Genomic DNA, 72,089 nt, shown 5'->3' on the forward strand with positions numbered 1-72,089 from the left:
TGGCTATATTCTAGTACATTTAATTTATAAAAAGTAAATGGAATGATTTGGCCAATGGGACACAGTTTGCCGATCTGTGATCTGGGTAGTTGCTGCAATTCCTTCTTCAATTGGTTACAGAGAGTAAACAATAGCATCAGCTGTGCAATACAGGAGGCAGAGGCAACAAAACCAGAAATATGAGAAGTAGAAATTTTCTTTTTTTTTTTTAATTTTTTAAAAAAATTCTGCTGTAAGGCATTTATTAAAAGCCCATAACTAACATTATACTTGATGGTGAGACTAGATGCTTTCTCCCTTAGATTAGACACAACATATTGCCCTATCACAGATATCTCTTTAATTCAGAGAGAAATATCCAAATAACAGCCAGAAATAGTGACAAAGAGTAAAGAGCAACATATAGAAACAACCCACATGAGAATATACTCCATGATTAACTTTATATGCTGCTAAATTGACATCAACTATTATTAGCAAAGAAAATGCACTTTTTTTTTTTTTTTTACCAAGAAAGAGAAGTTTTTCCTAAAAGAATAAAAGATGGAATATATAAAATTGGTGAAGGTATCCAGAACCCACCATATAATATGTGATGGTGAAGCGGCGTCATTGCATCAGGTACCTGAAGTACCATGCCAAGAAAATTAAGGACATGGACACACACACAAGGACTGAGATTAGGAGCAGAGGTTTAATCAGCAAAAGAAAAAGAAAGGCTATAAAAGAGGATTTTGAATCTTCTGAACACAAACAAATAATAAATATATGAGGTGATGGGTATGCTAATTACCCTGATTTGATCATTATACATTGTAGACACATATCAAAATATTACTCTGTATCCCATAAATATGTAGAATCATTATGTGCTAACTAAAAATAGAAGGTGAAACAATTAAAAACAACTCCTACAGAATCCTCACCTAATGCCAATGCATGCCCCGTGTGCTGCATGGGGGAAGCTAGTAGCCTCCACTCTCACAGATGGTTTCTTTCAAGAGTCAATTTTGTTTAACTTGTTCATGTCCATTGTGCTTATTATTAGAAATATGCTATTTAAATATCACAAAAATATAGTGATACCAAAATGTCGTAAAAATATTATGAAAGTAAAGCAAACAGTGTTTTTATTATTAAATAACTTAATGCAGATGAAAAATTTAAAGACAAGTCATTGGCAGGAGAATTGCCTGAACCCAGGAGGCGGAGATTGCGGTGAGCCGAGATCGCGCCATTGCACTCCAGCCTGGGTAACAAGAGCGAAACTCCGTCTCAAAAAAAAAAAAAAAAATTATCTATTGGATAAGGTGTACACAAAATCCTGTGAAAGGTTACATTGTACTCAGGGCCTTTGCAAGTGTCTTGATATTTTTGCTACACTTTCAGTGAAGCTGAACTATCAGTGTTCAACATACTTCCTGGGTGTGGTTTTTTTGGGAGTGGTGCAGAGCTGTAATTAGAATTACCACCTAATGTCAGTCTCATTTTATCAGATACGATAGCTTCTATTGCATTCAACTGAGCACAGGCAGCTTAGGGGACAAGGTAACATAAAAAGTACCTCTTTTCTTATCTCACACAATGAGCCTTCTCTTTCTGGTGGAAAGAATCAAAATAGTTTTTTTGGGGGGCCACTGGATGGCCATTTCATAGTACAGTGAACAATGAATTTATGCCATGCAGCAGAGAGATGTTAACTTTCTTCATCATGAATTCCAACTAAGTGTTGGTTGAATGAATTAAGGCTGTACAAGTAGGGAAATTTGTTCACAGTAAGGCCCAATTCCTGCATGGGTTGACAATTATTTCAAGGAGATTACATTCTATTGGTATCAAGAGAATGAAAGTTAAGGATGCTTGCGACGGCCAACTTTATCAGCAGATCCTGGGAGGAGAGTTGCAGAACGGGATGGAGGGCAATACAGGTTGTGGTATGATTTATTTTTTTACTGTAAAAGTGGCAGAAAAACACTTCCTAGTCAAGTGGATACTATACAGTGTTACCATTGGTAGTGATCATTGCCAAATCCTGGGCCATTCTATGTGTTGAGTGATTATAGAATTTCAGATTGGCCTATTTGACACCATATAGTTGCCAAATAAAATATTCTCATTGGAGAACATTCAGAAAAATATAGAGATAATATAAAAATGACTTCTGATCTCACTACCTGGAATGACAACTATTAAAACGTTATTAGTCTTCACAGTCTTTTTTACTTTTTCTTTTTTTTTTTTTTTAAACCATGTTCGACTCATTTACTGGTCATTCTACAATGATTTCTGAACTGGTAGGAGTAAAGTTTTATTCATTGTAGCTATTCCTAATACAAGGAAATACCACTGGTTTCCTGCCTTTAACCCTACACCTACCTGCTGTTTGCCATCCCTGAAACCCAGTCACTTTCTCTTCATGGTCCCTGCAGTCCTGCACCCAGCCCAGTTGTCTGTTCCTTGCCTTACTTTCCCCGTCTATGTTTCCAGATGTCTTTTTTTTTTCATTCGGCTTATTTTGCATCACTAGATTGATTTACTTCTCCTGTCATACAAGTTGTATTCCATCTATCCTATAAGCCTTGTTAGGATCTGTAGACTTGATATCACAACTACTGTTTCCTCATATTCTTCTTTGTCCAAAACAGCTGCCTACAGATGGTTAGGGTTCTCATTGCACTGGTTAGCCAAGAAGCTAGGAAATCAGGGAAAGTGAATGCTAACATTGAGGGAGGGGCCATTCTGTGGTCGCCATTAGAAAGAATATGATGTTGAAGACATTGCAGGACAGGCACAACTTGAACTTCATCTCACACAGTTTTGAGTGTTGAATGAAGTTCACTTTTCTACCTTAAGGCATTCATGTTTTATGTTGTCCTCCATTAGGGAATATTTAAGGGGAATGCTCATAGGAATGGGAGATCATGGTTGTATTAGTTATTTGGTTGCAAGTTACAGAAAATGATGCTGGTTACCTTAAGCAAAAATGAAATTCCTTGAAAAGAGATATCACAAGATTGACAGGAAGAATGAGAAACCAGGCCTGGGAGTTGCAAGGTAAAAGGAGCTGCACTGGGTCTCCTTAGTAGAAGCTGTTTAGCAATTTCCTCACCTGGAGTCTGGGATAATTGAATTCCAGTGGTTCCTTTGGTGTTTGGGGGCCTTTCATAATTCAGAGTCCTGGGAGAGAGAGGTTGACTGAGTTGAGCTTTGCTCATGGCCACCCCCTGACTATCCTGGGAGGAAAGACTGAGATGCAAGAGCATCATGGGACTCAGTGTTTTGGTAAGGGAGAAGCCAACCTGCTATTAGAAGGAGGACATGAAGCCTGGGCATCCAAAGCATGCAACAGTAATTTTTTAATTGAACAATGGATAAGATAAAGAACATTAGCTTGAGTTTGGCTCCATTCCTGAGGCATCCTCTGTGGTGGAAACAGCTGCCAACATAATATCATAAAAGCAGCTAAAAGCAAAGGTGTTAGAATTAGAAGAATCTGGTGAAATCCTGGTTCGATGACCTATAAGTTGTGTGACCTGAAGCAAGTCATTTAACCCTTCTAAGCCTCAGCTTCTTAGTTTTCAAGAATGGAGATTAATGCCTATTTCATAGATTTGTGGTCAAGATTCAATGAAATAATTATAACATGTATAAAGTACTTAGCCATGAGTCTGATGCATCCTTCGTGGGTGCCCGCCATTATTATTAAAACATTTTTAGACTGTCAGCTCTGAAATCTGTCATCTCTTATTGTTTGTTTCCTCGCCTATAAAATGAATAGACAAACAGCAAGCTTTCTGCACTGTTGCTCAGTTGACACTGTACACATGGACACACTTACTTCTAGAAAAGCTTCATTAACAACCCCATTATGAATAACTGCACAAAATATATAATACATAGCTTCCATGCCATATTAGGAAACACTTATTAGCACACACAGTCCCTGAGTGAATGCCTTAAGGCCTTTCCTAGAAGCTTGCAGTCTGTTGCTACAGCATAGTTTTTGAAGGTTGGGAAACTAAATGACACATATCCCATGGTAGAAATGAAGATCGGGCTTAGGGGCACACCACATAATTGTAATCAGCTTCCTGCCTAAGGATGTTAGGACCATTATGGCTTAGCTTAGTATTATGCATGTTAAGACATACCAATGTTTAAATCATCTCTCTCAATATACAGCAACAACACATAGTGAAACCTTGATCTCCATTTTGGGCAATTTTAGGCACGGACAACTATTTTCTTCATAGACCTTTATCACATTCAATGGCTCTCAATTTTTATAGAATAAGTTATATAAAATTACAGAAATAAAATAGTACAGATATGGTGAACTATAATTAATTTAGAATTTATTTCTTTTGCAATTATATAAATATGTTTTGTATTTTTTAAATTATACTCTAAGTTCTGGGTTACATGTGCAGAACATGAAGGTTTGTTACATAGTTATACACATGCCATGGTGGTTTGCTGCATCCATCACCCCATCATCTACATTAGGTATTTCTCCTAATGCTATCCCTCCCCTACCCCCACACTCGCTGCTATTCCTCCCCCGCCCTCTCTCCACAATAGGCCCCTATGTGTGATGTTCCCATCCCTGTGTCCATGTGTTCTCATTGTTCAACACCCACTTATGAGTGAGAAAATATGTATAAGTAAGTTTTTAATAGAACAAATTCATTGCTTCAATCAGCACTTGCTAAGCTCCTACCCTGTTTCAGGACACTAGGTTCTTGGGATATAAGGATGTCTAGAGTACAGCCCCTTTTTTCAACAGTGTATAGGTTAGTGGAAGAATATATCTGAAAAAACAATATGGCATTGTGTAAGCATTTTAATTTATGCACCATGTCTTATGGGAGCAGAGAAGAGAAAGCATTTATTTTTACTTGAAGAGGGCAGAAGAGGCTTTCAGTCTAGGCAAAGAAGAAGGATGTGGGAAAAGATGGGGAGAAGGGGATAGATAAAGGAAAAAGCAAGGAGGGGGAGGATCAGTATGGGGGGAAGGATGATGATGAGGAGGAAGAAGATGATTTTCTAGAAAATAGAAAGCATAGTCATAGAACTCAAAGGCATAGAAATGAGCTAAAGCAACCAGGCACATTGGTTTACACCCATAATCTCACCACTTTGGGAGCCCAAGGTGGGCAGATTACCTGAGGTCAGGAGTTTGACCAGCCTAGACAACATATGAAACCCTGTCTCTACTAAAAATATTTAAAAAAATTGCCAGTTGTGCTGGCATGTGCCTGTAATCCCAGCTATGCTGGCGGGTGCCTATAATCCCAGCTACTCAGGAGGCTGAGGTGGTAGAAGGGCTTGAACCCAGGAGGCGGAGGTGGCAGTGAGCTGAGATCACATCACTGCACTCCAGCCTGGGCAACAGAGTGAGACTCTGTCTAAACAAAACAAAACAAAACAAAACAAAAACGGAGCAAAGGCATGCAGCATGGTGTCTTCAGGGATCTGCGGAGTCTGCAGTGGCTGACCTGTGGGAGTGTAGGAGGGAGAGTGGAAGATGGGCAAGAGATGAGATTGGGCGTAGGTCAGATCCTGAGGGGATTTTATATGCCAAGCTAAGACTTGGATTTTTAGAGATGATAAGGTGATTAAGGAGTAGTTAGACATGATTTCTTTACAGAAAAACCATTCTGAGGGCACTGGGAAGAATAGCTTGGAAGTACAATGGACCAACTGAGAGATCAGTTGCGGCAAACTTGAGGCAAGTGCTCATAATGACCACTACCAGAAGGGATTATCCTGGAAAAACATAGCTCAGGAGCTTTGTAGTCAAAGCAAAAACAGATTATGCTGGAAAAACATAAATGTTCACTGATAGGCAATGGATATCTACATTGTAGTATAATCATGTGACAGAATATTATACAGCAGGCAAAAACAATTGAACTATATCTGTTTTTGTAGATGCAGTTCTACAAACTACATAATATGGGTAAACTTCAGAAACAAGAAAAGCTCAAGTTGAAAAGAATCTGCAGAGTTGGACAGCATTTATGTAATTTAGAAACACACCTAAAATACTATGAATATATATTACATGTGTCCATACATAATAAAAACATAGAAATAACAATATGAAAGATACATATAATAGTCCTGATGATGGTTACTTTTAAGAGTGAGGGTGTGTCCTGGGGTCAGTTAGTATAGTTCACTGTATCTGTACTATTTAATTTCTTTAAAAGATACCCAATGATTTGAAACAAATAAGGTAAAATAAAATATATTAAAATTAAACATTGGGTACATAGTTGCCATCGTGTTTATACTTTTTATGTTTGTGGATTTTCACTCCCTAAAAAGAAGTTAAACTTTACAAATGTTCTGTGCAGTAGATTCCCCGTAATTGTCCCCATTTTATAGATGGGGCAAGAGTAGTTAACTATGTTTGTCTCAGTCCCACAGCTAGGAAGTGGCAGAGTTGAGATTTGAACCTGTGTTTTGCCTCTGGAGCCTACAGTTTTAGCCAATGCTGTAAATATATCTTTTCTTATAATTAAAAGCAATACCAGCCGCATTGTGAAAGAAATGAATTAGAAACGCACAGAAACATATAAAATGATAAACCAAATTCTTCTTACTCTACTCATTCTACCCCATCCATGACATTACTCATAATGTTGACTTCTCATAAGGGAGACTTCTTGCAACCATTTTTGATTTTAGTTTATTTAGTAATTACTAAATTTTGAAAATGATCAAACGTCACTAAAAAAAAGATGATGTGAAAATTATCACACCCCGACTTTCTAATCTTTCCTTCCCTTTACAGCTCTTCATAATCTATGACCTTATCTCTGTCTCTCTCTTTTTTTTTTTTTTGAGATGGAGCCTTGCTCTGTCACCCAGGCTGGAGTGCAGTGGTACATTCTCAGCTCACTGCAACCTCTGTCTCCTAGGTTCAAGCAATTCTCCTGCCTCAGCCTCCCGAGTAGTTAGGACCACAGGTGTGTGCCACCACGCCTGGCTAATTTTTGTATTCTTAGTAAAGATGGGGTTTCACCATGTTGGCCAGGCTGGTGTTGAACTCCTGACCTCAGGTAATCCACCTGCCTCGGTGCTGGGATCCCAAAGTGCTGGGATTATAGGCATGAGCCACTGCACCCAGCTGACCTTTCAAATATATTGATACATTAATTATTTTATATTATCGAGGAATGTAACACATTGTTTTGTAATTATGTATCTTTAATGCTTTAATAACTGAAGCTAGGAAATGAATTAAGAGCATTACATTAGTATGATATGTAAATATTATTCAGCATAGAACAAAAAATGATTTGATTCATGGAGCAGGAAACATGCTATTTTACTAAACCTGTGTAGCTAGCTAGAAGAAAAATCTTGAAACAATTAAGCGCAATAAATTCTCTTATATTCCATCAACAGCTCTGGCAACCTTTTATTAAACTGGATCCTTGGAGGGTGAGGCTCTTGTTTACTATTGTTAGAACTCAGCTTAGGTTATCTGCTGCTCAGAATGAAAGGAAAAATTTCTCTCTTCAGGCATATATGATAGGATTTTAATAAAATCATCAGCAAGCACAAGTCACCAATATGGTTAAGGTGACGTTTAGTGATTTATTTCTTTTATTTCTCCCCTGCCAAGTGAGGGAGAGCCTAGAAAAAAATTGGGATCATTGTCTTAATTATAAAACCATATAGCCAATGTAATCAATAATCACATCCGACCATATCACAACAGAAATTATTTTGAATGCTAAATCATGAATTTTTATTAAACTATGCCCATTAAGTTTATATGCTTACACAGCACCATAAATTCAGCTCATTATAGTGGTGCACATGAAATCTATCCTCTCTTTGTCTCTTATCAATGAAGCCAATTTTATTTATGAGTTTGCCTTGTAGTTTTACTTGCAATCTTATCCTTTCCTGAATTCTTACCTTCAGATATTATTTCCCACCTTTACCCTTGTTCCTGCGGTACAATGTGTTAAACTTTTCCCTTCATGTGAGTCCTGCTCGAATTCCTCTCTCCCCAGAAACCTTTGTCAAAATATGTTCAGTCTTTTGTGCCTGTATCCTTCGCTGACCTCATAATCCAAGGCTTTTACCCAACTGACCTTCTCTGTTTGTCATTGAAACACATCCCTATAACACATCCCACCATTCTAGTGAATAAATCTGTCCCTTGTGAATTTAGAGAGCCTTCATTCATTCATTATGTCATAGGCTCATTCAAGGAATCATTGTTTATTAAGAAAATGCTCTGTGCTACATTAAGTTCTGGGGATTAAAAAAAGAAGTCTAAGACATAGTGTCTACCTATGGTGAATTGATTGAATACCCAAAAGACAGGTCTCCCTGCAACCTTGAAATGTGGCTTTATTTGGAATAAAGATCTTTCCAGATTTAATTAAGGTAAGACTCTCAAGAAGACATAATCCTGGATTAAGGGAGGCTCTAAATCCAATGACAAGTGTCCTTATAAGAGAAAAGGAGAAGACAAGGGGTCACAGAAGAGGACACCATGTTAAGACAAAAGCAGAGACTGGAGGGATGCTGCCACAAGCCAAGGAATGCCAGGAGCAGCAGCAGCTGAAGGAGGCCAGGAGGGATTATTGTCCACTAGAGCCTTTAGAGGGAGTGTGGGCTGATGATGCTTTGATTTCATTCTTCTGGCCTCCAGAACTGTGAGAGTATAAATTTCTATGGATTTAAGCTGTCAAGTCTGTGGTCATTTGTTATGGCAAACCTGGTAACTTAATACCACACCTATGCCTTATGTAGTCTATGAGAGAAGACAGATTTACCCATAACTAACAACTATAGTAAAGAAGTAAGAGCTATATTCATTCATTCAATAAGTGTTCATTGATCAACTACTATGTGCCAAGCACTGGGGACACCTCAGTGAACAATACACACTAATATCTCTACTCTCAGGGAGCTTGCATCCTAGTGTGGAGAAGACAGATACAAAACCAAACCAACCGACCAAACCAGCAAACTGTATGGCAAATTCTATGAGGAAAGTTCTATTAAGAAAAATAAAGCAGAAAGAGAGAGAAAAAGAGAAGTTTTGGGAGAGGAGGGTTGTCACTTTAAAAGAGGTGGCCAGAAAACTTTTCATTCGAAATGTAATAGTTGCACAAAGACCTAAAGGGCAGATAGGAGAAAACCACTGGAATATGTTTTAAGGAGGAGGGAGAATATTGAGAACAGGAAGTACAATGGCCCTGAGGCAGCAACCTCAGTGGGACATATATGGTTAGCATGAAGTAAGCAAGGGAGAAAGTAGCAGGTGGAAGGATCAGACATGGGTGGTGATGATCATGGAAGGCCTTAAAGCCGCAGTAGGGACTTTAGTTTTTAACTCTTGAATTTGATGAGAAGTCATGAGAAAGTTTGGAACAGAGAAGTTACATGATATGACATATATTTATTTTGCAAAGTTTTCCTTGAATACCACATACATGATATATATGTCATAGAAAAATATACACACATAAATATATTAATATAAGTATATATATATAGTATGTTCATAAGTATATATCATACTCTTTTCCCCCTCCCTTCCCTCCCTTTCTCCCTCCCTGTGTTATTAATTAAAATAACAATTTCATAGTTAATCACATTCTGTTTCATAACTCCTGCCCTGTTGTTTTATATCACATGAGCTTAATTTACATTATTCAATAGAAAACATGTAGCACCTACCATTTGCCAGAAAATATTTTGGAGGTTTACAAGTGATTAAGATACAGTGCTCAAGGTTATTTAATTTTTACTTGCTTTGATTTCCTATCATTTAAAAAATGTTCTTCAAGGGCAGTGTGCAGGTTGAGTATCCCTCATCTGAAAGCTTGGGACCAGAAGTGTTTTAGATTTCAGATTTCTCCAGATTTTGGAATATTTGCATATACATAATGAGATATCCTGGGGATGGGACCCAGGTATAAACACTTATGTTTTATATAGAGACCTTATGGTCATAGCCCGATGATAATTTTTATAATATTTTAAATAATTGGTGCATGAAACAAAGTTTTGAAGGTGTTTTGACTGTGACCTATGATATGAGGTCAGGTGTAGAATTTTCCACTTGTGGTATCTTACAAAGTTGAAAAAGTTCTGGGTTTTGGAGAATTTCTCATTAGAATGCTCAACCTGTACGTTATTTCACTGTCTCTCTTAGAACAATGCCTTTCCCAGACTACGTATTCGGTAAGTACTTTTTGACCGATGACCCATGTAACTGTGAGATGAGTTGTTTACATTTTTATCCTGAGTGCCAGTGTTATTCATAAGCTTCCCAAATAAATAAATCACTAGAGATTAAAAATATTTTTTAATTTTGAGGATATTTGTATGTTTATGTTAATGGGATAATAAAACATTCAAGGTCTGTCATATTTGTTTTCTTTTACTGCTGTGACAAATTACCACAACTTTTTTTGTAATAAATTTTATCAATTGTGAAAGTGGCAATTTTCTTATTCATTTGAATACATTTTATTTTTACTTTTATTTTATGTATTTCTTTATTTTTAATTTAATTTGTAAGTTCTGGGTTACATGTTTAGGACATGCAGGTTCGTTATATAGGTAAACATGTGCCATGGTGGTTTGCTGTACCTATAAACCCATCACCTAGATATTAAGCCCAGCGTTCATTAGCTGTGCTTCCTGATGCTGTCCCTCCCTCTGTACTCCCTGACAGGCCCCAGTACATGTTTTTCCCCTTTCTGTGTCCATGTGTTATCATTGTTCAGTTCCCATTTATAAATGAGAACATGTAGTGTTTGGTTTTCTGTTCCTGTGTTAGTTTGCTGAGGATGATGGCTTTCAGCTCCATCTATGTCCCTGCAAGAGACATGATCTCATTCATTTTTATGGCCACATAGTACTCCATGGTGTACATGTACCACATTTTCTTTATCTGGTCCGTCTTTGATGAGCATTTGGGTTGATTTTATGTCTTTGCTATTGTGAATCATGCTGCAGTGAGCGTATACATTCATGCATCTTTATAATAGAATGATTCATATTCCTTTAGGCATATATCCAGTAATGGGATTCCTAGGTCAGATGATATTTCTGGTTCTAGGTCTTTGAGGAGTTGCCACATTGTCTTCCACAATAAATTACCACACATTTAGTGGCTTAAAACAATACACATTTATTTCTTAACAGTTCTGGAGATTGGAGGTTACCAGTCAGTTTCACTGGGCTAAAGCCAAGGTTTTGGCAGAAGGCTTCCTTCTGGAAGGTCTAAGGGGAGAATCCATTCCCTTGCCCTTTTCAGTTTCTAGTGGCCCACTATATTCCTTGTCTCATGGCCCCTTCCTCCATCTGCAAAGTGCAGCCCTCTGCTGCTGTCATCACGTCACTGTCTCCTCTTTGGCATCTCTCTCTGCCTTCTGCCTTTAAGGACCCTGTGATTACATCATTGGACCCACCTGAATAATAGAGGACAATTTTTCCCTGTCAAGATTCTTAAACACACCTGCAAAATCGTTTTGCCATTGAGAGAACATTAAGATGTGAACATCTTGTTGGAAGGGGTGGGATTTTCAGCTTACCATGTTTGGCTAATGTAAATTTAAACAAAAAGACAAAATTGAAGGAAAAGTAACCTGATATAAAGCTTACTCTTCCATGCAGTACTCTGAAGGACAAATGAATCTGCAGATAAGCAAATGTGGGAAAACCATGAGGGTTGCAGAGGGCTCATCTGCTAAGTAGTCAGTGGCGTTTGATGATTTATGATGATTAATTACAATCCACAAGGGCTGTCCCAGATGTAAAGACCTCATAAAGCCAGAGATGGAATCAATGGTTTATTAGTTTTCATGATGGAGGCACCTTAAACGGATGTGACCTAATTGTCCATTTTTCATCTATTTCTGTTTAACAACTGGGGGCTTGCATACATGTTTGTCAAACCTCTCTATATACATGAGAGTTCTTTTATGTACTAATTTTTCAAAAATTAAGTCCTTATTTGAATGAACCGTCTTAGCTCTTAAGAATTGTAAAACCAATCTTTCTAATAAGTGAATTATGAAGATTATTTAAGGAGGGCTCATATGTATGTTCTGAATAAAAGGTATTTTAGGAAAAATCTGTTTCTTTTTGATTAAAAATTCAGATTAAAAGCTAGCATTTTCTAAACAGTGCACTCTACAGCAGGTTTGTGGATACAGTGTCCTATGTGGTAGAACTTGTCAGATATTAGGCAGACACCATACAAGATAATCCATTACTATGTCATTTGTGGTAATGAAGCACAATCTTCTCCCATTCAGAGTACACATACTTCAGAGTTAACACATTCAGGCATTACTGTCTTAAAGTGAAGGCAACTTCCTTCTTGACCAGAGGTGCTGGGCATTGAGAAATTCTTGAGATCTAAGGAGGAAAAAATGCCACGGAAGATGGGTGTGAGTTGATGAGGATGCAGAGGACTGAGCACTAACTTCGTCTGCTGTCCAGGCCTGGTGCAGATAGCAGCTGACACCCTAGCTGGGGAAGGAAGAAGGAATCAAGAAACTTGACTAAATCCCCTAATACCTTGCTGGTATGCTTAGCCTTAAATTTAGGATGTCAGTGGAATAATCCCTCAGACTCACTCACATATTTATTCCCAGTTGGTAAGTATGACTGATAAAAAAAGTCTCTCCACAGAGCTCAAGCTCGTTTCTTTCTGAGCCTTCTAAGGATGAATAATTTGTATAGTTCTTTCTTCCTTTCTTTCCTTCATTGCTCTGTCAGAAAGCTTATTAATGTATGTATATTCCTGGCTTTTCCTCTATATGAATGATTCAGAAACAAATTAAAATGTCAAGTTCTCCATGGCTTCCTGGTAATATTAAAATCTACCAGTTTCTATTAAATTTCCATCAAATAGTATTATTCAGAGACAAAAGATCAATTAATCCCTGTTCTTCTGCTCCCAAGAAACACTGATCACAGGAGACCCAGCGATGTGAGCTCTTATTTAATCAGCAGAGTCAATGGAGCCCTGGAACATGGGGGTAGGGGGGCGGGAATGAGACCCGACATAAAGACTTGAGCCATGCCCTCTTTATCAACTCCATGTATTATATGAGAAAGGGCAGTTCAGAAGGTTTGATAGATACTCACTCAAGTATGCCATTTCATAAGGAAGAAGAAGTTACTTCCAGATTTGAGTGAACAGATTTGGAAGAAATATATGACTTTATTTTATGTGACAAAGGCTACCTTTGTAGAAAGAGTAACCACCCCTTTTATAGCAGGACTAGTATAAAAGAAAACGACTTTTTCATCATTACTTCCAACTACTCCCTTGGCACTTTTACAAGGAGAGCTGGGCAGTTATTGTTTCCGTCTCAAGATAAACGTAAGGAGAAGTATCAATAAAAAAGTAATTATCATAATAATCATTATAGTAACCCAAACCAAAATAACAACAATGAAAGTAATAATCATAAAAAACATTATTACATCTTTCTTCTTTAGGTCTTTCACCCACTGAATCTTTTTAATGTGTAGGAGCTGTGGGTTTTCATCCATTCTGCCTTAAGCAGTAATTGCATTTGATTCGGCCTGCACAATTTTACCCATAATATTAGAAACAGAAGAGAGTCAGGCAGTGTGCTTATTATTGGTTATTATTAAAGATGGGGATCAGTGCCTTATCTTGGTGAGCCATCAGACTGTCACAAACAACTTCCTTTCACTCACTTTCAGACTGCTGTGATATTCAATTCAACTCTGACTTAAACCTAAGGTCTGGCTATTTTTAACTGAGAAAAACACGTATTGGTCTCTCCTTTGGCTCTAATTTTGGCTTCTTTTGTGGCTTATTCTGTTAATTTTACCCCCTGCATTCAGTAAGTGCCCTAATCAGAATAGAACCTATGCCATATCCAGAAGGAAATGTATATTTGTAATAGATAGGTCAACGATTTCCCCTTCTCTGGATGGGCCCTGGTTTGCAAGGGTGCCTGTCCCTGGAACCTAGGCCCTGTGGCCCTTGCTGATTGGTTTTGGGTGTAGGCATCTGAAAGAAGTGCTGCCAATCCTGTACTTCTGTGGATTTTCATATGGTCACCAAGGGGAGCTCCTCTCTGGCAATGACGCAGGAGCTCAGGTGACCATGCTCTCTTCAATGGGGAGGAAGCTAGTCTCAGAGACAACTTGGGGAGGAAGCTAGTCTCCAGGGGAGACGGAAGCAGATCTGTAAAACACAGGCAGCAAGAGCCCAGGCAGCTTCCAAGTTGTCTCTGAGACTCAGCTTTACTCCATCCTTCCTACATCCTACAAGATTTTCTCATATGCCTTGGACAAATTCCCTTTTTTTCCAAGTTAGTTTGATTTGGACTTTTTTTCTTTGTAAGTTGATGAATCTTAATGATTTGAGTCTTGTTCAGGTAGTGGTTCACACGATCATAGGATCAAAAGGTCGGGTGGTGTGGTGGGAAGGAACTAGCACTTGTGAATGTTTTACTGCTTTGCTAGATTGGAGGACAGCAAGGTTATATGTATAATTAAACATGATTTGTACTTACACACATTCTAACATGCTTTCTTGAGGATGAGAGAGGGAATGAAGTTATGGTAGGTGCCTGGGATTTGTGTGGATTCTGTGAAAATGTGTCATGCATCTGGAAGATGTGGTCTTGTTGATGTCTATTGCCATAGTTTGCTGAGTGCTGGAGCCTATTCTGGGCTCCAGAATTTTAATGTGATTTGTTCATCGGATCCACTTGGTTAGGACATCCATATTTAGAGATGTATAAAATGTTCTTTAAGCTCTCAGTTTTATAAAGCCAATAGTATATAATGAAATGTTTTAGGAGGAGTTCCTCTTTGAGCACAAGAGTGTTTATTCTTGGGAATCAGGCTTATCTTGGTTTGTATAATGGGCTGGAGTGGTATGCTTGCCAGGAGTGTTTGCAGTGGAAACTGAGATCATTGTAAGGAAAGGAACAGTCAGAATGAGCTCAATAACAGGGTGTCAGTGGTCTGAGAGGAGGGGCTAAGGGCTACACAGTGTGGTACTCTTGTCCCCATGGCCTCTTGTACTACGGAGTGGTTCTATACATACAAAGAAAGAAAATATCACAAAACCAAAAGTTCCCCAAATAACCTAGGATTTTATAGCCTCCTTTCCCACTCAAGAAATTCTGTAAGGCATTGTTTTTCAGGTTAGATTTCCTTTGGTTCCCTTTTTTTTCCTTTCTTTCTTTTATATATATTTTATTGCACTTTGGGTTCTGAGGTACATGTGCAGATCATGCAGGATTGTTGCATAGGTACTTACATGGCAATGTGGTTTGCTGCCTCCATCCCCCTATTACCAGTATCTGGCATTTCTCCCCAGGTTATCCCTCCCCAACCTCCCTGCCCCCTGCTGTCCCTCCCTTATTCCCCCTCAACAGACCCCAGTGTGTGATGCTGTCCTTCCTGTGTCCATGTGTTCTCATTGTTCCCTTTTAAAATCCAGAAGAGGAAGAGAGGCATTCTCCTTTCTTCTGTATGGAAGACAACCTGGCTGTTGTATTTTGAGGACTCTGGAAGACAGGGATGCTCCTGTGTTTCTTAGTCCTGTGTTTCAGGGGATGATGAGATTCAGCACATTGCAGCAAATCCCATGTATCTTCTGGGAACTACAGGAAACAGCTGGGAAAGACCTTGAGAGGGGTTGGAGGTCTTGTAAGGTGGGTGGCTCAACAGTCAATGGGGGAAAATAGCTACTGCTTTATTGAGTGCTTGTCATTCACCCAAGTGACCTGTGTGTTTCATAACTTCCCATCCACCAAAATGCAAATTAAAATACTAGGGGTTAATATTTTTCTCCTGTCTTTTGGCTAGGCTGTGTTCTCAAATAAGGGTAGGCTAAAGTTCTTTTCCTCTTCAGGGAAAGAGGGAAAGTGGAGGAGAGGCTAATGCTAGGTTAGAAAATGGAAGACAACCTTGGCTCAGGAAGTAGGAAGGCAGAGACCCAAGTACTCTTTCAGCCTAGTTTCTCCACAAATGAGAAAATGGGTACCAGTTAACTCTGTGTCTTGGAAATCTTGGTTATACATAGAACTCAGAATTATCTCTGTTAATGTACAAACCAGAGAAAACATTTGCCATCTGGTGCTAATAAGCTGTAGCCAGGATAGAGGTGGATTTGAGTTTCATGGCTGGACTCCTAATACTAGCAGCTAGCTAGCTGCACAGGCTAGCCCTATCATTTGAGTACCCTTTCAACATGACATATTTATATGCCCAGTTGAACTTTGGGGACCCTATTTATTACATTATGATGGAGTTTTAATCTTCTCTACAGTTCTGTGAAGTAGTTACTACTTTTATTCCCATTTTACCAGCATGAAATTGTAAAATTAAGTAATTTGCTCAAAATCTCACAGCTAGCAAGTATACACTTGGGCAGTCTAAGACCATAATGTGTTATTTTAAAGCAATTCTTTATTAATGAGTAATACACATATAGAAAAATATACACGTCCTAAGTGTACAAGTTGGTAAACTTTTATAAACTGAATACCATGTGTAATCAGCTCCTGGATGAAGAAACAAATCACTACCAGCATCCTGGAAGCCCCCTCATGTCCCTTTCTAGTCACCATCCCTGAAAAGGGCAACGGTTCTCTTGACTTATAATTGCATAAAGTAGTTTAACAGTTTTCGTTCTTCAGATAAATGGGCTTTTACAATATTCTCTTCTATGTCTGGCTTCTTTTACTTAACACTGAATATCATTCATGCTCTTGCATGTTACAATAATATCCGTGCTGTTTTAGTTGGTTCATCGCTGTTGCTGTAGTGTTTGGTTGTTTGAATATACTCTGTTCATTATGCCATTGGTGGGCATTTGGGTAGTTTCAGGTTTGGACATTGATGAGAGCACTGCTGTGAATATCCTAACGTATACCTTTTGATAAATGTATTTATACGTTTCTGTGGGCATTTACCTAGCAGTGGAGTTGCTGTGTTGTACATAGCCCGTGTATGTTTATGTTCATCTTCAGTAGGTACTGGCAACCAGTTTTCCAAAGTGGTTGAACCAATTTACTCTCCTACCAGCAATGTGTGAAAACGATGGTTGCTTCATATTCTAGTCAGCACTTGGTATTTTCTGTCTCTTTCATTATAGACATTTCATTTGGTGGATGTGGAACAGTAGACATCATGTCGTAGCTGATTTTAATTTTCTTTTCCCTGTACATTTTCATGTTTGTTGGTGATTCTATAGTCTCTTTTATGAATATTCTGATCCAGTCTTCTGTTCTTTTTCCTGTTGTGTTATCTCTTCTTATTACCACTGTGTGAGAGTTATCTATACATTGTGGATGTGAATTCTTTGTTGGATATGTATTGTGAATATGTTCTCCCCTTCTTTGGATTGTCTTTCGTTTTCTTATGGTGTCCTATGAAGACTCTATGAAGAATGGGCATGTACCGAACTTTAACACCGATTAGTTTATCTATTTTTTTTTTTAAACGGCTAGCACTTTTTGCAATCGCTTTCAGAAGTCTTTGCCTATGCCATGGTCATGAAGGTGTTTTCTTCTGTTTACTGTTTACTTTTTACATTTTGATTTGTAATATATCCAGACTTGATTTGGATGCATGGTGTAAAATTGGGAATACAGGCACATTTTTTCCATACGAATATTTAATTGGTCCACCACCATTTTTTGAAAGGTCCATATTTTCCCCATAGCACCGTAGTGTCACTTGTCTCATAAATCAGATAACCTTACAAGTGTAAGTTTGTTTTGGACTCTGTTCTGTTTTGTTGGTCAGATAGCGTGCTTGTCCACAGACTGTCCTGTTCACCACTGTGCTGTTACATGAACCAACTTATACTTGCCAGGTTTGTGTGACCTGGAGAAATATGGATTACAAACATTATTTTAAATATTATCTTATAAATTCATTTGCATATAATAAAGTCAAAATAATATAAAGGTGATACATTATTATTAAATTCATTTTCATCTTTTCCCACTAAATGAATTATATTTTATTTCATTTGTTTAAGGGAAGTATCTGCATTCTAATTCTTCCTGAGTTTTCTCTTATTTTCAAGGGGTTTCCAATCATCTGTCAGATACCTTCTTTATTTTCATTTTGCTCCAAATTTAACTCACTTCAGGGTTGTAATGGACACAAAATACTCAGAAACTCCATATTTATTTGTTGAAATGTACATTTTAACTATAGAAAGTTTATTAACTTTATTTCTGATTTTCCCAATTGGCTATTGCACAGATCTCTGCAACACTGAAATGCTGAACACTGCATCAGTGAGCTTCTTGAAAAATGCCGATGCAGGTTACTCAGGCCTGAAAAGAATTTCTCACCTTATTTTCTGTGATTTGTCAGTAGGAGGGGTTATATAGATAATTTTTGCTTTTGGTGGGAAGTAGAAAACTTCTAGTTTGATGACTAACTGAAAACATCACCCATTTTGCAAAGTCATTGACTCGTTATTGCATTGTTAAAACTTCTATTTTCTCCCACTACCATCTATAGCAGCCTGCAATCTTCCTGATAACTATTTACTTATTTGGGTGTTACTCTTGGAAGTGAGTTCTGTATGATATGAAAAAGAATACAAGCAGCCGCTCATTTTACATGTATAGTTTAAGGATAAGTAAAATTAAGGGATGGCAACATGTGAACAAACCTTAAATGAGCTTCTTCACTCCTACCTTCTTTCTGAAGATATTCTTTGCAAAAGAACATAATGAATCTTTATACTGTCTCCTTTCAGATTACAAATGTCAATGAGATAAAGGTGACTAACACTAGAATTTAACTTGAATCAAAATTTTTTTAAAAATTAATGCTTCTGTAAGGCTTCGTTGCTTCATTATAACTTAAAGTGGCCATCAGGTACTATTCTTCTGCTTTCAGCAAGACATTGTGATGGGTTCTGTTTTTGAGGGGGCCTCGAATATTGATATAATTTGTATAATTATGTAAAATATGATTTCTTTTATGTGCAGCTAAGTCTGTGAATTTTTGGCTAACGACATATAAGGGGAAGTATAATGTGAAATTTCTCCAATATCTCTTTTCAAAGGGAAGGCCTTTATCTTATGGCTAGGATCTTAGATGTGATGGCAGCTGTCTTGTTACTATGAAGATGAAGGACGGGTTTTGGGGAGTTGGAATGGAGAGTTAGAAAAAGCCTGGAGCCTAACCATATCAGTTCAGGACTGCTATTTCTAGAAACCCATCTCTATTTTGTTCAGGCCACTTTTTTTTTTTTTTTTTGAGACGAAGTTTCGCTGCTGTTACCCAGGCTGGAGTGCAATGGCGTGATCTCACTCACCGCAACCTCCGCCTCCTGGATTCAGGCAATTCTCCTGCCTCAGCCTCCCGAGTAGCAGGGTTTACAGGCACGCACCACCATGCCCAGCTAATTTTTTCTATTTTTAGTAGACACGGGGTTTCACCATGGTGACCAGGATGGTCTCAATCTCTTGACCTCGTGATCCACCAGCCTCGGCCTCCCAAAGTGCTGGGATTACAGGCTTGAGCCACTGCACCCGGCCTGTTCAGGCCACTTCTTTGGGTTTTCAGTTTTATGCAGCTGATCCTTACCTTAATAGAAATGCTATTTTAATATAGATTTAGATTGCACTGTTTCTGACAATATTTTTTTTTCTTTAGGAGGTATGGGTCCCTTGTATGTGTGTGTGTTCTTGCACATACTTTGTTCAATGCTTACCTACCACAAGGCTATAAGAATAATGATGATAAATGTAAATGTCTCTGGCAGAGAGATCTTGAATGATGCTAGACTTGGGGTAACAAAACCTACTTGGACTGTTCAGCTGAAGACTTTCATGATGTTATTCTCAATTAATTAACTTAGGCTTAGGAAAAGGTAGGGTTGAAGGCTATTTATGCTTCATAATCCCCCCTGGGAAGAGAGGACACATACTAAAACATGGCTATCTCCATTGAGTAGAAGATTGAATTTTCTAAGTGCAGCAATGGATGGAGATGTGCACTGGAAAAAAGTGAAGAGTGGTTATGTTTCAGAGAGGAGGCTGGTTCTTGAGGTAGGGTTGTGAGTGTGTCTACTGTGGCAGCTGAGGAAAGTTCTGGCTTTATGCCTTTTTAAATTTGCATTTTCTTAGGTTTGCAGCACTGAAGTTTTATGTTTTTATTTTCTGCTTTGCAATTTGTCTGGTTGTCCATAGGTTCCCAGTACCTAAAACTTGTTATGCAAAACCTCATGTTGTTGTGGCTGAAGGGAATTAAGAGTTTAATCCATAAGGGAAAGGATAAGCTTTCCCATATCAGCCCTCAAGCAAGGCCAGCACTATCAAGGATAAGGGTAGTTTAAAGATTCCAGGTCTGACCACCATGGCGCTAGCAGATGCCCAAGGAGGGGCTGAAGGGGATGGGAAGAAACGCTGCTTAGCCAGTGACTTGGGTGGATAGGACAAAAGTCTCATTTGCTCCCAGATTCCTTTTTCTCAATTTACAAAAGAAAGTCAAACCTCTTAAATATTCAGATGTTACCATCATGTATTGCTTGGTGCATTGCCCTTGGATTTACAAACTTTTAGGTCAGACAAAGGAATAATTTGAAATCCTGGTGTAGGTGTTGGAAGAGTGGATAACAGAGTATTTTATAAGTTGGCAACTAATTCTTTCCTGGTGTAGGTGTTGGGAGAGTGGATAACAGAGTATTTTATAAGTTGGCAACTAATTCTTTGCTTTCAAAAGCATTGAATGAAAGCTTATTTGAAATGTCCACCAATAATCGTTGAAACCAAGTTTGGATGATATACTACTGTGTTATTTTGGCCAATATCTAGCAAAGAGTTTAAAATATTGAGTGAAATTGTTATAAGAGAACTTTCATTCTCTTCTACTTATTTTTATCAGTATCTTAGCCTGAGTTCTCAAAAATAGAAAGCCAAAACCAAGCTCAGCTTCTAATATTTTATTTGAGTGGGTGAATGGGTGAATTCCAGATCATTGAGAGTGAGGAACGAAGTAAAGTGAGGTGGTGAAGGATGGAAGCACATACAAGATAATGCATTATTACACTGGCCACAGCCGAAACCTGGTTGGTTATTCTGTTTCATGGGCTATTTCTAGAGAGATTGGGATCACTGTGTCTCATAACAGTTTGTTTGGAAGAGGAAGGGTGAGGAATTTATGAGCTCCTGACCATATCCTGCCTCTCTAGTGAAAGTGAACAGTAATTGTTCACTGCTAATTGACACTCCACTGAGAGTTTATTAGGCTCCATATTGCCTGTTATCTTTCCAATGAAAGCGAAAGGCAGGGTATGGTTAGGAGTCCATAGTCTATGAGCATTAACTGCATACACTTGTGAATTACATACACAGACCCTTTGGGCAGTTGTTAGAAAAGTCAGAGCCTTCATGAATTACAGTGACGGGGAGGTACTGGAACTGGACTGCAGCTGCTGGAATGGGAATGGCTTGGTAAGTTAAGGCTTGGCTTATGCATGGGAGAGACTGAGGCACCAGGGATATTAATTGATATGGTAAGCATGCTGGCTGGGACTCACCGTTAAGAGTTTATTAGGCTCCATATTATCTCTTGTAAAAGTTAACAGGGCTAGGTTCTACGGGGTGAGTGAAATTTCTCAGATTTCTGTTTATTATCTGTCTGTCTCTCCATCCATCCATCCATCCATCCATCCATCCATCCATCATCTGTACATCCATCCATCTACTTATCTATTGAAAGAATAGAATATTCATCCAGAGGTTTCATAAACTCGTTGGAAAAAGAAAGAATATAGCCCAATCCATCTCATTTAGAGAACCTTTCCGTTAAAACTTTACTTTTTTGGTTTAATATTTATAGAATTTTTAAGAAATTTATGTTGTTTTGATTAACTGTGTACTACTGTTGAATGACAATTCAATCTAGAAAAATTTTAACATCTATATCCTTATGATATAAAATTTATATTTTAATTTTTATTGTACAATTATGGGATAATCAAGAAAAGATTATAAACAATAAATGTTTTTATGTTAGGTTAAAATTTTTGTTGTAGTGGTGGAATGTATATAGCTGTTAAGAGTTTTAAAAAAACAGTGTAGAGGTTCCTCAAAAACTTAAACATACTATAACACCCAGCAATTTCACCTCAGAACATGTAGCCAAAAGAATCAAAAACAAGGATTTGAACAGGTTTTTAATTTATTTTTTCTTTTAAGACAGTCTCACTCTGTCACCCAGGCTACAATGCAGTGATGCGATCTCAGCTCACTGCAACCTCCACTTCCCAGGTTCAAGTGATTCTCCTGCCTCAGCTTCCTATGTAGCTGAGATTACAGGCACCTGCCACCACATCTAATTTTGTATTTTTAGTAGATACTGGGTTTCACCATGTTGGCCTGGCTGGTCTCAAACTCCTGACCTTAGGTGATCCACCTGCCTTGGCCTCCCAAAGTGCTGGGACTACAGGTATGACCCACTGTGCCCAACCTTGAACAGGTATTTGCACACCAATGTTGGTAGCATTATTCATAATAGCCAAAAGGTGAAAACCACCTAATTGTCTATGCATAAATGAATAAATAAAATGTGGTATATACATACAATATTATTGTATGAAATTTAAGGCCAAATATATACAGTGTGATTCAGCCTTAAAAAGGAAGGAAAATCTGACACATGTTACAACATAGACCAGAAGACATTCTCCTAAGTGAAGTAAACCAACCACAGAAAAACAAATATTGTATGATTCCACTTATATAAGATTAAATCTAGAACTGTTAAATTCTTAAAACCAAAGTGGAATGGTGATTACCAAGGGCTGGAAGGAGGTGGAATGGGGAGTCATTGTCTAATAGGCACAGAGTTTCAGATTGAGATGAGGAAAAAATTTTGGAGATGGATGATGATGATGATTGCACAATAATGTGAATATACTTGAGGCAATTTAACTTTAAATTTAAAAATGGTAAAAATAATAAATTCCATGTTATGTATTTTACCACCATAAAAAGAATTCATTCATATAATAAAAATTGGGTATCAGTCGGTATTAAATAATTATAATTCCTATTTTATTAAATCTAAGGTGCTACTATTACTTTTGTTTCACTAAGAAAATTCTGTAACTGATACTGACGTGACTTTTAAAAAATTACTTAGAAATTTTATTCTATACATATTGAAAAAAATCTTTTGGATTTATTTGGATCTTTACCATCAATTATGCTTGTGCATATGTGAAAATATGACCAAGCAAATTGATTAAGGTATTACAAAATCTTGTTAACGTACAATCTCAGTCTTTGAATGTACTTTTTGGCTCAGTTGTTGATGTTTGGGCTTTTCCCACATTATTTTCCTCTGAGCCATCAAAGTTTGGTGGTACAACCTTCTTTACTCCCTCCCCTTCCTCCCTTTCTTCCTTCCTTCCTGTATTTTCCTCTGAACCATTGAGAGTTTGGTGCTACAGTCTCCCCTCCCCTCCCCTCCCTGTATTTTCCTCTGAGTCATCAAGAGTTTGGTGCTACAGTCTTCCTTCCTCCTCCCCTCCTCTCCCCTCCCCTCCCCTCCTCCTCTCCTTAAGAGTTTGGTGCTACAGTCTCCCCTCCCCTCCCCTCCCCTCCCCTCCCCTCCCCTCCCCTCTCCTCCCCTCTCTTCTCCTCCCCTGCCCTCCCCTCCCCTCCCTTCCTTATTGCTTTGTTGCCCAGGTTTGAGTGCAGGGGCACAATCATCATTCATTGCAACCTCAAACTCCTGTCTCAAGGTATCCTCCTGCCTCAGCCTCCCACATATTTGGGACTACTGATGTGTGACACTGCACCCTGGCTAATTTAAAAACTTTTTTTTTTGTAGAGATGGGATTCTCACTTTGTTACCCAGGCTGGTCTCAAACTCCTAGGCTCAAGTGAGTCTCTCACCTTGACTTCTCAAAGTGCTGGGATTGCAGGTGTAAGCCTACAGCATTTCTTAAAATTTTCTCTAAAATTTTCTTCTACATCACTGATACCCACAAGCATACCTAGAGCAATAATGATAGTCATCCCAATTTGACTAGAGCAATAATGATAGTCATCCCAATTTTAAGAGATCTTAAAATTTGAAATAAGAAAGCACAATACTTGGAATCCATTGAATATATTTAAACAAATGAGGTAATTGTTTTTTTTCATTGTAATTCCTATTTTATTAAATCTAAGCTACCACTATTACTTTTGTTTCACTAAGAGAAAATTCTGTAACTGAAACTGACATGACTTTTTGTGGTATGTATTTCTAATATTTCGAACATGCTAAAAATTAGATCCTTTGCAACCATGAAAGTTACAATAAAAATGTTAATTTCTACCAAATACATTGGTGAAGGAGTACATCTTTTTTTTCAGAATTCCTTTAAGAGATAAGAATACTCTCATGAAGAAGATGAACCATGAAGTGATGAAAGACTGAATATTGAGTTACATGGCATTTTGTTTAAATACTTTTTAAACATTTTGGTTATTTTCTGGCTGAAGATTATAGCTTATAAATTATTAGTTTGTAGGGTATATCAAATTCAGATAAAGGAAATGTATATATGTTCAGCCAATATTTCCCTTCCTTTCTGTGTTTTCTCAAACATATTATTTTCTATGGGCTTTTTTCAACTTTCATTTGTGTTTCCATAGCTGTTCAGATACCAGCTTTTATCTTGCCAATTTACATGGGTCACTCCGTCACCTTGTCTGGAGTGCAGTGGCTCAATCTCTGGTCACTGCAGCCTCGACCTCCCTAGCTCAAGCAGTCCTCCTGCCTCAGCCTCCCAAGTATCTGGGATTACAGGCATGTGCCACCATGCCCTGCTGAATTTTGTAATTTTTTTTGTAGAGACGGAGGTTTACCAAGTGTCCCAGGCTGGTCTTGAACTCCTGGACTCAAGTGATTCTCCTGTCTTGGGTCTCCCAAAGTGCTGGGATCACAGGCATGAGCCATCACATCCAGCCCCTTGCCAATTTTGAATATATTCAACAATTCTTCTATGTTGATGGTTCTAACTTTTCTTAAGATTCAATCACCCCATTCAAGAAAGCAATTGGGCAACTACTTTAAAACTCATTTGCGAAGTTACAAATGCAGCATCCTAGCTATAAATGATGAACACTTCACACTACCAACTCAGATTGGAAAGATTGCCAAGTGTACATTTGAAGATATTTTCTGGTGATTTTGATAGACTAAGAGTTTAATATCCTTGAGGTATAATCACCAGAGACTAATTCAGATGAGAAGATGTACAGAGATCTTCATTAAAGGGAAGTTAAGTAAGTTAAATATTCTAGTTTAATATCGGGTGACTTTTAAGTGAAACTAAATGTCTGAAAGCTTTGATTTTTAATATAATAGCATCTTTTAACTTCTAAGAAATCTTATATTGAACTATGCTTTGACTCTTCAAAATTTGTGCCGCTCAGAAAACAGGGTTTCATTATTCTTGCTTTTTAATAGATGGTAATGTTACAATTGATTTTTAAAGATAATGTACTCAGCTATCCAGGTAATAAAATTATTTTTATTGCTGGATTCAAATGGAGAAACAATTTTAATTTAAAGATCTATTCAGTTTCTTTCCTTAAAAAGTAAAAGAAACAGAAAAGAGTTTCTTTTCTTTTAGTAATGAAATCCTGTTTAGAAACCAGATTCTGAATATTTGAACATCTTCATAAAGAAAAGGAAAATGTGTTCTAATTTTTATGTGTGAGCACAGTGGCACATAAGATGTTTGTGGTGGCTGGGTTCACAGGGGCAGCATCCCACTAGGAGAAAGCACTAGGTAAGTCACATGGGCTGTTGTAATTTGAGAGGATAGAAACTTCTCCACCATTGGAATTAGAACTGATAAAATGTGGAAGTGTACAGTGGCAAGTGACAAGCGATTTTGTCCTTTCTCTTTCCACCCAATCTGGCCATCTAGACTTCCTGGAACTTGATGCTTCAGAGAGGAAACTTCCACTGAGTTTAAGGGGCTCACTCTTCTAGGACCTGGGTGGTCTGGGCATTTCCTTCTTGTGCCCAAGCTTTTTGTGTTCCTGACTGTCCATGTAAAGTCGGTGACAGAATGTCCTTTTGGTCTTTGCCTTGGATCAAAACATTTGATTAGTTTCTTTGGGAAGTTTATAAACCTCTGATATTTACTACCAGTAACCACACTCCTAAATATTACTCAGGTAGTACTAAGAGGTGCCCCAAAGAATCCCAAGTTCTATCCTGAGCAAAATGTATAGCAGCAACCCAGTCTGCCTTCACTGATCAAGATTAATTACCCCAGCAAGTACAGTAGCACCCCTTTTTGCCTTTTGGTTCAGTGGTATGAGGAAGCCAGAATGGCTAAGTGGTAATATTGACACCCAGTTCTACAGAACCATTGTTATATCCCTTGCTGGAAGCATTCCTTTTGCCAGATGAAGACTTCTAAACCCACACTTTAAAGTTGTGGGGATGGGAATAAAAACATTTTGCTCATGAATCTGCAATGCGGGGAGGCCTTGATGGAGAAAGCTCATCTCCTCTCACTTGGCATCAATAGATGTCTGGCAGTTGAGGCTGGCAGATGACTAGAACAGCTGAGGCTGTAGTGGGACATGGCTTTTTCATGTGGCTGCTTGGCTTCCTCACATCGTGGTGGCTGGGTTCCCAGGGGCAGCATCCCACTAGGAGAGAGCACCAGGTGGAAGTTGTATTCTTTCTATGATTTAGCTTTGAAAGGTACACTGCACCCATCTTCCATACCTTCTTGGTCTGAGTAGTCTCAGGCTCCTACCCAGATTCAAGAGGAGGGAACACAAACTCTCACAGGGAACAGAGTCAGTTGCACTGTATCACCTATGAAGAGATTTGAGATTCTCAGATCTCAAAATGTATTGATATATTTCCAAATTGCCAAATTGCTTTTAGAGCAAAGGCAAAGTGAGATGGTTTCTTTCCCTTCAGCAGGGCACAACAGTTCCTCACTCCTGATATTACAGGCTTTTATATTTTTATAATTTGATAGTGAAATACTACTTGTTTTAATTTAGGTCTTTGTTTAATCAATAGGGTAAATATTGCTGCGCATGACTATTGTTTTCTGAATTGTCTGTTGTTCCCTTATCTAAAGGGGTCAGTATAATTGCTTTCTGTGAGTTACTAAAAATTAAGGCTATTAGTCTTTTTTTCAAAATTTTTTGGTGAATATTTTTCCTGTTTTTAAAAAATTCAACTTGTGAAATTTGGTGATGTATAAAAGTTTCCTGTTTTTATGCAGTCTTATCTGTTAGTCTTATTTTTATCCTTTTATCTGAGAAACTTGCCAAATGTATCTACTAATTGATTTGTTCAGTTTCTCTATTGTTGAATTTACTTTTCACTTTTGTTATATTGTAGCTTTAAATTGGTAGTCTTTATCTTGGATTGCTGTCTTCTGCTTCACGAATTTCACAGAGCCAGCATCTTCTTGACTGTTGTAGGCAACATTAATTATATATTTAATAAAATATTCTTACACCTGTAAACTCTTTCTGGGCAAAGAATAATTTGTGATTTTTTCGGTAGTTCTCTCCACAACTCATGTTTTCTTTTTCCTTTCCAAGATCTTTTCACATATCCCATGACTTTCTTCATTTAGCTCATCCTTTTAGAGGGGGCCTATGTTTACCCAGTATTGTTTTATCATTTATAAAATTATCTAAATGTCAAACCGTGAGGTTAATCAAATATCTCAGAGAAGTTCCTCCACAACATCCCTCTAGATTCAGAGTGAAGTACAAATAAGAGTAAGTTATGATAACCACAATGGTAAAAGATACCAGCAAAAGCCATGCTGCAGCTTCTGTAGCCTGGGGCAGTGAGAGGGAGCCAGGGCCAACCAAGGTGTTCACCACTGGGCTTCCATTGTGGATTAAATATTGAGTAACCTTTTATTCTGCCCCTTTCCCCTAAATTGGGTTGTTTCCATGTTGGATGTGGTCTTTTACACCTAGGGGAAGCTGTAGAGGTTCAACAAATCACTACATTACTGAAGTCACTCAGTATTTGTGGCATGCCAAAAAAAAAAAAAAAAAATTAGCTAATTGACCCAGATGACATTGGGCAAAGATGAGTTAAAGTGGGCTTGGACTTTAAAAGATGAAGTGAATGATAATGCTGGGCTCTAAATGATAGAAGGCATTTGCCAACCACTACACAGTCTTTAGGGATATTGCACAAAAAGAGAATAGCAAAATTTTCTACATTTTGGTGGTACCAGGAGAACTATCCTCAAATGTTATAGACATTATAGGCAAATTTATAGGAATAGACTGAGAGAGATAAATATTTATGTTTTAAAAAATGAGCCAGTAATAATCTTGGCTAATCCTGTTCACACTTACTTATCATTCAAAGGTTAAAATAAAAGTGTGAAAATTTTTACAAAGCTTAAAAATTGTAATGTATAGTTTATTTGAGCAATAATCCCCTCAGAATTGGTTATTACCACTATTAATGACTTGCTAGTTAGAGTGTTAATGGCCCATAGCAAAAAACTGCTGGTAATGACTGATTTCAAAGGGATTATTGCTTACTTAATGGTACTGCACCTATCCTTAGTCATTTTGGTAAGTATAATTTTTACTGCCTATTTCAAGACCCTGAAGTTCAGTTTATTACAGTTGAAAGAATGTCACCAAGGCAGATAAAACAGATGATAATCTTTTGAGTGTGGTTAGCCTTGCAGTGTGTGGGGATTTCACGAAACTATGTCAATATTTTTTTGTCCCTTATTAATAAGTTGTCACCTGTGACTTATGGGTGGGTTACTAAAATATGATTTAATCGATGCATTTATTTTTGGATGAAGAAAAGCCTAAAATATTTTTGAATTGATGGACAAATGTTTGCATATCTCCAATTTGGATTGGGTAGTAAATGGAAAATACAAATAAGATGAGGTATTTTCTTCTGGAAACATTCTTAGTCAATGCAGAGAACACTAAATAAGGTGCCACATGTGCTGGGTTTAGGTTTTAACACAGCCTCAGAGTGGTCATTCTGTTTGCTGATTTTTACTTTCACCACTTGTAAAATGCAGTCATTGGACTCTATCGCATCTTAGTTCTTCACAGCTATTAAATTCTACAGTCACAAATTACAGTTTAAAAAGAGCGAACAGGTAGGAACATTTGCATTTGAGCTACAGAAAATTCTTTTTCAATATTAAACATTATAGAATGACCAATTATTTTTATACTAAATATGGACTTTTTGAGTATTGTTTGAAGTTAATGGGCCACTATCTAGAATTAGAAAAAGCATATTTTTGTTGTGACAGTATTATGTTTTGTGGACTTTGACACAGCTCAGTTTCTAACAAGCTTAGTGATTTGGGGCAACCCTGACACCTAGGGTGGTCCAACTTCATGAACTGTCTCAGATCAGATAAAGGGATAGAACTTTACATTAATACCTGACAATAACAAAAATTTATTGAAATTCATATTCCCACAAAATGGTTTCAGTTTCTAATATTATTAAGTTCTAAACTCTATGTCTGATTTTGCTTAATTTGGAAACACACCTTAAAAGACTGGACTTTGAAGGACTTTTAACTCATCCTTAAGGTCAGTGGTTCTCAAGGAATGCTCTGGGAATCCTGGGTTCTTTCAGGCTGTTCATGAAGCCAAACTTATTTATTATAATAATACAAAGAAGTTATTTGTCTTTTCCATCCTTACTCTTTCATGAGAGTACAGTAGAGTTTTCCAAAGGTTTCATGGCATATGATAATATTGTGTAATGAAATGTGTCAATATTTGAAAGATCTGTACAATTCAGCAGACCAATATTTTCCAGATAATCAACGCATGATGTTGCAAAATTATTCATAGATAAGTGATTCTTTCAAAGTACAATGTAAACTAATGGATTTTAATGTAACAGAGTATAAAAAGTTAATTGATGTAGTTTCAGAATTCACTTTGCACCTAACTATTAAGGAAGCATGACTTGTTGAGTTTTGGCATAATATCAAAGCAGGTTATCATGATTACCTGAAAAGACTATTGAAACAATCCACTCTTCAACTATATATGTGTGAGAATCTGGATTTTCTTTATATACTTCAATTAAAGTAATATAGCAGATTGAAGGCAGAAGCACATATAAAAATCTACACTCTACTATGCAAGATATTAATATAATTTACAAATATAATGCTACTTGTCTAAAACATTTTTTTGTTTGGGAAAACAGTGATTTTTTTAAAAATAAAATGTTTTTCTGTTAACATATAGATTTACATTGCTATTTCAAAATGGATTAAAATATTTAAAAAATTTCTATTTTAATTTTTAATATAGCAAATATTGATAATATAATTTACATGAACAAAAACTCTTTGGGATCCTTCATAATTTTTACCTATGTAACACAATCCTAAGACCCCAAATTTTGAGAACAGCTGCTCTAACTCAATAATATTTCTGAAGAACTACTTTCTATTATTGTGAACTTTAAAAAAATGTACTATAGATTCTGAAGGCAATTTCCAAGGGCAATTTCTGATAATGTTCTGAGATACCACACATCAGTGAAATGAATACTTTGTTTACCAAGGTAAGTATTTACATGAGTCAACATTATTTGGATATAGAATTTTCATAGGTTTATTTAAAAAAAAATTAGTCTTTTAGCATTTAGACTCACATCTTGTGCATTGCCACTGGAAAATATGTAGCAGAAAAGCAAACTGTCTTATCTGAAAATGAATGAAACAGCTAATTAATGTGGTGTGACCTTGTTACTTTCAGAAGCCTGCCTGGTAAGTCCTGAGACCTGACCTTGTGCTTCCAGAGCCTTGGGTCATTTTGAGTCCTTAGCCTTGAATTGGTATTGTTTAGGGCAGAAGAGATTCCCCTCTTTCCATGTAGAAAGGAAGCAATTTTGAAAATGTCTATGGCTTCTATATATGTCCATGGCAGCCTTTTCAGTATATTTGAGACTTCTCTTTCAGGGCAGAGCAGATACAGGAAGACACAAGCAGGGACAAGCCATTAGCACTCACTTAGTTCCTCTTCCCTTTAAAATGCTGAATTATCAGTAAACTTAAATATCTGAGACTGCTCCAAATTGAGTTCTTACAGATATGCAGCAAACTCTGCAAAGAGCCTTACTACCTTGGTGTTAAAATCAGTTTCTGAAAAGAGAAGAAAGGATGGAGCTGTAAGTTCTACATTTGCTTTCAACAGTGTGTAATGGCAAATGATTAAAGAGTCCTTCGTCGCACAAAACATCTGTAATGGGAATCCTGTAGAGAGGTTTATCCTCTTCTTACTCTGTGATTTGGCATTTACACAGGGTGAGAAGGTGATTAAGCAATGCTAGAAGTTTATGCTAAATATTAATTACATAATGTGTATTAGCTTCCCATAGAGTGTTTATATTTTCACTGGAATAATTAATCTGGAAAATATTAAAAAAATTTTTTTAATTCTACTCTAAGTTCTGGGGTACATGTGCAGATCATGCAGGATTGTTACATAGGTATACACATGACATAGTGGTTTGCTGCATCCATTCCCCCATAACCTACATTAGATATTTCTCCTAATGTTATCCCTCCCCAATCTCCCCACTCCTCCTATCCCTCCCCTAGTCCCACAACCCCCAACAGACCCTAATGTGTGATGTTCCCCTCCCTGTGTCCATGTGTTCTCATTATTCAACAACCACTTATGAGTGAGAACATGCGGTGTTTGGTTTTCTGTTCTTGCGTCAGTTTGCTGAGAATAGTGGTTTCCAGATTAATCCATGTCACTGCAAAGGGCACGAATTCATTCTTTTTTATGGCTGCATTGTATTCCATGATGTATATGTGCCACATTTTCTTTATCCAGTTTATCAGTGATGGGCATTTGGGTTGGTTCCAAGTGTCTGCTATTGTAAACAGTGCTGCAGTGAACATATGTGTGCATGGGTCTTTATAATAGAACCATTTATAATCCTTTGGGTATATAACCAGTAATGGGATTGCTGGGTGAAGTGGTATTTCTATTTCTAGATCCTTGAGGAATCGCCACACTATCTTCCACATGGTTGCCCTAATTTACACTCCCACTAACAGTGTAAAAGTGTCCACAACCTCTCCAACATCTGTTGTCTCCAGATTTTTTAATGATTATCATTCTAACTGGCACGAGATGATATCTCAGTGTGGTTTTGATTTGCAATTCTTTTATGAACAGTGATGATCATTTTTTCACATGTTTTTTGGCCCACTTAAATGTCTTCTTTTGAAAAATATCTGTTCATATCCTTTGCCCACTTTTTGATGGATTTTTTTTCTTGTAAATTTGTTTTAGTTCTTTGTCGATTCTGGATATTGGCCCTTTGTCAGATGGGTAGATTGCAAAAATTTTTCCCCATTCTTTTGGTTGCTGGTTCTCTCTAATGATTGTTTGTTTTGCTATGCAGAAACTCTTAAGTTTAATTAGATCCCATTTGTCTATTTTGGCTTTTGTTGCCATTGCTTTTGGTGTTTCAGTCATGAAGTCCTTGCTTTGCCTATGTCCTGAATGGTTTTGCCTAGGTTTTCTGCTAGGGTTTTTATGGTGTTAGGTCTTAAGTTTAAATCTTTAATCCATCTGGAATTAATTTTTGTATAAGGTGTAAGGAAGGGGTCCAATTTCAGCTTTCTGCACATGGCTATTCATTTTTCCCAACACCATTTATTAAACAGGGAATCCTTTCCCCATTGCTTATTTTTGTGAGGTTTGTCAAAGATCAGATGGTTGAGGATGTGTGCCATTACTTCTGAGGCCTCTGTTCTGTTTCATTGGTCTATATATCTGTTTTGGTACCAGTACCATGCTGTTTTGGTCACTGTAGCCTTGCAGTATAGTTTGAAGTCAGGTAGCGTGATGCCTCCAGCTTTGTTTTTTTTGCTTAGGATTGTCTTGGCTATGTGATCTCTTTTTTGGTTCTGTATGAAGTTTAAGATTTTTTTTTCAGTTCTGTGAAGAAGGTCAATGGTAACTTGATGGGTATAACATTGAATCTATAAATTACTTTGGGTAGTATGGTCATTTTCACAATATTGATTCTTCCTAACCATGAGCATGGAATGTTTTTCCATCTGTTTGTGCCTTCTCTTTTTTTTTTTGAGACGGAGTTTTGCTCTTGTTACCCAGGCTGGAGTGCAGTGGCATGATCTCAGCTCACCGCAACCTCTGCTTCCTGGGTCCAAGCAATTCTCCTGCCTCAGCCTCCTGAGTTGCTGGGTCTACAGGCATGTGCCACCATGCCCAGCTAATTTTTGTATTTTTTAATAGAGACGGACGGTGTTTCACCTTGTTGACCAGGATGGTATCGATCTCTTGATCTCGTGATCCACCTGCCTTGACTTCCCAAAGTGCTGGGATTATAGGCCTGAGCCACCATGCCCAGCTTGTTTATGCCTTCTCTTATTTCCTTGAGCACTAGTTTGTAGTGCTCCTTGAAGAGGTCCTTCATGTCCTTTGTTAGTTGTATTCTTCGGCATTTTATTCTCTTTGTAGCAATTGTAAATGGGAGTTTGCTCATGATTTGGCTCTCTGTTTGTCTGTTGTTGGTGTATAGAAATGCTTATGATTTTTGTACATTGATTTTTTATCCTGAGACTTTGCTAAAGTTGTTTATCATCGTAAGGAGATTTTGGGGTGAGATGATAGGGTCTCTAAATATAGTCATGTCATCTGCAAATAGAGACAATTTGACTTCCTCTTTTCCTAATTGAATACCCTTTATTTCTTATTCTTGCCTGATTGCTCTGCCTAGAACTTCCAATACTATGTTGAGATAGGAATGATGAGAGAGGGCACACTTGTCTAGTACCAGTTTTCAAAGGGAATGCTTCCAGTTTTTGCCCATTCAGTATGATATTGGCTGTGAGTTTGTCATAAATAGCTTTTATTATTTTGAGATATTCCATTGATACCTAGTTTATTGAGAGTTTTTAGCATAAAGGGCTGTTGAATTTTGTTGAAGGCCTTCCCTGCATCTATTGAGGTAATTGTGATTTTTGTCTTTGGTTCTGTTTATGTGATGGATTACATTAATAGATTTGTGTATGTTGAACCAGCCTTACATCCCCAGGATCAAGCCTACTTGATTGTGATGGATAAGCTTTTGATGTGCTGTTGCATTCAGTTTGCCAGTATTTTAGCAAAGATTTTTGCATTGATGTTCATCATGGATATTGGCCTGAAATTTTCTTTTTTAGTTGTTTCTCTGCCAGGTTTTGGTATCAGGATGATGTTGGTCTCATAATATGAGTTAGGGAGGATTCCCTCTTTTTTATTGTTTGGAATAGTTTCTGAAGGAATGGTACTAGCTCCTCTTTGTATGTCTGGTAGAATTCAGCTGTGAACCCATCTGGACCTGGGGTTTTTTTTTGGATGGTAGGCTATTAATTGCTGCCTTAACTTCAGACCTTGTTACTGGTTTATTCAGAGATTTAACTCTTCCTGGTTTAGACTTGGAAGGGTGTAAGTGTCCAGGAATTTATCCATTTCTTCTAGATTTACTGGTTTATATGCATAGAGCTGTTTGTAGTAATCTCTGATGGTAGTTTGTATTTCTGTGGAATCTGTGGTGATATCCTCTTTATCATTTTTTATTGCATCTATTTGATTCTTTTCTCTTTTTTTTATTAGTCTGGTTAGTGGTCTATTTTGTTCATCTTTTCAAAAACCAGCTCCTGGATTTATTAATATTTTTAAGGTTTGTATGTGTCTCTATTCCTTCAGTTCTGCTCTTATCTTATTTATTGTCTTCTGCTAGCTTTTCAATTTGTTTGATCTTGTTCTTCTAGTTCTTTTAATTGTGATGATAGGGTGTCAATTTTAGTTTTTTCCTCAGTTCTCATGTAGGCATTTAGTGCTATAAATTTCCCTCTAGACACTGCTTTATATGTGTCCCAGAGATTCTGGTAGGTTGTGTCTTTGTTCTCAATGATTTTGAAGAACATCTTTATTAATGTCTTATTTCATTATTTATCCAGCAGCCATTCAGAAGTAGGTTGTTCAGTTTCCATGTAGTTGTGCAGTTTTGAGTGAGTTTCTTAACCTTCAATTCTAATTTGATTGCACTGTGGTCTGAGAGACTAATTGTCATGATTTCCATTCTTTGGCATTTGCAGCTTAGAGAAGAACATAAATGACTTAATGGAGCTGAAAAACACAGCATGAGAACTTCATAAAGCATACACAAATTTCAGTAGCTGAATTAATCAAGCAGAAGAAAGGATATCAGAGACAGAAGATCAACTCAATGAAATGAAATGAGAAGGCAAGATTAGAGAAAAAATAGAGAAAAGAACAAAGCCTCCAAGAAGTATAGGATTATGTTTGATTGGTGTACCTGAATGTGATGGGGAGAATGAATTCAAGCTGGAAAACACTCTTCAGGATATAAGTCAGGGAAACTTCCCCAATCTAGCAAGATAGGCCAACATTCAAATCTAGGAAATACAGAGAAAACTGCAAAGATATTCCTCAAGAAGAGCAACTCCAGGGCACATAATCGTCAGATTCAGCAGGGTTGAAATAAAGGAAAAAAATGCTAAGGGCAGCCAGAGAGATAGCTAGGGTTACCCACAAAGGGAAGCTCATCACACTCATAGTGGATCTCTCTGCAGAAACTCTACAAGCCAGAAGAGCATTGGGGCCAATATTCAATATCCTTAAAGAAAACAACTTTCAACCTAGAATTTCATATCCAGCCAAACTAAGCTTCATAAGTGAAGGAGAAATAAAATCCTTTACAGACAAACAATTGCTGAGAGATTTCATCACCACCAGGCCTGCCTTACAAGAGCTCCTGAAGGAAGCACTAAACATGGAAAGGAACAACCAGTACCAACCACTGCAAAAACGTACCAAATGGTAAAGACCATTGACAAAATGAAGAAACTGCATCAACTAACAGGAAAAACAACCAGCTAGTATCAAAATGGCAGGATCAAATCCACATAAAAATATTAGCCTTAAATGTAAGTGGGCTAACTGCCCCAATGAAAAGACAGTCTGGCAAATTGGATAAAAGTCAAGACCCATTGGTGTGCTGTATTCAGGAGACCCATCTCACATGCAAAGAAACATGTAGACTCAAAATAAAGGGATGGAGAAAGATTTACCAAGCAAATGGAGAGCAAAAAAAGAGCAGGAGTTGCGATCCTAGTGTCTGATAAATGGATTTTAGATCAACAAAGATCAAAAGAGACAAAGAAGGGCATTACATAATGGTAAAGGGATCAGTGCAACAAGAAGAGCTAACTATGCATCCAATACAGGAGCACCCAGATACATAAAGGAAGTTCTTAATGATCTACAGAGACTTAGACTCCACACAATAATAGTGGGAGACTTTAACACTCACTGTTAATATGAGACAGATCAATAAGACAGAAAATTAACAAGGATATCCAGGATTGGAGCTCAGATCTGGATCAAGTGGGCCTAATAGACATCTACAGAAATCTCCACCTCAAATCCACATAATACACATTCTTCTCAGCACCACATTGCACCTACTCTAAAATTGACCACATAATTGGAAGTAAATTACTCCTCAGCAAATGGAAAAGATTGTGAATAAAGGAATGGATAATTGTGAAGTTACCTAGGCAAAGATTGGGTACTCCCTTTCGAAGGCTACTCACATCACATCACATATGGGAAAGTCTAGTAATAAACCACTAACAAAAATGAATAAATACTAACAAAACCTGCTCATAAAATCAGCAGCCTTCCCTCATAGCTAATTCAAAATTATCCTCTGACTTTGTAGGTATTTTCACTGATGCCCTAGTCTAGTGCTCAATTCTGGCTATTCATGAGAACTACTAGGGGAACATTTAAATTTTTTATGAGAAAATAATATATTTTTATGGTAAAAAATGTTCAAATGGTTCAAATAGCATGACATAAAATATAAAATTCTGTCATCCTTTTTATATTCCTCAAAGTTATGTACCTTATGCCTGCCTTTTTCCCTTCTCTTCCCCCTGCTCCCCTCCTCTCCTCTCCCCCCTTTCCCCACCTCCTCCCCCTCTCCCCCACTCCTTCTCTCCACGTCCCCTCTTCCTCCCCCTCCCCTTCCCTCTCTCACTCTGAGATCTATTAAGTACCTACTATATATCACATGCTTTTCAATTGGGGGAATACAGTGTACAAGACAGATGAGATTCTTGTTTAATGGGGCTTACTATAACTTTTGAAATAAGCAAATAAAAGGGTAATAGATATAAAGTATGAAGAGGTAGAAGATACAGAGAAAGTAATGGACTGGAGGTGACTGTGGAATGGAGGGAGATAATTAAGTTAGAAACCAGAAAAGTTTCTGTTGTAGTTTCTCTTAATGGTTGCTGCCATAATTATGAGTAATAAGCCTGTAAGTCTGTTTCTCAATTTATCAGCTTTAGTTACTATTGACTCCATCATGAAAATTAAAGTATTTAGCTTTTATATAATGATTCCTCCTCTATCCCACCTTTCCTCAATTTTGTTAGTTATAATTTAGTCCTTTAATTCTTTATCTTTGCAACTTGAATCTTTATTCTTATTTGGTCAATTTCGACAGTATCGTCTGACTCTGGGGAGAATTATGAAAATTCATATTCCTGGACTGTAGATGTACAAGCTTCTCTGGGGGTGGAACTTGGCATCTATATTTGAAAACAAAAGGTTTCAGAAGATTCTAGTGATCACCTGATTGGCTGCCATTGCTCTAGCCTGTATCTACTTTTCCTCCAGAAACTGAGTGATCCATCCACGCTCTAACCCACCATTTCTTCAGATTTCTGCATATCACGCAGTTCATAGGTATGCAACTGACATCAATATTAAAAATACACTTTTGCTTTAAGTGAAGATATATACTGTCATGGTAAAGCAACTCAGAGCCAAGTGACTCATGTGGACTTCTTCAGGATGAGGCACATTTTTGTGTCAAGGAAAAGACATAAAACAATATTTTAGTTGGGTCAGCAAAGAGCTCACTTAAGGAGCAATGTCAGGGTTTTTTGTTCAAGTGCAGAAGGACTAATTGTGAGCAGAAAATACATTTGTTAGATAGATGTGGGGCAGCTTGTCCAATCACTGGAAAGCTGGACAATGAGGTCTGAGGCTGGACAGGGATCAGTAATATTGTCTGGTATCATGCAGCAGACAGGCCTTGTCAGGACAGAGCCCAGATATTATTGCAGCTTGTCCCGTGGACCCAGCTGACAGCTAGCACTTCCCAGTGCTGCCATTTTCTACCCCAGAAACCCTCTCTTACTGCCTGCAATGTTGCCACTTCCTGAGAGTCCTTTCAGTTCTGTCTTGTTTGTATCTCACCGTAGAGTAGTCCAGGCAGGTGTGTCTAGTTAGCAGAACTTAGATTTCTTCCTGTTTCCAGTTGGAAGGAAGGCAGGGAAGGCAGGAAGCTATCACTATCAACTTCTCTAGTGGTGTCTATAAGATGGATAATTCTCCAAAAATAAGTTTCAGCTGCAGGGTGGTCAGGTGTTTACTATGATAAACGTTTTGAGAAAACATACCCAGCATGCCTTGAGAACATGCCCAGTGTGGTTGAGAACCACTAATTTAGCCTGTTTATATAGCCTAATCTTCTCTTTAATTTCAGAATCTAACTAGAAGCACCTGAAAATAGGGACCATGCCTTCTCTTTCTTGGCCTGCTGCATCATTCACATGGCATTTGTCAAAGCAACTTGTAGCTGTGTATTTACAATGTGTGTGTATGTGTTGTGTGTGTATATGGTGGGGATGAAGAAAGGTTAGGGCTTCACATGTATTTTCTCTCAGAAATAAAGCAAAGATCTGGTAGGAAAAGTTCATGTCTTATTCAGAAGATGTATTAGTCTGCTGGGCCTCCCATAGCACAATGACTATAGATTGGATGCCTTAAACAACAGACATTTATTTTCTCCCATGTCTGGAGGATAGAGGTCCAACACTATGGTACTGGCAGATTTTGGATTGAGGATGGCTACTGTCTTAGTCCATTCTTAGATTGCTATAGAAAAATGCTGGAGACTGGGTAATGTATTAAGAAAAGAGGTTTCACTGGCTTTACAGTTATGGAGGCTGCACAGGAAGCATAGCAGCTCTGCTCTTGGGGAGGCCTCAGGAAATTTCCAATCATGGTGGAAGGAAGCTGAAGGGTGAGCAGGGCAGGAGCAGGAACAAGAGGCTGGGGGAAGTGCTACACACTTTTAAATGACCAGATCTCTTGAGAACTCGCTCACTATCAGGAGAGCAGCACAAAGAGGAGCTGTGCCCCATGATCTAGCCACTTCCCACCAGGTCTCAATTCCAACATTGGGTATGACAATTTGACATGAGATTTGGGCACGGACACAGTTCCAAAACATATCAGCTGTCTTCTCACTGTGTTCTCATGCAGTCTTTTCTCTGTGCACATACATCCCTGGTGTCTCTCAATGTGTCCGATTGTCCTTTGCTTATAAGGATGCCAGTCAGATTGGATTAAGGCTCACCCATGTGACCTCATTCAATGTCAGTCACTCTTTAAAGGCCCTATCTCCCAATACTGTCACATTCTGAGATACTGGGGGTTAGGGCTTCAATATATGAATTTTGGGGAGACACAATTCAGCCCATCACAGAAGGATGGCACTGGAAGGAATCATTGAGATGATCTTGCCTGAAAGTTTCATTTTGGCAAGCCAGCATTTCTTTAGTCTTCTTTCTACAACAGCAGCCTGATTTCTCTCTGCCCAACTAACTCTGCCCCATCCTCTTCAGGGCAGCTGTTGTCCTCCTGAGCTTTACATGTGTGTATCACATTCTCCTAGCTATGGGCAGTGAGTATCACATCAGGCAGTCAGAGCAATGAGATGCAGACATATTTAGATATTAGGAAAGAGGCAGGTGCTCTTTCTACTGGGATGGCAAGTGGTGAGGACTGTGTGAGCCAGACCAGGAATAACCATGTGGTATGTGAGAATGGAGCTAAAAGTGCAAGGTAAAGCCAAGAAGTGAAGAATCTTGGTGTCATGGTTCAAGTTCTTGGATGAAACTAAACCCAATGTCATAATGATGCCTGGGCTTCTCAATGAGCCTCTTTTTCCTATCTTAGTCTGTTTAAACTAGTTTTTTTTAATATGTATATATGCAAGACTTCTAAAGCATGTGAATCCTATTAATATACACTTTCATTTTTTAGAGAAGAATAAAGAGAGCTGTGAAGAGATTTGAGTATCCAAGGACTCACAGTGGAGAAACATAGACTTGAAATCATTTGCTCATTCCACATGTTTGAACACCTCACAGCACAGTTTCTTGCTCGTTAATACTCAATTGACATTTCTTCAATGGATGAAAGAATGCATTTGAATCTTAATTTAAATATTTTATTTTAGCTCTTTTTTAAAAAAGCAGATACTGTTGCACAATTGATATTTTTATACAGCAGGTCCTCAAACAACAATTTTATTCAATGTTGATTTGTTATAACATAAATGAGAAAAGAGAATGGATTCTCAGCAGGGGCCACTGTCTGTGTGGAGTCTGCATGCCCTCCTAAATTCATGTGGGTTTTTCCTGACTACTCCAGTTTCCTCCCACAACCCAAAGCTCCAAAGCTATGCACATTAGGTTCACTGATGTGGCTACATTGTCTCAGCCTGAGTGCGTGTGTGTGTGTGTGTGTGTGTGTATTTGTGTACATATGTGTACAGTGCACTGGAATGGTGTCCTGTCCAGGGCTGCTTCCTGCTTTAGGCCCTGTCTGGTCCCCTTGGCCATAAACTGGAATGATTGGGTAAATAATGATCTTAATTGTTTTTATTTTGCTTTCTTAAATGTATGTATAGCTCATATTTACTTCAATGTTTAATATTAAAAGTGTTTTGGTCTTTAATTAAAAATTTGGTGATATTTTTTGACCAGAAATATGTTACAGAAACTTAACTCTTATTTATTTCAATTAACCTAGAGTAAAATTTGTTTTATTATACATTGTTTTGCTGAAAGTTGCAGTTTCCAAGAATCTACTGATGATGTTAAGTGAGGACTTACCGTATTTCCAACACTGCAAAAATGATCTTAACATACCACTTCTAAAGGTTAGGCTAAGTTAATTTTAACACCTTCAAGTAGGCCCATCCTGTTACCCTGTGTACTCAATGCAAATTAATGATGCTCAGCCTGTGCTTTCTTTTAGTATTTCCAGGTTTCTGAAGCATGTGCATCCTATCTCCCAGCTCACCTTGCACTTATACAAATGATTAACTACATAGAGAGGACTCATTTCTTCTAAGTGGAGCTGCAGGATTATTTTTTAGAAGGAAAATATGTGAGTGAACCAATACTTACTCTGTCTAACTATATCTAAATTTCAAATATCTGCTATACATATTTATTAATTAATGAAAAAAATGAAGAAGATGCTGGCTTCAAAAAACATTTAAAAAACCCTCGACCATTATGAAAGAGAGAGAATTGGGATGTGGTGTTATATTTATGTAAAACTTTTTTCCTCCATAAAGGAAGACATAGATTAAAAGATGTTCACAAATCACCAATGTGTCTGCTGTTTTAATTTAGCCTTCTGAATAAGTTTAAAAATTTACCATCTTGCACAGGGTTTTATCAGTCCACCTTCCCTCGAAGGAGATAAAATAAATGAAATCAGCATTTCTTCCAACTCCCTTGGCATAAATTATTACTTACTCTAGGCAAGTTGACTGATGATTTTTAAAGCTTTTTAATTATGTGCTAAATGGATTAGTGGCTGAAGGGAAGTCCTTTTAGAGCAGTGAACCAAGATGATTTCACAAATACCTGTATGTTAAGGTGGGTACTGTACCTCCAAAACTTTTAATGTGTGAAAGGTCTATGCCCTATATCAGTAGGGGCCACCAATACATTAATAAATAAATAAAACTTGGCAAGAATTTTGTCATAGTAATTTTTTCTTCACCATTTATCTGGGGTGACTTTAGAAGTAGAGAAAGGACCAAAAAGGAATATTCAATATTAAGTACTTTGAGCACAGAAATTCTTCTTGCCTCCTCTATAGAAAATAAACGAATAGACTTAGAATGTGGAATTTTAAAAACAGCAAGCATTTTCTCCAGGCAGAAACATAAAGAATTGAGGGAGTTATTTAGGCTATTAAGACCTCCAACTTAAAAAAAAATTTTGAAGTGGCTGGGGCACACTAAAAGCCTCTGATCCCCCATCTTGGAAAACAAAGAGTTGGCAGTCTTAGACCCCTGGGAGGAGACTTATGAACACCTCTGTGCATACAAACTAGAAAATCCAGAGGAAATGGATAAATTTCTGGAAACAGACCACCTCTCAAGACTGAAAGGGGAAGAAATCAAAACCTTGAATGGACCAATATTAAGTTCAAAAATTGAATCAGTAATAAAAATTCTACCAACCAAGAAAAGCCCCAGACCACTTGAATTCACAGCCAAATTCTACCAGATGTTTAAAGAAGAGGTGGTACCAATTTTGCTGAAAGTACTCCAAAAAATAGAGGAGGAGGGACTCCGCTCTAACTCATCCTCTGAAGCCAGCATCACCATGATACCAAACCCTGGCAAAGACACAGTGATAAAGCAAAAATATAGGACAATATCCCTGATGGACACAAAACTCCTCAACAAAATACCAGCCAGCTGAATCTCCAGTACGATGTCAAAAAGTTAATTTACTAAGATCAAGTAGGCTTTATCCTTGTGATGCAAGGTTGCTTCAACATAAGCAAATCAACAAATGTGATTCACCACATAAACAATTAAAAATAAAAACTATATATGATCATCTGAATAGACATGGAAAAAGCATTTGATAAAATCCAACATCTCTTCAGGATAAAGACTCTCAACAAAGTAGACATTAAAGGAACATACCTCAAAATAATAAGAGCTATTTATGACAAACTGATAGCCAACATCATACCGAATGTCCAAAACCTGGAAGCATTGCCCTTGAAAGTGGGGTTAAGATAAGGATGCCCATTCTCACCCTTCCTATTCAACATAGTACTGAAAATCCTAGCCAGAGCAATCAGTCAAGAGAAAGAGATAAAGAGCATCCAAATAGGAAAAGAAGAAGTCAGACTATTTCTCTTCACTGATGATGTGATTTTATACCTAGAAAACCTAGAAGTCTCCTCCAAAAGGCTCCTGGAGCTGATAAATGTCTGCAGTCAAGTTTCAGGATACAAAATCAATGTACAAAAAGCAGTAACATTTTTATTTTACTTTAAGTTCTGTGATACAGGTGCAGAACGTACAGGTTTTTTACACAGGTATACATGTGCCATGGTGGTTTGCTGTACCTGTCAACCTGTCGTCTAGGTTTTAAGTCTCACATACATTAGGTGTTTGTCCTAGTGCTCTCCCTCTCCTTGCCCCCCAACTCCAACAGGCCCCAGTATGTGATGTTACCTTCCATGTGTCCATGTGTTGTCATTGTTAACTCCCACTTATGAGTGAGAACATGTAGTGTTTGGTTTTCTGTTCCCTTGTTAGTTTGCTAAGAATGATGGTTTCCAATTTCATCCATGTCCCTGCAAAGGACATAAACTCATTCTTTCTTTTTTATGGCTGTGTAGTATTCCATGGTCTGTATGTGCCACATTTTCTTTATCGAGTTTATCATTGATGGGCATTTGGGTTGGTTCCAAGTCTTTGCTATTGTGAAGAGTGTGCAATAAACATACATGTGCATGTGTCTTTGTAGTAGAATAATCTATATTCCTTTGGGTATATACCCAATAATGGGATTGCTTGGCCAAATAGTATTTCTGGTTCTAGATCCTTGAGGAATAGCCATACTGTCTTCCACAATGGTTGAGTGGTAAGTCTCTTAATTTACACTCCCACCAACAATGTAAAACCATTTCTATTTCTCCACATTTTTGACAGCATCTTTTATTTCCTCACTTTTTTATAGTGCATTTTAGGTTTTGGGGTACATGTGAAGAACATGCAAGATAGTTGCATAGGTACACACGTGGCTGTGTGATTTGCTGCCTTCCTCCCCTTCACCCATATCTGGCATTTCTCCCCATGCTATCTCTCCCCAACTCCCCGCCAACTGTCCCTCCCCTATTCCCCCAATAGACCCCAGTGTGTAGTGCTCCCCTCCCTGTGTCCATGGGTTCTCATTATTCATTACCAACCTATGAGTGAGAACATGTGGTATTTGATTTTCTGTTCTTGTGTCAGTTTGCTGAGAATGATGTTCTCCAGGTTCATCCATGTCCCTACAAAGGACACAAACTCATCGTTTTTGATGGCTGCATAATATTCCATGGTGTATATGTGCCACATTTTCCCAGTCCAGCCTATCATCGATGGGCATTTGGATTGGTTCCTCACTTTTTAATGATCACCATTCTAACTGGTGTGAGATAGCATCTCATTGTGCTTTTGATTGGCATTTCTCTAATGACCAGTAATGATGAGCTTTTTAAAATATGTTCATTGGCTGCATAAATGTCTTCTTTTGAGAAACATCTGTTCTCAAAATTTTGCTTACTTTTTGATGGGGTTGTTTGATTTTTCTTTCATAATTTTGTTTAAGTTCCTTGTAGATTCTGGATATTAGAACTGTCTCAGATGGATAGATTGCAAAGATTTTCTCCCATTCTGTAGGTTGCCTGTTTACCCTGATGATAGTTTCTTTTGCTGTGCAGAAGCTCATTAGTTTAGATCCCATTTGTCAATTTTGGCTTTTGTTGCAATTGTTCTTGGTATTTTAGTTATGAAGTCTTTGCCAATACTTATGTCTTAAATGGCATTGGCTAGGTTTTCTTCTAGGGTTTCTATGGTTTTAGATTTCATATTTAAGCACTTAATTCATCTTGAGTTAATTTTTGTGTAAGGTGTAAGGAAGGGGTCCAGTTTTTGCTTTCTGCATATGGCTAGCCAGTTTTCCTAGCACCATTTATTAAATAGAACATTATATCAAAAAGAGCTACATGCACTTATATGTTTGTTGCCTCTGTATTTGTAATGGCAAAGACATGATATTAACCTAACTGCCTATCAGTCATGGATTGATAAAGTGTGGTAGAAACACAACATGGAATACCATGGGGCCATAAAGAAGAATGAAATCACATCCTTTGCAATAACATGGTGGAGCTGGAGGACATTATCCTAAGTGAGTTAACATGAGAACAAAACACTAAATACTGTATGTTCTCACTTATAAGTAGGAGCTAAATATTGGGTACACATGAACATAAAGATGTCAGTGATAGACATGGGGACTACTAGAGGAGGTAGGAGGACAAGGTTTGAAAAACTGTTGAGTACTGTGCTCATACCTGGGTGATGGGATCACTTGTATCCTAAATCTTTTTTTTTTACTGTCCCTCCCACAGTTTTTTTTCTTTTTTTTTCATATCCTAAATCTCAACATCAGACAATATACCCATGAAACAAACCTACATATATACCCCTTAAATTTATAATGCAAGTTCAAATTATTAAAAATAAAGACCTCCCAAAAGAAATATCCTGAAAATTAATTTAGAAGCTGGTTTTTAAAGTTGCATTGTTTTCTAAATTACCTGCATTAAAAAAATTACTTGATAATAACTGTTTTTGAGCACTTCCCATTTTCTCAAAACTCATGCATATTTATAGATGGGACTTTAATCCTCATGAGGCCGGGACAGTGGGACTGTATAGAAGGGAGAAGTGGAAACCACACGGTGGCACTGAGTACATTTAATTTGTTTTTATTAATAAAACAAAATATTTCCTATAAGAAAAATAAATGCTGTAATAGAATTCTAAGGTAGTATCCCCAAGATCCCTACCCCCAGTTATCCAGTCAAACACTAACCTACGTACTGCAGGAAAGGGACTCTGCAGATGGAATTAGGGTTACTTATCAGCTGACCTTAAAATAGGGAGATTATCTGGAGTATCCAGTGGGTCCAGTGTTTATCACATGAGCGTTGAGAAGTAGGAGAGGGAGGAAAGTAGAAGCGTCAAGTCAGAGAGATGTGGTGGAAGAGGAAGTAGCAGAGGAGTGATGTGGAAAAGGAAAAGGGGGTATGAGAAGTATGAGAAGAACTTAACATTTGAAGATAGAGAACCAGTGCCATGAGTCAAGAAATGTGGGCAATCTCTAGTAGCTGAGAAAGAATTGCCCCCATCTCCACCATCAACCAGTAGATAAAATGGGAACTTAGTCTTATAGCAGCATGGAACTGAATTTTACCAACATTCTGAATGATCCTGGAAGCTGATCCATTTCCAGAGCCTCCAGAAGGAAATTCCTACGTGCTGATTTTGATTTAGATTTTGTGATACTTTGAGCAGAAACCAACTTAGCCAACCTGGACTTCTGACCTACAGATACTTGAGATAATACAGTTGTATTGTCTTGTCTTAAGTCATTAAGTTTCTAGTAATTTGTTATAGCATCAATAGAAATGAACACAAATGCAAAGGAATTTACTACAAAAAAATTAACCTTCCACTTCTAGCACATTGGAGATGCACAAAGAAAGTCCTTTAAACACTTAGACAACAAATGGAGCAGATGTAACAAGCTCAGCGCTAAAACTGCACTTTCTTTATGTCATCAGGGAGGAAAAGTTTTATCTGTTTAGCCAGAAAAACATGCATATAAGAAAAGATTCTTTTCCAAACGTCCTGCTTCTGAAATGAAGATTGTGATTGTTATGCCATTAGAAAAAAAAGGAAAAAACGTGTCTCCTTTTTCCATTTCTTTCTAGTCTACACTACACTCAGATTTGTTTATCAGAAATAACTACCTACCATGATTTTCCTTCTTGACAAACATCAATGAAATAAAACACCAGGAGAGACTATTGATCGAGAGGTTTTTTGTTATTGTCGTGTTTTGTTTTTTGAGTCTTAGCTTTAAATTTTGATTCAGCTGTGGATTGGTTAAATGAATTTGGAAAATTTAACTTTTCTATATCTTGACTCTTCTTATGATGAAGATGAGGATAAAGATTCTTACCTATATTGTGTTGCTGAAATAACTAAATGAAATAATGTTTATTTTCAAACACTGCCTAGCATACTGTAGGCATTCATGAAATAATAGTTCTTCTTTTTACCATAAGCAGGTTTTTTTTTCTTGACTACCAAATCTTACTCTAATTATGGTCCAGTTTAAGTAGCACAATTCCATTTTTTGACTGCTTGTAATTGAGAAGTTTCTTTTAATATTTATAAATATTGTAAATGTTATAAGAATTCATAAATCACTTTGTTTTCCTAACATTATTCTAAACTGTTTTTGAGCAGGAACCAGAAAGCATGCAGTAGGCTCTCAGGAAGCAAATGTAGGTAGTTTAAATATCTTAGTAATGCAGTTTTTACTTTGCTTGATTATGTATGTCAGTGCGTACACATGCTTTATTTTTCCTGCACCAGGAATGCCAAAAAATGTGAAGAAAAAAACCCATCCTCACTGGACATACAGCCAAGTACCCAAGCTATAGTGCCAGTCATCTTACAAGAGAGACTAATCTTGAAAGAATGCCAGCATAATTTTGCAGGCCCCTGAGATTTGGCTTGTTCAGATAAGTTTCAGATAAGCATCTGCACTTTTGGTGGCCCATCCAAATCCAATCCACACAGCCAGCCTAGAGAGCCCCATCCGTCACCATGGCTGGAACCAGTGAGAATCCATCCTGATGGGGATTTATTGCAGGAAATAACCCTTCTTTTCTCTAAAATGATTTGTTTCAAATCTGAGCATCTTAACTCTTACTGAAAACTCCAGTGGTGAGCTGCACAGCTTTCTGACTTTTCCCAGTGCATTTTAATTAGCTACCTCTCAATCACTGACTTACACATTTTGGTGCATTGTGGAGAAGATAAAAAGGAAAATCTGATTCATCCTTAGGGAGGATTTCATAAGTAAACTGGAAATTTCTTTAGAATTATTGATCAGTACCTATCCTGAGCATAATTATACTCACTTTTTTTCTTCCTATGTCTTCCATTCATCGAGCATTTCTTTCTTCATTTATTTTTCTATCCTTTGTTAAAGTTTTATCGTTTGAAACTTTTTAGAGGTATGTTATCTTTCCTGACTCATAAAGAGTCTTTGAAAATATATTCTGTGTCATCTCAGTATTTTTATATTCAGTTCACCTTGATCATTTTTCACTGTGGATGGGCTTCCTGTATGAGCTCTTTTCTCAGGGTAAATTGTACATTCCTTTAGGTCTTGCAATGGGTGCATAGGGAACTTGTGAGATCTATGGCTCAAGGCTCTGGAGAGAACCTCTTTGCTCAGGGATACTTGGAATCTGGGAATTGTTTTTGAAGCTGCTGGGTGCTTGCTTTTTGTTGTTATTTAAATGTGGGTTTATTAGATTCCTATTACTGCTATAAGAAATTACCACCAATTTGGTGGCCTAAAACACCACACATGTATTCTCTTACAGTTCTAGAGGCTAGATGACAAAAATCAGTTTCCCTGGACTAAAATTAAGGTGTCAGCAAGGCCGTGCTACCTCCAGAGGCTCTAGGGGAGAATCTATTTCTTGCTTCTTCCAGCCTCTGGTGACTAGCATTCTTTCACCTGCGGTCACATCACTATGATCTCTGCCTCCTGGTCACATGCTCCTCCCACCTTCTGTCTGTAGTCTAATCTCACTCTGCTTCCTTCTTGTAAGAACACATGTGATTGCATTTAGGGTCCACTTGGCTCATCTAGGATAACCTCATCTCTGGATCCTTAATTTAGTCATATCCATTGTATCCACAAAGGTCTTTTTCATCTCGGGTAACATGCACAGCTCCCAGGGGTTAGAACCTAGTTACCTTTGAGAGTTGGGAGACCATTATTTAGCCTGACACATAGGGATGAAAATTTATAACACGTCACTTTTCAGTTATCTAAGGGCAAGACAATAGTGCTCATCTTTTGTATCCATTCATATTCTAACATTACTAACTAATACTTAGAAAAAGGTTCAGTAGAAAAGCTCATCAATTAAATGAGCACACACATAGAAAAAACTAATACAGGTTTTTCTGTACTTACCATGCATGTGTCAGACCTATGACAAATGCTTTTCTCTGAACATTGCTTGTAGGCTTTGTTTCTCTCATGATTCCATCATTCTTCCCTTTCATCTACCTCTGTTCAGTCAGACTTCATCAGTTTTCTCCTCCCTCCCTGCCTTCCTTCTATATTTCCACCTAGCAGGTAAAATAAATGGATTAAAGTAAAGTATACCTGGTTGGTACTGGTCATTTTTACAGCAAATTAAAATTATTAGTAGGAAAATGTAAATGTTGAGTTTACACAACCAAATTAAATATGAAAAATGCAGTCAGCTATTCAGAAATGCCCACCCTTTGGAAGGCTTCACTGTGTATAGAAACCCCCTGCAGATGATTGCTGAAAATTTTTGGTTTCATCAGAGTGTTGAGCTTTTCGCTTGCCCTTGTGAATTCTCCATTGATGATGATGAATAGAACCATTTCTGGAACTCAAATTAAAAGTAAACAGAGTAGGGCCTCTCATGTGCAACCAATAAGTTGTGGCCAATTATGATATTAAGGACATCAGTGTCCTTCAGAGTTACCAGGAGCAGTCAGATGGTGAGAGGTCAGGAGACAGCAATACAATCAGGCTATTAGTGTTAAATATTACTGATTTAAATGCTAGCTCTCAATTATCCATGCTAATGGGGGAGACAGGAGGCATGGAGGAATGAAAACTGGAATGATAATAGTAATAATAAAAAATGCTTCCCAGCTATTGCTTTGAATATCCTCTGCCGTTTAATCAGGGCAAAAAGAGAAGAGTAGATGGAATTGTCTACTCTTTCCTTTGTGAATTCTGGGCATGATTTTAGCAAGCACAGAACTGGGTTCTACAGGGATATGTGGGCAATGGGGAAAGTCGTTCTGTGACTTTCTCTGTCTGATCCTGTTTCACATTTGGCTCTCAGGGCTACTTTTACTTATTTTTCAATTTAATTTAATTAATTTATTTTTTGAGATGGAATCTTTTTCTGTTACCCAGGCTGGAGTGCAGCGGGATGATCTCCACTCACTGCAACCTCTGTCTCCCAGGTGCAAGTAATTTTCCTGCTCAGCCTTCTGAGTAACTGGGATTACAGGCACCTGCCACCATGCCTGGCTAATTTTTGTATTTTTTCTTAGTAGAGACAGGGGTTCACCATGTTGGCCAGGCTGGTCTTGAACTCCTGACCTCAATTGATCCACCCACCTCGGCCACCCAAAATGTTGAGATTCCAGGCGTGAGCCACTGCACCTGGCCGCTTTTACTTATTAACAGTAGTGACATGTTAGTTATGATACTGTCTATAAGATGGTCGCTTCTTTAAGCTTAAACCCCCTGTTCCTTACAGTCCAGATTCTCCTGGTTATACTGATACCACTGACTTCTGAGTGTGCTTTCCCATCCTGAGCCACTGACAACACGAGCAGCTCCGGTGTATACTCCAAACAAGATTCCATTAGGTGAGAAGAGGCAGGTTCTTTGATCTCCAAAGGACATCTGAAAGGTCAGTCAATGCCACCCTAAACATAAATCCTCTAATATGCCATCTGTTTTCATTGTAAAGCTTGGAATCTATGACTAGATGCCACAATTTTACTTCTGAACTGAGTTTGCTTTCAATGTTTTTAAGCAGCTTATGGGGGCCTATGGTCAAGTTGGAGTTTCCCAGATCTCATTTAGTTTTTATGTTTCTGTGAACATTCTGAAGGAATTTGCTATCCAAATTCTACTCGATTATCGAAGATTCAACTCAAATATTTCTTGAAGGCTTATCTAGTCTCTTAAAATGGAAATGAGCTTTCTTTGGTCTATAATTAATAAACCTTTTTGGAACATCTCATAAGCTATTGTTTTATTGTTATTTTAAGCATTTTTAAAAAATTTGGAGACAGAGCTTCATTCTGTCACCCAGAGTGGAGTGCAGAGGCACAATCTCGATTCACTGCAACCCCACCTTCTGGGTTCAAGTGATTCTTGTGACTCAGCCTCCCAAGTAGCTGGAGTTACAGGAATGCACCACCACGCTCAACCAATTTTTGCATTTTTAGTAGAGATGGGGTCTCACCATGTTGGCCAGGCTGCTCTTTAACTCTTGTCCTCAAGTGATCCACCTGCCTTGACCTCCCAAAGTGCTGGGATTAGAGGCATGAGCCACTGCACCTGGCCTATTTTCAGCATTTTATATTTGTACAGCAGGCTGCCTCAAGAAAAGTTCAATGTCCTGAACAAACACTCAAGTCATCTGCATGTCTTAGGCACTCCTGGTCAAATCGTTCCTGGAGTATTGGGTTTAGTTTGGGTCCTCTTTCTGAGGACACTGACAAACCAGAGTAGGGAAATAGTAATGACCAGAAGGGCAAAGAGTCTGGAAACCATACTGTCCAAAGAACGATGGGAAAATCTGTGGCTGTTCAGTCCACGGCAGCAGTGCCCAAAGTGTGTTCCCATAAAATTGCACTTCCCCAACAATTTCTTTGTTAACTTTTTATATTATTGCTCATTTAATTATTCATTTTTCATGCTAGACCTTATGCTCTGGGAAGTCAGCAAGCATTTTTATCCCAGCACATATCACAAAGCTTGGTGCAATGGAGGTGCCTAATGAGTATTTGTTGAATGAATGAATGAAGTGATAAATTTTCTATTGCACTGTAATTCTGTGTGATGTGAAGGTGAAATTGGGAGAAATAAGATTTTTGTGGTCAAATGGGTTTCGAAAGTGCTTGCTGCAGTGCAGGCAGATGAATTTTCTTGTTGTTACAATGCTCACAGTTTCAAGAGAACAAGAATTGTATTTTCAAGACAAGATTAGAATATACTCTATTTTTCTAAGTGTGTTTCACCATGGAATACTATTTTTTTTTTCATCACAAAGCATCCTATGGCAATGCTTTTCATAAAAAAGGACAGAAGATATGATAGGGGACTTTAAATACTTGAAGGGTTATTGTCTGTAAAGAAAGACGGAAAAGAGACCAGTGAGCAGAAATTGTAATGGTACATTTTTTTTTAAATTTTGCACAAAGATCTGGCTAAAAATAAAAGTAATACAAAAGTGGAATAAAAGGTTCCTATGGCTATGAATTCTGTCTCCCTGTTGAAGCAGCTTTCAACAGAAGCTGAACATTCCTGAGAGTTGCAGGGGCTGAATTATCCTTTGACTGTCAGGTTGTATTAGGTGACCTCCAAAGTCCCTTCCGCAGCCAAAGGTGCAGTATTCTATATTTTCTCTTTCTCTTGTTGGCAAGTTTCTTGCCAAGAAAACATTGTTATGTCCTCAATGCCCATGTCCCCTCCTCCAGTGCTTTGTTTCATAGTAGACATTTAATAAGCATTTGCATATTACTGGATTGGTCTTTACGTTATTACAGAAGTTAACAGAATTGTAATGGAGACATATTGGCTATAACATAGAAAACTTCTGTATAAAACTAGTTTTCTTATAATTAGAAAAGAGACAATTAATAGGGAGCCTGTCTTCTGGAAATATGTAGAAACATAGGATTTAAGGGTATGGTATAATTGCTGATGCTATCTTTCTATATTTCTTTCTTCACAACCTCAAATCCAGAATCCTCACTCCCATTTTACTGGTGAACCTTGACTTACAACAAATGAGTTGTAATCATGTGGATGACTTTGTTGTGAAATTTGAAAGCATACTGAATGATTCAGACCTTATAAGCTAATTATCTGCAACTGTAAGACTGAATATGGAGGGAGAGTCTTTTACTGGGATTCTGCTGTTTGTGTGTTTCTGTTGTTTGGCTTGCCATCTGGCCAAACGATAACATGTTGGGAAGTCAGAAAGTATGCAGAGGTGGAGGCCTTTGGTACCAAACCAAAATCCCAGGCTAGTGCTGTGTGCTTCAGGCTTTCTCAGAGGATTGTTCTTAATTCAGGTTTCAGCTCTGCTTGCTGTTGTTCTCTATGTATTTTGCAATTCGCTTTTATTAAGCTATCCAGAGTTGGCTTTTGTTACATGCTACCAAATGAACAGTAACAAATACAATGTGTTTAGATGAAAAACGTGGAAATTGAGGGTATGAGAAATAAGAGCCTAGAGCTGTGCTTTCCAGTAGAAATACAATGCAAACCACAGAGGTAACTTTAAAATTTCTAGTAGCCACTTTCAAAAAGTTAAGAAAAAGGTGAAATTAACTTCAGTAATACCTTTAATTCCACATGCCATATTCAAAATGGTATCATGTCAACATAAAATTATTATAAAAAGTTGAGGTGTTTATTTACATTCTTTTTTATTCATGGCATATCTCAATTTGTATGCTAACTTTTCATCAGAGATAATTGCTATCTATATGGATTTCATAAAACTTAAAAATGTAGATTCACTTACTTAAGTTGTTCCAAACACACTAACCAAAATAATTATTGGCAAATAATTTACATTCAGTCTCTTGCTCAGACCAGCTACATTTCAAAGGCTGCCCGATTGGACACTGCAGGTCTAATCCTCACTTCTAATTGATCATCAAATGGAAGTCTCAGACCTCTCTACAGACCCAGGCTTCCTTTACTCCCCACCATCCCCTCCTCTAAACCTTCACCCTCCACTGTGCTTTACTGTATAGATCGGGATCCAGCCTGGAAAGTGTAGTATACCACGTAATTCATGTGGAATTGCAAACAGTCAGGGTTTAATATAGAGAATACATTACACAGCTGTTAGTGGGCTGAAAGAGCAAAAAGGAAAAACTGAGATAATAAAAAATAGATACCATCCTTGGAACTGAAGAAAACTGAAGGAATCACCCCAAACTAGGAGCTGGGAATGTAAGCCCCATCCAGTGGGTGTTCAGGTTTCTGATGAGCCACCAGACTCAAGCTGCCAAGGCTGGTCTGAGAGTGGCTCAGAAGCTGGCTGTAGTCACATCCTGGTGCTAGAGCCACAGCCCCTGCTTGAGTGACACTGACAGGAACATGCTGGAATAATAGGAAAGAAGTCCTTTTTACCACCTCCCCGCTTCTGGTTTCATTTTTGCTCCTTACATCATCTGGGCTTACCAGGAAGCCAGTATGCAGAGCTCTGGCCTGGGCTTCAAAGAGCAAAGGATAGAAGCGTGGACTTAGAGCTGAGAAAAAACAGGTGAATAGCTGGCACAGGCATTCGTGGAAATGCTCACCCCTGCACTGCAGGAGCAGCCCTTAACTTGCATGGCTTCCTCAGTTCCAGCAGAGGGTCCTGGCTGTGGTCTTCCCACTGCTTTGATGGTACCCAGTTAGAGCCCTTTGGGAAGAAGGCCTTCCTGGGTGTATAGCAGTTTTGAGAGCAGATCTTATGGTCTAGGTCAAGACTAACATAAGTCTAGAGTTCAGCTCAAACAAATTGTTTCAGACTGGACCGGTACTGAGAAGTGTTTGGGGCCTGATGATGGAATATTTTTGTTATGCTGATTGACCTATGACTAATTCTGTTTTTAGGGGCAGCTTTATTTTTGCAAATGGTTAGTACCTGGAGCCTAACTGTGCTTCATAGCCTATCTGGATTTTGCCGTACCATCCTATAAATGGGCACAAAGGGGATTTTCAATCTTTGTCACATCCCTTCTATGGGAGGAGGGAATCACTTTTCTTTCTCTTCAGAAATGGCTTTTAAAACACTCTTGTCTTTACCACTGAAGCTTATGACAGCACAGAGCACTCTAAAGAGATTTGCAGTGTATCTCTCACTCTCGAAGGTAAGACTCTAGAGTAGCTGTGCTTCTTTTCTGAGAGGGATATAGATGGAAAGGGAGATGCTCTGATGAGGCTACAGCCACTCGGCTCAGTCCTAGGGCTGAGTAAATGATGATGTAGCGCTAGTTCCAGGCCTCGACTCCAACACTCCATTTCCCCATTCACATTCAAAGGAAAGTGGGATTATTTTTGTAAGAAAGATATATTTGTAGACTTAATGCTGCATATGTTTGAACTCTTTCCAAAACGATGTATTCATCAATGCTTAAAACATTTTGAAAGCTCTGTGTAATGGGAGGCCGCATTAGCCATTTCCTGGCAATGCGATGTGTTTGTGTTTGGGTTACAGTTCAGATCTTGGCTTCCTCATCACACAGCAGTTGGAATGAGTCTTTGAATTAGTATGAAATGACATGGTTTATTTTGTTTAGTTGATTTGGTCTTTACAAAGCTGGTGCTCATTGCTCCTGAGCCTGTTGTGAGCATTTGACTCTGATAGGCTGGAGGGGAAGAAAGGCGAAATCCTGACGATAGTTTTGACTCTGGGTTTCTCATTAAAAAGGAAAACAGCCAATTCCCCTGCCACCCTCTGTTCATACCACAAAACAAAAATCAAGACATGGCAAGAATCTACACAGAAGAATAAAACTCATTAAAGAGAATCCTTTGTGTTTGATTATAGTATGCCCTCTCTCCTGCCCCAGCCCATAAAGGTGGATAAACAAAATTAAGTTCTACATTTTCCGGCTTTGCCTACAACTTTACCAAAAAAAAAAAAAAAAAAAAGCCACCATAGGTAAATTAAAATCTCCCTCTTTGGGATGTGGAAATAATCAAGACATAAATTACAGAGAAGTTAATGAATGCAGATCCTGTAGTATTTGACACCCAAGGTTTTGTTTTGCTCCTTTATTTGGAATCCTTCTAACACTTAGAATCCCTTCCTTCAAGCAAGTTCCTGGCAGATGTTTTATTGTTTCTGTTGTTTTTCTTCTGAGGCTGTACATTAGGTTAAAATACCACAAATAGCTGCTATTATAGTGAGAGTCACAGAAGCTATAATTCTTCGTGACAGGCAGAGGAAATGTGACATGTTTAGGAAACCCTGTCACTGATGTTAACACTTAGATCTTCAGGCAAATGTTTAATGGCAGACTCAGCATGCTGCACAAAGTTTGTTATCTACGCGAGCAAAAGGTTACTCACAGAGAACTATAAATACTATTTGGAAAATTTCTCTAGACAATGATGGGCTCTTTTTCCCCTTCTTTACCTCTTAATCTATAATTGTAGGATAAATATCACATCTGAGACAAATCAGCCAGATTTTCTTTCTTGGCGTTCCTGTTTGTATATCCAATTATCTTATTTTCAGGCAGCATCCTGAAAATAGGGCATTGGGCTAAGCAATCTTTCTGGGTTTTAATCTGATGTTAGTATAGTCATTTGAGTCCTTTAAAATCTTGTAGGGTGTGGTCATTGGGAGTAGTTGTAAATGTTGGCAGGATGACTCAATTATCTGCTAGTGATCTCACAGCAAAGTCACTAATATTATATATCCAACAAATGAAACATTTCCCTAAAACAAATATTTCATGAAATAATTACATACAACTTTTGTGTTGTCTAACTTGGAATTTCTGAAACTCAGCACTGTAGACACTTTGGGCTGGATAATACTTTGCAGGGAGTTGACGTGTGCAAGGTAGGAGGCTTAGCAGCATCACTGGAGCCACGCTGGAGATACTTGTGTACACCATCTCCTACAGTAGTGACAATTAAATATGTCTTCAGATATTGCCAGATGTCCCCTGAAAGGCAAAATCATTCCTTGTTGAAAACCATGATGAAACTCTATGTCCCTTTCTACTTCTCTTTCCAGTCTCTAAACAAATGATTTCAAATGGATACATAGAATTTATCATGCCATCTTGCCTGCCAAGTATAGAGTTCTCAATACTATCTAAAAGGGTCTTGTATACATATGTATGTTTTTCTGCTAGAGACATTCACAGGGTATTATCTGTGATGATAACAGAAAAACTTCAGCCAAATTAAATTTAAAGAGTTTAATTAAGCAATGAATAATTGGTGGATCAGACAGCCCCCAGAATCACAGCAGATTCACAGAGATTCTTGTGCAGCCATATACTGGAAGAAGATTAATGGACAAAAAACGAGAAATGATGTACAGAGATCGGAAGTGAGGTACAGAATAGCTAGATTGGTTACAGGTTGGCGTTGCCTTATTTGAACACAGTTTGAACACTTAGCAGTGGATGAATGGTTGAAGTATGGCTGCTGGGATTGGCCAATACTCAGCTACTGTTATAGGTGAATACTCTTGTTAGGTTTCTCAGTCTTGTTTACCTGTTAAGCTAGGTTGCAGTTTGTCCACAGGGACTCAAATATAGAAATAAATATGGCATTCTTGGGCCATACTGAGTTCTCTTTAACAGTGGTACTTACTGCATTTCACCAGTTACTATAGGTACAAGTGTATGCTCACAATAACCCTTCTTATGTACACAGCTGGTATTTAATATGATAAAATAGAAAAAGAATAGATATTTCTAGATCACTCCTCGCTTAGAATTCTCATTATTTTGTTTGTCTTTTTTCTTCATTTTTTAAAAATGAAGGAAAGTATAAAGACAGAAAATTAAGATGACCAAAATTTCTTCCCCCAGAAATAACAACTCTTAGCTACGTGGTTCATTTTTTCCCAGTGTTTTTCTGTGCATTTTTATTTAGTGTTAAAAAAATTTAATATCATGTTCTAAGCATTTTCTCTATGAAAGATTTTTGGAAGCATCATCGTAATGGCTCCTCTTACAGAAAATAAGACCTTAAGAATGTAAGATGCTGTATGGAGGAAGAGCATTGCAGGAGGAAGACAGTAAAGAGAAAGATTGCCTTGTGCCAAGCAGGGGAAGTTGGGATCTGGTGAGAGGGATCTTTTATACTCATATGGGGGAGGAGAAAGGAAGGTGAATCTCATACTCATAAATTAGTTAACTTCAAAAAGCCTAAATATAAAGGGTGCTGGTCACACACACTTGAAAGGCATCCCAGAGATTTGTCTGTAAAAGATTAAAGACTTGGCTTTTGTTTTCTTTCTCAAAATACTTACAAGTAGCCCTCATTTATTATGGAGGAGCTGATTTATTCCTCATTCTGTATTATTTTATTTTGTAAAGTAACTAATTTTATTATTTCTAATTTTAAGTAGTACATTCCTGAATTCAACTAATATTATGAAGTCCCTGCCAAAAGCAAGGCTCTGTGCTAGGTACCGAGGGCTGAACAGTGACCACAGAGAACAAGGTCTCTGGTCTCAAGGAGCTTACGGGTCACTGGGGGACTCAGACAATCACCAAGTAAACAATGAGTAAATGACATTTGCTTGCCTGGGGAAAGGTGTCTACTGTGTGGATTTTATTGTCGATATGATAGTGTTTTTGTAACATCTCAGTCTAGTTCTTCTTTGTCTAGATCCATTTTTGAATGGTTTCTCTAGTTTTCATAGTTGCAGTGTCTTTAGGTGGAAATAAAAAGCAGATGTTATTGTTACTTTTTTTTTGGTCCATTTAGAAAATTTACTGTAGAGGAGGTCAGTTTCTGAATTCTCTTCTTTTGCACTTATCTTTTGCATTATAAATTTTTTCCCCAGGCCTCATAACTCTTCTAACTAGAAAGTCCTCTTAGATTGTCCTCTAATTGACTTTTAAAAATCATCTTTTATTCTAGTCTATTTTATTTGATTCATATATATAATTTATATATTTTATTTTATTCATTTATCCATCTTATTTATATGCAACTAAACTTCTGAATTTTAAAGATGTGGCTTCATAAGCTTTTATAAACATAAGCAATGCTGTTAGTCACCACCACACTTGTGATATAGAACATCTTCATCATTTCATGAAGTTCTCTTCATCCTTCTGTAGTATGTTCCCTCTCTCTCTCCTGACAACTTATGAGCTGCTTTCTGTTACTATGGTTTTGCTTTTCCTAGAAATTCATATGAATAGAATAATAGTTTATAGCTGTTTGCATCTACTTTCTTTCACTCAGCATAATTCATTTGAGATTTATTCATGTGGTTGTATGAGTAGTTTATTCCTTTTCATTGCTGAATAGTATTCCATTGTATGAATATACCACAATTTGTTTATTCATTCACCCATTGGTAGACATTTATTGACTTCCAGTTATTGACTATTATGAATAAAGCTGCTATGAGCATTTGAATATGAGTATTTGTGTGGACATTTAATTTCATTTCTCTTCAGTTGTGGCAGCAGAATGTTGGCTCTCCCAAAGATGCCCATTCCCTAATCTGGGAAACTGTGACTATGTTACATAGCATGGCAAAATGGAATGAAGACTGGAGATGTAATCAAGGTTGCTAATGAGCTGACCCTAAAGTTAGGAGTATGTTCTATATTTTAGCTGGGTCAATCTAATCACATAATTTGTTAAAAGTGGAGGGCTATTATCCTTAGCAAAGTAACACAGAAACAGAAAACTAAATACTGCATGTTTTCACTTACAAGTGGGAAGTAAATGATGAGAACTCCACATGGACACAAAGAAGGGAACAACACACACTGGGGTCTATCAGACAGTGGTGGGTAGGAGGAGGGAGAGGATCAGTAAAAATAATGAATGGACACTAGGCTTAATATTTGGGTGATGAAATAATCTGTACAACGAACCCCCATAATGCATGTTTACCTATGTTACAAACCTTCACATTCTGTACGTGTATCCCTGAACTTAAAAGTTTAATTTTTTTTTAAAGTAGGGAGACAGAGAGATGGCTCCTTGAGAAGGACTTGACCTACCATTGCTAGCTTTGAAATGAAGATAGAAGGGAAAAGAAAAGGAATACAGGCATGCTCTGGAAGCTAAAAAAGTTAAGAAAATGGGTTTTCCCCTAGAAACTCCAGAAAGAATGCAGCCCATTAACACCTTGATTTTAGCCCAGTGAGAGCTGTGCTTGAACTTGTGATTTACAGAACTGTATGATAATACATTTGGGTTGTTTTAAGCTACTGAATTTATGCGAATTTGTGACAGTGATCATGGAGACAAATATGTGGGTCAATATACCTGGGAGTGGGATTGCTGGGTCACGTGAAAGTATGTTTAAATTTATAAAAACGCACCAAACTGTTTTCCAAAGTGGTTTTACTTTTACTGACTTTTTTAAAAGGAGGATTAGGCTGGGTTCTAAACATAGGTGTGTTTCTCTGCCATTTTTTTTTTTAAATTAAAAGCCTTCCAGATCCAGAATCCAGAGAAAGGAGAAAAAGTGGGAGATGCCTATCCCCCAGGTCTAGCAGTTTGGGGATTTTGGGATACTGCAGATTAAGAGTTGTAGCTGGGAGGCTTTCACCAGGCAATTCACACAGGTAGTATTTCCAGAGAAAGGTTCGCTCATGCCTGTTTCTCTGATTGGTAGGCTTGCATTGCTGTAGAGGCCAGAGAAAACCAAAGGGCTAGGATTCTCCATTACCTTCTTCATTCCCTTTGAGCTCACCCTCACTCCAACACTTGCTGTTACAAGTATTGGCACTGGAGGTATACGACAGTGCCTACTTCTACTAATGGAGGTCACTCTCTTTTGCCAATTTATACCACAGGAACTGCATCTAATTGAAATTCATCCATATTTCTGGTTTATATGTGAAACTACTCCTGATTTGCACCAAGGGTGAAAATTTTTCTCTCTAAGCATTTTCTGGCCATTTCAGTATGAATTTTGAAGAGTCCTAGTATTAACGAAAAAAATATTTATGTCTTTTGTTAAAGGGAATAGGGAAGACTTTATTCAAAGGAGACTACTATAATGAGGATTTTGCAGTAGGGGAGACAGATAAGGCCCACTCCAAATGCAACAAGGACGAGTGAGAAATTATAGTCAAGGAACAGAGTGGGAGTCAGTGGATGGAAAATTACTAAGAGGAAACTTCAGAGGTGAGGGAGGATTCTAGCTAACCTGATTTGACAGGATTCTTGATGAAGGCAGGCCAGAGTGATCAGATATCAAGGATGGGGCATGAGAAATTTGATCACATGTCAAGAGTGGAGAATTTTTGCTAAACTGAACTGGCCTGATTGTTGCTAAAACTGGAGTAAGGGAGCTAAGTATAGAGCTAAGGTTGGAGCCTGGTTGAAAAGAGGGTTTAGAGCTGGACACTTGCGACTCATGCCTGTAATCTCAGCACTTTGAGAGGCCAAGGCAGGTCTGGATCACTTGAGGTTAGGAGTTTTAGAGCAGCCTGGCCAACATGGTAAAACCCCATTTCTACTAAAAAAAAAAAAAAAAAAAAAAAAATTAGTCAGGTGTGGTAATACCTGTAATCCCAGGTACTTGGGAGGCTGAGGCAAGAGAATTGCTTAAACCTGGCAGGCAGAGGTTGCAGTGAGCTGAGGTTGCGCCACTGCACTTCATCCTGGGTAACAGAGTGAGACTCTGAAAAAAAAAGATAGACTTTGTCACTACTGGGTGACTATGCCCAAGCTGCTACCTTGGCCTTTGATATACAGTTACACATATTTAAGAGATTTTTGGAAAAGACAATTTTCCTTGCTATTTTTAAAACCCTGAAAGACATGAATTTTATTTAGTCAATACAAGAGGAAGTATGATCAGAAAAATTTATATTAGCCAAGCTAATATAAAAAGAGTACCTATTGTTTGTAATCCAAGCAATCCTTATGAATTGTATAAGAAAATCATGACAACTAGAAAAGCAACTTTGCTACAAAATTGCTGTTAATTAGTTTGAATTTGAAAGATGAAGCCATTGATTTAAGAATTTTACTCTTCTGATTCTTCAGTTTTTCAGAAAAGCAGTTTTGAATTTTTATGAATAGCCCCATTTCCAGACCATGGGCCAATGGTGGAGTGGATGTTAAAAGCGGCTGGGAAGATTCTGTGCATGTTGTGTTGTGTCACCAAAAAGGTGTCTGGGTCAGGGAGTGCTCAGAGTGAGGCAAGCATTGTCTCTGTGGGCATCCCACCTGCTCTGCGATATTGCCTATTGTGTGTGCTTGATACACACAGGCTTCTGAAGTGCCTTGTTGGCCATTATCTTGGTTGTATTTGATTTTCTGAATCATACATGGCAATGACACCCAGATGGACTCTGTTCCCCGGGTTCCATTTCTGGAGCACTGATGTATTTGCTAACATCTATTTTGGGCATGTTATCTTCCATAAGCAGCACGTGTTATGTTACCTAAAGGGATGCATCCTTGGCTTCTTGGCCCTCCACGGAGCATGGCAGAATTCCAATGACACATCTGCAGGTAGACATAAATGCTTTAAAGTATCTGACTATTTTCACACTCAATAAATCATCGCAAGATGGAGTCACATCACATAAACCTTTCAGTGGCTACCGATGCTTTAGGACAACCAAAATCTTCAGCACAGCCGTCAAAGCCCTCTTATATGATAGAGTGGTGACACTAATGCCATTTTTCTTCAAAAGAAGGTTTTATATACACTTTATCTTTGTGCACACAAACCCCAGCACTCTCTCCTTTGGCTCTTGCCACCCAAACAGTGATTTCTACACCAGGGTTAACACAGAGGTTGTGATGGCCTTCAGGATGGCTCTCCAAGCTGCAGGGAAGTCATGGTGGCTTATGTTAGTGGAAAATTTTTTGAGGTAGTCATACCTGTTTTCCAAATCTTTAACTCTTCAAAGTTTTAAAAAAGCATCAACTGTGAACCCCCACATTTTCCCAGCCCTTGTTGGAGACTTGTAGGTCAGACATTTCAGCTATTCCATACAGAAATGAAAATGCAGGCTGGGGCTCTGCCCTCCCTAACCTGGTGCTTTGTGTTCAAGCTCGGTAAATACTGAAGTTTAATCACATTCCTTTCTGCAGAATGTAGTCAGTTAGGCTCCTGCTAGTGATTGCATATTCTGATTGTAGACAACAGACTATCCTTTTTCTCTAAGGTTTCAGAGAAAAATTAAACGGTTTCCAAAGTTTCTAAAATTTAAACTCAACTAATGGGCTTACAAGCCATGACTGAGTTGGCGGGTCATAAGCCAGATAAGGACCACTAATTGTTCAGTGCTTTTATGTTAATTAAATTATTTTCCCATCAGGAAAACTTGCTATTTACAAAGCATTATTAATATACCATGGCCTTTGTTCCCACCCCTGCTTTTAGATCTCTATAACTTGAACCTTTTAATAAATCAACTCTAAGCCCTGAAATATGCTATTGTTTGTGATTCTTATTTTAAAATACTAAGCTTTCCTGAAATAAACTGGCAAATAATTCTATTTGATTGTATCTTTTATTTTTGAGCTGAACATGTTATTTGGAAATAAAAAACAAATCAGATTAAAAAGAAAACAGTTGAAAATCTATCTCTTTATCATTAGTTTCTTGGGGAAATTTATCTAACATTATTTTTCCTTTTTAGTATGCTTGTTGTAAGCCATTTATTTTCTTTTCACTGCTTGTCAAGACTTCATTCTGAAACAGCACTCTTTCCATGATTATATTGCTGAATCCTCTGAGATCTCTGACTAAATTGTGTGGAACATGTGCTGTTGTAAGATTTCATTGAAATGTATAAAGAATACGGGATTTTGTTTTCCTAAATACCCTTTGGTATATAACATATTTGGCGAGTTGCTGATATCTTTATTTAAACTTTAAAAAAAAAGACTATTACTTAATTTTTATTTTTATGCTTGACATCTAGAGCTACAGTTTCTAATTGTGGTTTTATATACAGGAGAATGTACCATAACATTGTGTCTTTCTGCTCTGCCTGGTTATTTACAATATTCCTTGGTGAGTATTCAATTTTAGATCCAGCAGGCAAAAACTGGTGATTGTTCTAAATACCTGCTTTGATGATTTGAAATAACATTCGAATCATGACTAGTGTATTCTATCATCCTACCTTGCCCCAACACACATACATTTGCCCTTGAAGAGGAGAGCAAACCAACTGGGAAAGGAGAACTACGGCAGAAATCTGAGTAACTAGAGCCAAATGTTCTTAACCTGCACGTGACTATGGTAGGACAAAAACCTGCCTACTTACTCCATTCTGGGCTCACAACCCCTCAAATTCTTAGAAGAATGGGACTTGACTTGATGAGACACTTGAAAGTGATGGTATCAGAAAACTTTTTATTTTGGAAAAAAGATGATGGTGTGAGGTAAACATTAATGCTATTATGTTTGCCTTGGTACTAGCTGGAGAAACCTGTACAATGTGGCTTATAAACCATCTCTCTTGACTGTGAGGAAGACCTTGTGAGGACAAGCCAGGTAAAGAAGCACCAGCTAGGGATTGGAGTAGCTGTTCAAGGGGGAATCAGGAAATTCACCGCAAGGGCCACTGGTGGTGAAAATATAAAATAGGTTTTATTGAGGAAAATTTATAAGCAGAGAAGTAGCAGGGAACCTCAGTATATCATGACTGGTGCTGCTGGCCAGTGGTGGACTGCATGTATCATGGCTGATGTATCATGAAGAGGAACCCTGGACCTGTGATACTGCACATAATTGGTACTGCAGGAGCAGGTTACATCTATGCCATTACGTAATCCCAGATGCTCCCTGATCAGAGAAATGGCCTTGTTTCACAGAGGAACCTTCTGGAATCCAGTGGCTTCTATTAGCTGTTCTCTGTTAAGCCAACTCTCTTTTTTTTTTTTTTTTTTTTTTTTTTTTTTTTTGAGACGGAGTTTCGCTCTTGTTACCCAGGCTAAAGTGAAGCCAACTCTCTCTTAAACTACCAAACCAAAGGAGTAAATGAACCTCTAGGGTTATCAGATTCTCTCTCCTCTTAGTGATGTGTAATGAAATATCAGTACATTATTTCTTAGGACAAGAAAGTGGAGACAGAATCAGTATAAAAACAGAATACTACAGACACAATGAACCTGGATACATTGATGAAACCACAAAGAATCAACAATGCATTCAAAAACCAGAGTGAGAGTACATGTGTTGGTGTCATATGATTGTGTATATGTATGTGCGCACCAAGCACTATACCCCTAGACACATTACATGGAAACTCTAAACAAAGTATTAGGTGGGTTCAAAATTAATTGCAAGCAAAAACCACAATTAATTTTGCACCAACCTAATATATGACATTTCTTTTATAACCAACTTTCAAAAATTAGGCTCATAGCTCAAAAAATTGTGTTAAAAACAATTAAAAAAAAAGCAGGCTGGGGAGAGGAGTGCTATTTTAAATAAAATTATAAATGGAAATAATTGAAGGTATGACCACATCCAGTTACCTCTTGCTTCCAGAGAAATTCAGAATCCTGCTAGAAAGTTTATAGTGCTCAACTTAGATTCTACCCTAGGCACAAATGTAGAGTAAAACCAGTTCAGAGAAGCATGTTTTGATTACTTATACAACACAGGAAGACTCCGGTCTATTGACTTCCTTATTTCTGGAAAAAGTGGAGTTTTGCATGATACTCTGCAGAATGTGAAAGGAGACAAATGCCCTGGTTTCATTTTTGACATGCCAGAAATGCTCTAAGAGCAACAGAGTTAGTGCTGCCACTGAGTGAAGAGCTGATGTAGCCCCTGTCCTGAGAGAAATGTTGGAAATGGAGCAGATGCTGCCATTTCTCAGCTGCAGATTTCTGCAGGGCATTTGGAGGCTGTGGTGGAAACTCCAACTGCTCCTTAGCCTCCCTGTCACAGTCATAACTCTTGCTGGTCACATTAAAAAAAAATTCCAATAACATACTTCCTAGAAGAAGAGATAAAATGTCCAAAGGCAAAAAGAAAGTAAAATAAAATATCAAAAAGTGAGGGTGGATTGAGGAAAAGAATTAAAAGAGGCAAGAGGGAGGGCCACATTCTTTAGGTCTACCCAGGACGTCTTTCCTGGTTTATGATTCTTTCTCTGTTGAACCACGAGGAGAAGAATGTATTAGGACTCTGAATTCTGGGCTATATTGTCTATCAAAGGATTTACCAGTTAAAGAACCAATTAATTTTCAGCTCCCACAGCTCACGAGGATATAAAAATAGGATCTTTTATAGCTTTTGAAATGTTGGGACACATACTTCCTTCTTAAAAGAGGAGAATTGGAACCTGCTTTTCTCTTTCCAAAAAGAAAAGAAAAGCAACATTTTGTGGCTTTCATGTTGTTTTTTTCAGACTCTGTTCCAAGATGTGTGGCTTTAGTGTGTATGCATAGGTGTACACACACACCACGTGCAAATTTGCACACATCAATGCAGAAGTGGTTTGCTATAGAGTTAATGTAGATATTTTCTCCTTTCAAGCAAGTGGTTATGTCCTTTCTTCCATGGTCAGATGGATGATTTGAACAGCTTGGAAGGACAAGGGCAAGAAAAGCTTTGATTTATCTGATGCTAAACTGATTTAGACAAATGCAGGAAGATGATACATAACTGAATTAGGGCAAGCAGGACAATAATGAGAACCTAAAATGAGTGACAAGTGCACACTAAAATCTGTATTACCACTAAATAAGCAGGCATGCATGTATACATGTACCTTATTTTATGTTGTAGAGTGGTACTCATCATGTTTCAAAATAGTTTAATGAATGCTTTGGATCTGTAATTAGTAGGGCTCTTGTGTTCTCACGAGATACTGACATTGTGGTGAACTATCCAATAAATATGTTATGGAAATTCAAATCCCATACAGGGAACTATTGTCAAAGGAAAGAGTCAGAGAAACTGAGCAAGTATTCAACCTAGCAGTAGCAAATTTCAAAACTATGCTCTCCTTGCAGTACAGAGAAAAAATGTCCCATATGCCTTCAACATGAAATCAGAGGAAATAGAAACAACAGAGGAACAAAAGTTGCTCTCTCCTTAAATTTTGTCATATTGATTGTGTCTGCCAATCAGGTATTGTATTCTATTTGTTTTTCAAGAATTACTGCAGGTGATCTCAGTTGGAGGTGAGTTCCCAGAGTAAGTTAAACTGAAGAAAGGAAGCAGTGTTCCAAAGAACCCTAGAGGCAACTGTGAAGTGGTGGAAGAATGTTATTATAGGTTCACAGGAGGCTTGAGGAGTTGGAAGGAGGCTGAGAGGTTTAGGTTCTCATTATTGTCAGCCCTGGCCGATCCTACCTGGGCTGTTACTTTATTGATGGCTCACGGAATGTTTCATTTTTTTCGCATTTGATAGCAAGATGCCTTTAGATTTCTTCCCTTGCCCGTTAAGTCAAGGTGTAGTTTTTGCTTTAGAAATCTCAGAATCGAGTTTTTCCAACACTTACTTTTTCTGGTGCATTGGATTAAACGTGTATGATAAAAATAAAAAAGATTCTGTCATTCAAGTGACCCCATGTTATTTATATTCACACCCTTGTTTTGTGTTTTGTCACCTGTTTCTTGTTGTGCTGAGTGTTACCTTCAGATTGACCTGGTTGTTCGTGTACATCCAGGTATTGCTAGCTACATAGCTGAAATGAATTTTAAAAGAAGAAAAAGGCATTGGAAGCTACAAACTAAAAAGAACTCTATGCAAATCACCTTTTACAATTATACCTAAAGTCAACATACTAGAAGGTCAGTAAATGTTGTTATTCCTCAAGACATTTTGAGCAATTACCTAATAAGGGGTGAACAGTATTTCAATACCTCATGTGGTGTACTTGATAGCCTTTATTCTTACAAAAGAATGTGTTTTTGTGTCAGCTTTGATATTTATCAAACATACTGGCCTCTGGTCACTCTGGATCCTACTGTGCCTAGCTAGACTGATTACTTTTGCCCTAGTTCCTGAGGATGGTTGGATAAAGCTTCGAGGTAGAGGACTGGGTAGTACAGTCAATGACAACTTTAGTGCAGTGATCTGAACCTTGACATTCAAACCTTGGGTAAGATGTTAGCTTCTTTGACTCCAGGTCTCAAAAGTAAAATAAAAAATAAAAGAAAAAGAAATGTTAGCTTCATCAACACTCAGGGCTCATCCAAAGCACTATTGTGAAAATAGGTAACTTCTTGCATTCCTTTTTTCCTCTTTTGATGACAAATGACTGTTTGGCATCCTTTGGGTCTTTTCTAGGGCATTCTCTCTGGACTGGCTTCCCCCTTTTACTGTTTTACTTGTCTCCAAATGAAAACTCAAATTCCTTTTGTCTTTGTGACTCATTAGCTGATCTGATTGATCAGTGTATGAGAGGTTCCTTATTTTTTTTTTTTCTTTTTTGAGACCCAGTTTTGGTCTTGTTGCCCAGGCTGGAATACAATAGTGTGTTCTTGGCTCACTGCAACCTCTGTCTCTTGGGTTCAAGGGATTCTCTTGCCTCAACCTCCTGAGTAGCTGGGTTTACAGGTGCCTGCTACTACACCCAGCTAAGTTTTGTATTTTTAGTAGAGATAGGGTTTCACTGTATTGGCCAGGCTGGTCTCGAACTCCTGACCTCAGGTGATCCACCCGACTCAGCCTCCCAAAGTGCTGGGATTACAAACGTGAACCACTGTGCTCCGCCTGTGTGTGAAGTTTTTAACCTTTCGACAAAGGATTACATATCAGTTTTAACCTGCTTTTTCAGATCATTTCATAGTTTAGCCAATGTCTTTCATCCTTAAATCCAAAGCAGCAAATAACAGCAGAGCTACTAACTAACCATGTGTAGCAGACCCAGAGCTACTCAGACCCTGCTGGAAAGATTCTAAAACTTTATCCTGGAAACTCAGAATTTGTAAAAAAAAAACCAAAAATTTAAAAAGACAGTGATACCTCTTTCACTTTTCAGTTTAAATGGTCAAAATATATGCCCTCATGATGAGAACATGCTTTTCATATATAATGTTTCCTTATCTACAATTTTTTTTTGTAAATACTAGAAGTAATGAATCTAAATGGTAAATAATTTTAACAGTACAGGAGAATCTCAAATAGAAAAGTAACCTCCTTGTCTCTCCACTCCCTCTCCCTAGACTTACTTCCCAGAGGCAACTGCGTTGGGCAGTATTTGTTTTTAGTGCTTCTGGAGGTTCCCCCGTAAGTTGAAATAATAATATTTTTATACCTCCACTTCTTGATTTATCAATGATCAACATTATATTTTGACTTTCCTATGAAAATGGGGAATTTAGTGCACTTACATTACCGTTCATCTACTGTTTTCCATCTTTTTCCTGATTTTTATTATTGTACATTATTTATAACATTTACATTATGCTCTGAGGTTCTGTACTTATAAATAAATCTTTTATATTCTAATTCTATGGGTTCTCAAAGAAAATAATTAACATGATTACTATCATAATCGCATAACTGTTATTTACTACAGAACTAAGTGGAACAATTTGATGTAGGTGGATGTTAAAATAATGCAGCAAATTAAAGTTTTGCTGTTGGAAGTGAAAATTTCAAAGTTTGACAATCAAATAAATCTGTTTTGTTTTCCGTTTCACTTTCTTCACTATTTCTATGTCAGGATGGCTCTGGTTCCTCATATTCTATGTCATTTATCTGTGAGATGCTGTTTATTTTTTAAACTTTTGCTGGCATACATTTCAATTTTTTTTCAAATATGGAACATGAATTGTAAGCTTTGGGGTATTCTGCATCAAAAAGCATTTTAAAACAATCCTCACACTTTGCTCATAATTTGGCTGGTGTATGAAAGATTCAAGAGAACTTTCATCTCTGGACTTTGCTCCTTATTTTGTAGTTTTGACTCTGACGTCTTCCTTTGCAGTTAGCCTGTTTTCTTTCTCTTTTTAGAAGTTTCTTAGATCTATAGTTTATTTTGCCTTGAAATTTTAATAGGAGATGGCCAGTTGCATGAACCTTAAGGCCTTGGCATTTTCAACTAAGGCACATTCCTTTTATTATTTCTTTTATGTGTTCATAGTTTCCCCAATACCATTATCTGTTTTGTGTTTATAGAGCTTATCAAATGAATAGTAAGCATTTAAAATGTATCATTCTTGAATTTTTTTCTCTTACATTTTCAACTATTTTGTTTTTGTTCTCCATTCTAGAGGATTTCTTCAACTCTGTTTCATTTATCTCCAACTCTATCTGTGACTATCTTCATATTATCATTGAGCACATTCGTTATTTTAAGTTGACCATCACAGTTTTAATTTTTTAAATTATTGAATTACACTTTTTTTTTTTTTTGAGACGGAGTTTCGGTCTTGTTAGCCAGGATGGAGTGCAATGGCACGATCTCGGCTCACTGCAACCTCCGCCATCTGGGTTCAAGCAATTCTCCTGCCTCAGCCACTCGAGTAGCTGGGACTACAGGCGTGCTCCACTGTGCCCAGCTAATTTTTGTATTTTTAGTAGAGACAGGGTTTCACCTCATTGACCAGGATGGTCTCAATCTCTTGACCTCATGATCCACCCTCCTCAGCCTCCCAAAGTGCTGGGATTATAGGCGTGAGCCACCGCGCCCGGCCTACACCTGTTTTGGTGACAGCTTATCCTCATGTTAAGGATGAAATTTCTTCTTGAATGTTTTTTGGGATACCAATTAAATCTTGTAAAAGTCTGTTTTCTCCGTAGGAGAAATGGCTCTACTAGGAATCGTTGTCTTGTTTTTATTGTACATCCGGGTCTTTGTCCTCCTATTCGTTTTTATTTCCCTTGGTGTTAGATGCTTTTTTGTTTTATTTCACAAGTGGAGAACTGTATGATTAGTACAGGTAGATGTGGGCGGCTGCTCACCCAGAAGGCCTTGCTGTTGAGGAGGCATAGCTGTGGAGTCTGTGTGGTTGGGGGCACACATCACTACAGTAGACTTGCTTGTGGGGCCTCTGAAGATGGTGACTTGACTCTGGGAATGGAGTGCTTCAGTTGGCTTCACTCCCAAGCTGCCTTTCCTTTCCCATTTTGTTTCATTAGGTTTTATTATGATCTCTCCTGCAGCTCCAGAGTTACCTCAGACTTAGCATCTTTCTCAGGACCCAGCTCCCTTGCCAAGCAACCCGACTTCCTCTTCAGGCAGATGACATACTTTTTTTGTTAGAGTTCAATTCTTGGGCTTTACGAGTTCACTTCTGAGGGCAAAATCCCATTTTGGTTTCATTTCGTCATTAATCAGTTAATTCTTTTATACATTTTTTTCCTTTTCCATTTCAAGGGGACCTGGAGGCAGAGAGTCAAAAGATGCGTGAACAAGTCCGCCATTTCCTGACCTGAGGACTGTGCTTCAATGAAACCAAGACTAACCAAAAAAAAAAAGGGCAATTATTTCATCTGAAATGCATTGCCTGCTAAAATTAACACAGTGCAAGCTATTAATTAGCTTTTACGCTTTATGAAAACTCATTTTAGCTCAAGAGAACATAGACATCTGAATGTCAGACTCAAGCTATTTGGTGGCTGGGCCCATATTTAGGACACAGAAATGTTCCAAAGTCTTCATATTTAGGGACAGAGAAAGAAGGCTATCAGGGAAAATCAGTCACAGCCTCTCACCTTTCAGTGAAGCATGCATGTCTCTCTTATTTACCCTTTAACGTGACCTTCCAACTCTCCTTTCATCGAGTCTTAAATTTCACCCCTCTAATGTCACAGAATGGCAAGGTATAGACAGGATAACTGGAAGTCAGTGTTACATTTTGACTCTGTTGCTGTGAGACCAACCACTGACCTGTAGAGTTCAGAGAAATACCTTTCATATTGTTGAAGAAGCTTTGAACATACCTTTGAACCTAAAATAAAAGTTAAAAAAAAAAAACCTCAGAGATTTTTCACTGAGAGATCATGTACTTTTCAAGGATATAGATCACAGGTGTCCAACCTTTTGGCTTCCCTGGGTCCTTTGAAAGAAGAATTGTCTTGGGCCCCACATAAAATACACTAATGATGGCTGATGAGCTTAAGAAATAGGTCCATGCATAATTTTTGTATATTCCATCACCACAGATTAGCAAAAAGTCCCTCTCATTCAAAGGGTTGGACATCACTGAAGATGAAGAGTCAGAAAATATGTACCTGAAAGGCACATGGAAGAGACCTATTACCTGTACAGTATTTTATGTATTGTGTTGTGGAGACCCCAGGTCTCCATTTATATCCCTTATTCACTCATTCAGCAAGCATTTTGAGTGCCTGTTCTGTGCCAGGAGCTGTGTCAGGGTACAGTGATGGTAAGGAAGACAACAGGTTTGCTTTTATAGAACTTAAGTCATAGTAGAGAAGGAGATATAAGCAAATTCATAATGTAATATAAGATGGTTCTAAGTGGTCAGTTGGTATAAAGCAGAGTGAACTAGTAGAGAAAATGGTGTAATGGTGGTAGGGAGGGTGGCTGGGAGTAGCAGTCTTTCTGAAGAATG

Source organism: Callithrix jacchus, chromosome 9, assembly GCF_049354715.1.
Source record: "Callithrix jacchus isolate 240 chromosome 9, calJac240_pri, whole genome shotgun sequence".
NCBI classification, from domain to species: domain Eukaryota; kingdom Metazoa; phylum Chordata; class Mammalia; order Primates; family Cebidae; genus Callithrix; species Callithrix jacchus.